Genomic DNA, 62,293 nt, shown 5'->3' on the forward strand with positions numbered 1-62,293 from the left:
CTATATATTTTATCTACATTCCAACATATAACACATGATGATTTTCTCTATTATAGATCTGACAATTGTGGTATTTGGTATAGAAAGGAATATTTGTTTGACAATACCTCGCCACATTAAATTTGAACTATAGCTATTTGGTGTCGAATGTTTGTACACTTGGCCAAAAGAAGAACGAAACCTGCTTCTGCCACATAAACTACTATTGAAAAGCAGCAAGGGATCTGATCAATGCATATTTTCAGACATGACAGTACATACCATGATCTTTGCAAAATACTACTTGAAATGGGGAGGGGGTTGAGTTCATAGAGGGTGGTAATCCTGCAACCCATCAGGGATGAAGATAAGGTACACACCTTTACCTAGTCTAAAATAGCTAAGAGATATGTTGCCCGAATAATTTCCGGACAGCAGAATTCTAAGTTCGCCGACCTATATCGTGACGTTGCGTCACATGATCGCCCACTCAGTGATTCCGTCTACTAGGCGGAATAGCCCAGTGGGCGATCACGTGATCTACGTCTCGAAATAGGTCGCCGAGCTTTGTAATTATGGCGACGGAGTGTCACGAAGCGTAGCTGAATGTGGGTGCTGTCGGATTTCTTTCTGTAGTATGTGTATTAGTGATTAATGTGTGGATTTTTTTTTATCAGTTAACTCGAAAATGATCGATGTAAAGGTATTTGACGTCAAACATAGGATTGGTGTGGTATTAGAGCGGGAATCTTTGCCAACTTTTTGGTTGTCAGGAATTGCCAAAAAAATACATAGGTTGGTCTCTGACTAATGAGAGCGTATTTATGTCCAAATGTCCGTCTAGCTCTCTTACAGTCAGAGTACTCGGGCTAAGAGGTGTGCAGCAATACAAAAAAAAAATCTTAGTTTTCTCCAGTCGGACAAAAATTACACGTTTTAACTAAAAATTGCCTTTTTCTTTCTTTTTAAAAAAAATATTTCTGGGGAACAAATGCTTATCTATACAGAACTATATTGCAGTATATATTTTTATTTACAAGACACAATCTCATGGCATTGATAAAACCATGTTGTGGTGGGGGGTTTTCACATTTCATAATGTCAATCTATGTTTAATACAATGTTCCATGCAGTTGCTAAAATAATTATCTTAAGCATATCATTTATAAATACATGGGACAATATTTCAAAATATTTGGTAAACAGATGTTAATTCATATGATTTTCACGAAGGTAACCAACTGTACTATATATTTTTCATTTGGATGACTATTTCGAGTAGATACTGCAATTAAATTAATTATTTCTCTGATACTTTGTAAAGTTACTTTCAGAATATGTAAATTGTAATGATTCACCAGATAACCGATTGGCATTTTGTTTGAATTTAAATTTCCATAACCAACACGCGAATATAATATAGGTTCTTTAAAATAGTGTGTGTGTATGTGTGTGTGCGTGCGTGTGTGCGCGCTTACAAAACAGACTGCTCTTTTAAGTCCTTTATGTTTTAATTAGAGTTGCGTCCCTTGTTTTTAAGGTGTCGCGTTTCAAGATGTCTGCGCCTTATGAGGTACACATGCAGTGATAATTAATTGAATATTATTAGATCCGAACAGTGTATAATAAGTCTATTATATAATGTTAATATTTCCCAATTAAATCTTATCGCTTTAAAAAGTTTCATTTCAATTCATCACATTAAATACAAATGTCACACACAAATTCGTCAAGAACTATTATCATGGCTGTCTCACTCTCAGTGGGTCACCCGAAATATGCCAAAAACCGGGTTTTTGGCATATTTACAATCAAAAAAAAATTTCGCAATCAAAAAAACTCACAAAAACCATAATTATGCCAAAATCGTATCCAATAAGGGTTTTTTTTATATACTTTATTGATAGTTTATCAATATTATATGATTTACAATTTATATGAAGCACAAATATTGTTGTCAGTCCTAAACATATGCATACGTCCGTTTCCGCCTTGTTTGTAAAATGCGGTTTTTTCTTTGGGAAGTGGGTTTTTTGAGTGTAAATATTGTAAAGCGGGTTTTTGGTATATTTACACTCAAAAAACCTTTTCCCAAAGAAAAAACGGAAAAATATCCGCCCGGTCCCCCCTTCCCCTAACCCTAACCCTAACCCTAACCTTAACTCCAACCCTAACCCCAACCATAATCCCAACCCTAACCCTAACCCTAACCCTAACCCTAACCCTCAACCCTAACTAAAAATAATAATGGAGGGGACCGGGCGGATATTATACCGAAAAAACGTCACTAAAGCAATAGCTATTGTTCGAAACACACGTGTTAATTATGATTGGAGCTTCATAAACTCTAAAATCTGTTCGGTCCCGCTTTTGTGAGGTTTTTTGATTGGGGAAATGGGTTTTTTATTGTAAATATTGTAAAGCGGGTTTTTGGTATATTTACACTCAAAAAACCTTTTCCCAAAGAAAAAAACGTCACTAAAGCAATAGCTATTGTTCGAAACACACGTGTTAATTATTTCGTATAGTACAATCCCGAAAGCTGCTCATCCAATACGTGTAATAATTGTGATGTCTTGGGTGTATTTTTGGGTATCTTGGGAGTAAATAGTCGGACCCTAAAATCAGTCCTGTTCCGCATTTTACAAACAAGGCGGAAACGGAGGTATGCATATGTTTAGGTCTGACAACAATATTTGTGCTTCATGTAAATTGTAAATCATATAATATTGATAAACTGTCAATAAAGTATATAAAAAACCCTTATTGGATACGATTTTGGCATAATTATGGTTTTTGTGAGGTTTTTTGATTGCGAAAAGGTTTTTTGATTGTAAATATGCCAAAAACCGGGTTTTTGGCATATTTCGAGTGACCGCTCTCAGTCAGTGTCTGTATAATAATAATGTATTCGATCGTCACCTATTTACGAATACACGGAGGAACTAGTCTATAGTCTGTCCCATTGTAAATAATTTCAGTTTGGTTTGATGTAAGAAGAAAAGTAACAGTGTTTTGGAAATTATTAAAAAAAACCCAACTTTGTGTGCAATTAAAGAATTTACAAATCATTAATCAATCGGCTCAGAAATAAATAACTTGTAGTTAATTTCATAATATGAAAAAATGTGATCTATAGTCCAAACCAAATTGTTAACAACTACAATAAATTACTCTTCTACCTTTAATTACCGTTAAGATTTCCCCCAACTTTTGTCCAGGCACAAATTGTGAAAAATCCATTATACTTACAATGACTCTATCTGAGTTGAATGACACAGACACACACGAGACTGTAACAATGTCACCGATATCGATTTCGCTGAGATCGCATAGGTAAAAATACATGCAGTTTTTTGCTGTCTGCCATTTTGATTGTTTTTGGAATACTCTTCAAGAGGGGTGGATCAATATGACATATGACAACAACGTCATGACATGCGCTAAGGTACAACGCACTCGCCATGACGCAGATTAATTATGTCACATAGATAGGAGGCTTCCACCCCATTTGAAGAATATTCCAAAAAAAATTAAAATGGCGGACAGTAAAAAATTGTATGTATTTTGTCCTAAAAGATCTTAACAAAGTCGATATAGCATTATAGGTGATATAGTTTCAGTAATATGTGGAATCCATGTCTGTGTAATGATTTTTTGAACGATTTATGTTTGGAAAAAAGTGAAGAAAATCAAACAGTAATTAAAGGTAGGAGATTAATTTATCGTAGTTGTTAACAGTTTGCTTCAGACATTAGTGTCCTGTAGTCCCGTCCTCTTTATATATATATATGAAATAGGATTAGAGCATGCTTAAAGCCCTAACCACATTGTTTACAACTATGATAAATTACCCTCCTACCTGTAATTACTGTTAGATTTCCCCTCACATGTTGTCCAGACAGAGATTGCACAATGTTAATATAGATTGTTCTCTGATAGTAAGAGAGCGTGACAACTGTCCAAATGTCTGTCTACCTCTCTTACTGTCAGAGTACTCTGACTATGATTCTACACACTAGAATATAAGCATGTCACTTAGATGAGATTTTCTAGGGCAAAAAGCATGTATTATCTTTTTATCATCTGCCTTATAATTTTTAATGGAATACTCTTCAAAAGGGGTGCAAGCCTCCTAAGTATGTGATGTAATTAATATGATGTTATGATCATTGTTTATACCACAATGCATGTCATGACATTGTTAGATTACATTACATCCCTCTTGGAGAGTGCCATAAAAAAAAAGCAAAATAGCAGCTGGAAACAAATGACATGTTTCTCTAAATAGATCTTAGAAAAGTCGATACAACTGACTATTATATGGTATATACTACAATTTATTTATTTCTGAACCGATTGTTTTTCAAATTGCACACAAAATTATTGGGTTTTTTATTATTTCCAAAACACTATTACTTTTCTTTTTACATCAGATAAAACTGAAATTATTTTCAAAAAACAATGTTCATAGAAGCTGGGAAGGACTATTTTTTGTCTTGTTTTAAATTTATAGTATAGTTTCGATTATCTCTATGTAACTTAAAATGTATGTTATCAAGACTCCTTAAAACAAATAGTAATTTAAAAAAAATAAAAAAGATTCAAGAATTAAAAACAACAGTACCTAGTATTGTCACCTAAAACATTTTTTAAGATCTAAAAATAATTGAATGTTTCTCTAGTGTTTAAAATGAGGTCACACTCACAGGCAATGTGTTGTAAAAGAATAAAACCAATATATTTCCAGCTGTAAAATGATATTAGTATGTTAGCAAGTCTGTTGTAGAGATAGTGTGTGAAACTGAAAGTACAATGACTGTAGATTCACTGTTATTATGTTGATCTTGTTTCAGATTTTGATGACTAGTGATGCGTCTGGACACTTGTGGAATGCATGTGTTTGGGACATTCAGACAGGGGCCAGTCTACTCACCTACAGAGGGGGGAGTACTGGTCCCCGTACTCTGTGTGTTCTCGGAGGGGATTACTTGATTGGAGCAGACAGCAACAAACCACTTCTACATCTGTGGTCTTTACAGAAAAAGGTCTGATTTCAAAACGAGAAAATGAGTAATTCTTATCTTGATTCATAATTACAACAATGATATGTATGAAAGCTACATTAGTTACAAACATGTATGTTTTATAAATATTATTGTATTTAAAACAGATACAAATTTAAAAAGTGGTAATGGTATTTCTTACTGAATACCACTAACCATGTTTCATTTAGTTTGTCACTTTTATGCTTAAATATCCAGTTAAAATTTAATCATTGGCTATTGGATGTCAAACATTTGGTAATTTTAACATATAGTCTTAGAGAGAACACCCGCATCATTTTTCCGTTAGTAGCAAGGGATATTTTATTTGCACCATTCAACAGACAGGATAGCACATACCACAGCCTTTCATATACCAGTCGTGGAGCACTGGCCGGAATGAGAAATAGCCCAATGGGCCCACCAACAGGGATCGATCCCAGACAGACCGTGCATCAAGCAAGCACTTTACCACTGGGCTACGTCCCGTACCCTGGTCAGCATTGTGACCTAACACATCCCAACTGAACCAGGTGGGAACTTGTACTGGGATACAAAACTAGGACCTACCAGTTGCAAGTCTGATGGCCTAACCACTAAGTCTCTGAGATTGGTACTACTAAGCAAGCAATGCTGCCCAGTCTATAAAGTAGCATAATGTCGGTAACCACATCTATGTAGTACACACCACACTTCTGAATTGTTCATTCATACGATATACAGTAAAACTCTCTAAACCAGACACTCATGCGACCAAGCAAAAAGTATGGTTTTACGGTGTATCTGGGTTTTTTTTTACGGGGGGCATGACATAGCCCAGTGGTAAAGCATTCGCTTGATGCACAGTCAGTCTGGGGTCGATCCCCGTCACTGAGGCCATTGGGCTATTTCTCGCTCCAGCCAGTGCACCACGACTGGTATATCAAAGGCTGTGGGATGGTGCATATAAAAGATCCCTTGCTGCTAGTCAAAAAAAGAGTAACCCATGCAGTGGTGACTGGGTTTCCTCTCTCAATATCTGTGTGGTTCATAACCATATGTCTGACGCCATATAACCATAAATAAAATGTGTTGAGTGTGTCGTTAAATAAAACATTTCCTTCCCTCTTTTTTGTACTGATAAACAGTGATATTTAATAAAAGGTGCCATGACAAATGTTCAATTTCGAGGGAATTTTTGTTTATTGAAGCTCCATTTTTAGGGGATTTCACTATATATGCCAACTTTATTATTAAGAGTAGGCACACTAGTATAAACCTTGCATTGTGTTCTGTCTGTATCTGACCTCTTCTTTCTCTGATATATGGACTCAGAGCTTCTAGAATTTTTATAAAATCCACTAGCCATAGGGTCAGTGATTTAAATAATTTACTAGCCACAATTAAAAATTCACTAGCCCTGCTTCACTTTTAAGTTAATACAAGTTTACTAAATAATAGTAATAATCGGATATGTCACCTAAAGAGGGAGATAGAGGTTAAAAACACTAACATTGGGGGATGGGGTGGGGGCAGGATATTCATATTTACAAAATAAACTTAACTGCAACATTTGACCGGATAAATTCACTAGCCGTTGGGCATGGCAGTAGTAGTTATTTACTAGCCCAACATTGAATATCACTAGCCATGGGAGTGTGGCTACCATAATCTAGAAGCCCTGTCTGGCATGGCAATAGTAGTTATTTACTAGCCCAACATTGAATATCACTAGCCATGGGAGTGTGGCTACCATAATCTAGAAGCCCTGTCTGGCATGGCAGTAGTAGTTATTTACTAGCCCAACATTGAATATCACTAGCCATGGTAGTGTGGCTACCATAATCTAGAAGCCCTGATGGTTAACTGAATCAAATGATACCTTGTATATTACAGGACCAGACCCAGATGAGAATAGTTTGTCCTGGAAGAGTTACCTCCCTTGCTGTCTCACCTGATGGAAGTTACTGTGTTGCGGGGATTGCTGAGAAGTTGCATGTCTGGCAGGTACATATACAATGATAATATATTGGTTGAGGTTTAAGACAAATATACAGTGCATGGTCATGATGAATTTGTTCCATCATGACCATAATAAATACATGTGTATGACAGGAACAAAAAAACTTAATATGAATATTTATTCTCTCATCCTCAGATATATAGGACAGAGCTATCCCATGAAAGAAAGCTATGTAAAAACTTTCTGTCACACATGGGCTTTCACAGGCTTGTGCTTAATGTGATATTGTTGGTTATGTGACGTCATATTAATGCAAAATGGTGATGTGAGTCATCAGAATCAATATTTTGTTATTAAAAACCTTCATTATAAAACCTATCTTGTTAATTTGTAGTGTTAAATTATATTTAACACATAAAACAAGCATGTCAAATACGATAATGTAGTTTATTTATAATAAAATGGTCAACAAAAAAGTGACTTTTTGAGCCATCTTTGTCTATTCGTATAAAATAATAGTTTATTTACTGAATGGATAAGAGAAAAAGACTCCATCGTATGCGGTCATGGGGAATAGTAAGAAAAAGTACACCCTCAGTGGGGGACATTTTGACTTTGAGACTTGATAAGCCTCGTCCCAGGTCGAAATTTCCACCATCTCAGGTGTACTTTTTCTATCCCACATGACCACATATGATGAAGTCTTATAATATTGAATAATGACTTAAAATAACAAACCACAATTTGTGTAAAGTTAATATGGTTTTGTTTAGAGAATGTTGTTTAATTAAATCATCAGCTACTGTATGTCAAACATTTGCTAATTCTGACACGGTCTTCAGAGGAATCCTGCTACATTTTTCCAATTGACAGAAAAAGGGATCTTTTATATGCACTTTTCTATAGATATACCAGTCATTGAAAAACCAAGTGGGTCCTTGTGACTTATTTAAAGCTCTGGGCCCTGTTCCACGAAGCGATCTTAGCCCTAAGATCACCATAAGTGTATAACAACTGAATACACTTAAGGTGATCTTAGTGCTAAGATCGCTTCGTGGAACAAGGCCCTGGTGTAATACATGTAGGAAGTGTTTTGGGCCTTACAAACTGTAATAAAAAAGTAATCTGTTATTTTGTATACCATTATAAGGATACCCAATTATTGTCTTGGGGTTTAAAGCTGAAATTCACCAGATTGTTAACAGAAGGGGAAAAATTCATTGTGTTTGTTTTATGTATTGTTGGCGATTTACTTATGGAATTTGTCCTTTTAAACATGTATTTTGCTACACATTTTGTTTCTTTTATTAGGTGTGTTCAGGAAATCTGCTGGCTGTGGTTAGCAGACACTACCAGAACATCAATGTTATCAAGTTTACAGATGATGGAAGTCACTTTATTTCTGCAGCAGCAGACAACCTGATCATTGTTTGGTCTTTGACCAGGTATGAGTTGATTATGGCACTACTGAAGTGATTATTGAAAAGACGGTAACCAGTTGAAAATATGTATATCAAAGGCTGGGGTATGTGCTATCCTGTCTGTGGGATGGTGCATATAAAAAATCCCTTGCTGTTAATCGAAAAGAGTAGCTCATGAAGTGGCGACAGCGGGTTTCCTTTCTCAATATCTGTGTTGTCCTTAACCATATGTCTGACACCATATAACAGTAGATAAAATGTGTTGAGTGCGTTGTTAAATAAAACATTTCCTTCCAGTTGAAAATATGTAAACATGTTAATGAAACATCAAGGGCCAGATTTATGAAAGGTGGTTTTATTTATTCTAGGTGCATGCAAGTCTTAAAAGTGGGCTTGTGGTTATGTGTATAATCTGTCTGTCATGAATTGTTAAAATATATACTGGGAGAAAGAAATAAGGGAACACTTAGTAGTGTAGATCAAATTTAACTTACAAATGTTAATGCTTGTGCCAGTTTCTGTACTGAAGAGATTATACATGTCGTAGTCTAATGTTGACATTCTTCAGATACACCAGTAAACTGTGCTATTGTTTTTCAAAGTGATGTGTATCGTGCTGTGATCAGTCGAGCATTGTTAATCCTTGGACACCTTTATTTCAGTAATGCTAGAAAAGACTAATTAATACTTTAATTTTAACATAATGGCACATTATCAACTACTTAATAATATCACATTTTTAATGAAACATACAACTGTTTTGTTTAAATTTTATTATTGGAAGTAATATTTTATATCGAAATATTACAATTAGAAGCCAGTATAAAATTCAGAATTTTTCCAATTGAACACGGAAACTGGTGAAACGTTACAAAATGTACCGATAGATGTTCACTTCGCCTATTTTTATCAAACTTCTCCCCTTTCTTCTGGGAAGGAAGAAGTCACTTCTACTTTTTCAGTTCTAGATTTAGGGTCTGTCGTAATATCTGTAATAAAATATAAAGATGTATTGTTGGATTGAATGTCAGTAATATGGGATTGACTGCCAATAACACAATTGATTTTCTGACTCATTGGATTACGGTTTTAGTTGGAGTCACTTTTTGTTGTTAGTGTTGGTATGATCCTTAATGTTTTTTCCATCAGTATACATAGCTAGGGTCGGGATTTAGCTCAGTCAGTAGAGCGTTTGCCTGAGATAAGACCATCTATCACCTCGGAGGAAGGAAGGAAGGAAATATTTTATGTAACAATACACTCAACACATTTTATTTACGGTTATATGGCGTCAGACATATGGTTAAGGACCACACAGATATAGAGAGAGAGAGGAAACCCACTGTCGCCACTCCATGAGCTAATCTTTTCGATTAGCAGCAAGGGATCAAGATTATATATGCACCATCCCACAGACAGGGTAGTACATATCACGGCCTTTGGTTACATCAGTCGTGGTGAACTGGCTGGAACAAGAAATAGCCCAATGGGGTCACCGACGGGCATCAGTCCTAAACCGACCACACATCAAGTGAGCGCTCTACCACTGGGCTACGTCCTGCCCCCACTTCAGAGGACCTGGGTTTTTTCCCCATCCCATTTAATGCTCCACAACTGATAAATCAAAGATTGTGGTATGCACTGTCCTGAATTCCTGTCTGTGGGAAAATGCTTATAAAAGATCCCTTGCTGCTCAGGAAAAATGTAGCAGTTCCTAAGAAGATTGTCTCAGATTTACCAAATGTTCGACATCCAGTAGTCGATGATTAATAAAATAATGGATTCTTATGGTATTGTTAAACAAAACAAACTTTACATACACAGCTGTAATTTTGTAAAAGTGTGAGAATTATAGGATTGATTCTTGTCAATGGACTCAATGGGTTTGTCATGGTCACAACCAGTGCCCTGCGACTGGTATACGAAAAACTATTCTATACTGTCTGTGGAAAAATCCATATAAAGCATCCATTACTTCAGTTCAGTTCCCTGTTTAAAGCATATTGGGTTGATTGTTATTTCAGTGTTGTTTCTTTGTCTGCCTACTCTACCGGTCAGTCAGACCCAAGACACGTCTGGTCCAGTCACTCACTGCCCATCACAGACCTTCATGTTGGGGCAGGTGGTGTCAGGGCTAGAGTTATCTCCTCTTCCTTGGATCACACGTGCAAGGTGAGGAGCATTACTGTTTACTGACATGTTGTTTTTCATCAATCAAAGTATGTACAACCTTTTAGAGTTCTTTGATCTTTATTATAAAATCAAATACTAATAATAGGCTGCATTTAGTTTTTTATAATCAGATTTTTTATATGAGATGCATCTGGTTACTGAAATTGAAGAGAGGATACTTAGATTTTTGGGGTGACTGTCATTTTCTGAAATGGTCAAGTTATGCATTTTTATTTGAAGTCTATGAACCATTTATTTGGACTACTGGTAAGATCAAAGCATTTTACATATTGTAAAAAATACTGATAAAGACAAATAAGGAATCATTTGATATTATGGATAAAATTTAATTTATTACTAATTTTTTTTTTACTAATTGTACATTAAAGTAACATATAATACCAGTAATTTATTGCGAATAGTTAATGGTATTGACACAAATAAACATATTATAAAATTACATGTTAATTAATAACTAGTATGGTGATTATACAGTTTTGGGGCCATAGTTGGGATTGGTTTTTAATTTTTAGTGTTATGAAAAGTACAAATGAAGTAGGGCTAGTGGATTTTTAAGAAATTCTAGAAGCCCCGAGTCTTCGCTGTTACTGTTTATGTAACTTTTATTCCTTTCCATCCTTATATTCTGGTGGTTCAATGCTTCTGATATTTTTAATATACTTGAGCCATAATTGAAACAACTTTCAATTTTTATCTAGCTGTGGGACATTGCTTCAGGGAGTCTCCTGTGTACATTTGTGTTTGATGTCGGTATATCTTCCATCACTATGGATATGGCAGAATTCAGAATATTTGCCGGCGGAACAAATGGCAACATATTTGCAGTTAATATGTATGGACAGGTTGGTTATTTATCTGTTGTTTATTAATTACAATGGACCGATACAAGTTATATTCAGTTTGTTTTTTGCAGTTATGGAATAATTTGATGTTTTTAAAATGGGATTTACAAGATGAAAAATTATAGTAGTAGCAAATGTATTTCCTGGTTTTATCATGCTAAAATATGTGATATTTTGATTATTCTTGTTAACATTTGGCAAACATGTTACACATATGAAAGCCTATGTAAACTGATCACAACTGTTAGTGAGACTGCCTGAGATAAACATAATTACATGGCAAAGTGATCCCAAAATATGTATTAACGGGAAATAACGGACCTAGAAATAGTAGAACACATACTGTCCTGTCTTTGAAAATGTAATGCATATTAATATTGATTTTTTCTTTTAATATTGATTTTCCAGCCAATGAAAACAGAACGACACATTTCTAGTACTGAGTTGGAAGAATCTGGTGTCACATGCTTCAAAGGACACGAGTTAGTAATGTTAACATCAAAGATTGTATTGTGTCGTATAATCATCTCGTCAGCTTTTACTAACACATCTTTCAGTTGGTCACAGAATTTTTAATTAATTAATTTTTTTGAATGCAAGTAAAGCTAAATAATTTTTATGTTTTTTTGTTGGATAGTACCAGTTTTTAACTACATCACATTAATGTAGTAAATATAATTCGCTTTTTTTGCTTAAAATGTTTATAAATAATTCATTAACATTTAAAAAATTTTTAAAGTACACTTTGTTTTGAACTTTTATAAGAACTAAAAGTATATTAACCATAATAAAATGTCTATTTTTTTCCCATTATAAATTGCAACAAATTCAAAATTATTGAACAATAATTCCAAAAATATACTGATTTTTATCGTTTTATAATAAAACATATTTTAACAGTTTTACTATTTTGATATTGGACATTTTAATTTATTTTTTTATAAAACAGGAAACAAGTTACTCAATTATCAGTTTCATTGGATGGAACTAGACTGGTGTCCGGGTCACATGACTGCACCTGTCGTCTGTGGGACATTTTCAGTGGACAGTGTCTGCGAACTCTTGTACATAAAGGTAAAAGAACACTGTTATATGTGGTTGTTATATTATTTTATAAATATCCACAGTATTTTGAATCTATAAACAGTCTAGTGCTTTCAGTCTGTGTTGTGGTCATTTGTGATTTTAATTTTAATTACATTGTGCATAAATTAAAAATTAAATTCTCTTAAAATGCTAATAAAATTTATTTCCATGTTTAGTTGAATATTGTAGTTTTCTGCAAACATTAACAGCAGGTGAAAAAGTTGGTCTCTAAAATTTTGTACATAAAATTGGGGATGAGTGGATGTAGTTCAGGGGTAGAGTGCTTGCTTGAGGTGGGGTGGCTTGTTGAATGGATCACCCTCAGTGAACCCCCATCCCAGTGAGTGTCCCATGACTGGTACATCAAAGGTAGAGGTGTGTACTGTCCTGTCTGAGAAGGTATTCAATCATTGGAAAATTTTAACCCATCCCATTGGCTGTTGGGATGTTTGGACCAGTCTACTATCCTAGGGTTTCCTCTCAAAAGTGTTCCATGTTCTTTGTCCAAAACGTATATGGTTTTTGCTGATACATTGCATACATTCTGAATTGGGGTCACCTCGGTACCAACCACCAATATTAAAATGTCCTGATTTTTTTTCATAATCCACTTTCATCTCTGTAAAATGTGCTTTGTTGTTTAAATAATTATATGAAATAAATAGCTTGAATTTTTTATTTTTTTAAAAATTTATCAGGAATCGTCACCAATGCATTTTTCATGCTGACACCACAAGGAATTGCTAATCCCGATAAGCCACCCATGTTGCCAATTCAGCAGTTTAAACGGAGCTTACACATGAGTTCAGAAGCTGACAAGAACACAACAGAAACATTGGATGTGAGGTTACAGGATAACACAAATGTGAGTACCCTGTTAGGACTGGTTCACCCTTGAACATCCCTTACTTGAGATGATGATACAAAACAGTTTTGGTTTTAATCCCCTACTGATCTATTCGGAGGGGACTGTAGGTTTCATCTCCGTCATTTTGTCGGTCTGTCTTTCCCACATTTTGTTTTCTGGATGTTTTTTTTACAATGACATGAGATATAGAGCTGAAATTTTGTGTGTAGCTTTATCATGTACTTTTACAGATCAAGTTTGTCTTTCATGGTGATTTACCCATTTTTTGACAGTTATAGTTCAACGTAGGACATATGAACGTTTGTTTTCTAGACGTTTTGTTTTTGCAATGCCTCAATATACTGATCTAAAAATTTATGTACATCTTTATCATGTTCTGATACAGATCAGGTTTGATGTTTATGGCAATTTACCAATTTTTCACAGTTATGGTCTTTGAACTTGGAGATATGAAAATTTGTTGGGCTTGGAAGAGGATATATGTTGCTTTATCAGTATTCTCAGAATGCTTGTTTTTATCCATTACAAACAAGAATATTGCATTTTGTTGAGTGTCCAGCCATGTTGATATTCAATTCAATCCAGAGTGATTTTAAATATTTTATTATACCACATATGTTTTTTACTTAACAAGATGATTAAAAGGTAGTACAAGATGATTAAAAGGTAGTACTAAATTAAATAACTTCCGGCTGGGTCAAAGTTCGAGGTGCACCAAACTTTTGATAGAGAGGTTAGCACCACAAACAAGTCCTGTGATTGGTGATAAATGTTTGTTGATTGTAAAAACAAAATAGCTTCATTTGGGCAAAAATTGTAGCAATTTTATTTCATCTAGTAAAGTAACCTTGTGCTTGAAAGATTTTGGGGTGCTTGTAAAAAGAAGTAGTCAATTTTTGTGTAAAACTAGGGTAGTCATAGATGCTACCCGTTATCTCTGAAATGAGCAGCTTCACCCCCAATTTTTTTTCTGATTCACTTAAAGGGTGAGGGGGCCTAGCATTTATATCCGTGGTGTTTGTCGATTGATATGCTTCAGGTAGGAGTTTTAGCCACACGTTACTATGGTCATCTATACACCCTAAAATGGTATAGTCACACACAATTTTGTTTGATTCTGTCAAGTCAGTAGTTGAAGTGGGAGTCCTCTTACAAGTGGTGGATGAAGGATAACATGGGACTTGTCATGCACACATTGGTCATACACATTTAACACATTAATTTATAATTAAAACACATTAATTTATAATTAAAAAGGATTCTCCACCTCACTGTCAAGTGTGTGAGCACTGCTAATGTATTTTGGTGGTGTGTAATCATCTGATGCTAAAAGACCGGTGGCGTAGTGGTTAGGCCATCGGTCTACAAGCTGGTAGGTACTGGGTTCGGATCCCAGTCGAGGCATGGGATTTTTAATCCAGATACCGACTCCAAACCCCGAGTGAGTGCTCAGCAAGGCTCAATGGGTAGGTGTAAACCACTTGCACCGACCAGTGATCCATAACTGGTTCAACAAAGGCCATGGTTTGTGCTATCCTGTCTGTGGGAAGCGTAAATAAAAAATCCCTCAGAGGAAAACAACTACATTTGTAAACTAGCAGCAAGACATGTTTAATATGCATTTTTCCACAGACAGGATTGCACATGCCATGGCCTTTGATATACTATACCATTCAAAACAATTTAAAGAAACAAAATAACATTTAATATTAAAATTATACCCATTCCCTATAAATTTTACTTAATAAATTTTTTGAAAAACCCATGCAACAAATGAAAAGCAAAAAATACTGTGTCTTTTCTGACAGGAATAAATATATTTATCATATAATATCTTAGATTTTCAGTGCAATCAAAGTATGTGATATTTTTCAGATCACATACTTTAAGAATTTGATAACTTTGCAAATTAGATGCAAATTAGTCGAGGTCTCGGCACTAAGTTTATTGACATTTAAGTAAACGTTCTTGGGTGAAACTCCATGATTGACGTATGCATTCATAATCATCAACCTGCCTCGGTGGCGTCGTGGTAGGCCATCGGTCTACAGGCTGGTAGGTACTGGGTTCGGATCCCAGTCGAGGCATGGGATTTTAAATCCAGATACCGACTCCAAACCCTGAGTGAGTGCTCCGCAAGGCTCAATGGGTAGGTGTAAACCACTTGCACCGACCAGTGATCCATAAATGGTTCAACAAAGGCCATGATTTGTGCTATCCTGCCTGTGGGAAGCGCAAATAAAAGATCCCTTGCTGCTAATCGGAAGAGTAGCCCATATAGTGGTTTCCTCTCAAAATCTGTGTGGTCCTTAACCATATGTCTGACGCCATATAACCCGTAAATAAAATGTGTTGAGTGCGCCGTTAAATAAAACATTTCTCTCTTCTTTCTGATGCTAATAATAAAATAAAAAAAATTCCACCCAGAATTATTTAAAGTGCATTTTAAAATGTGTGTTAATTGTATTATTTACAGCTCTTTACATTGTAGGTGTTTTGGGGGTTTTTTTTTAAATTAAAAAACTATAGTTTTTAATTTAATTTCTTACACACCTGTTGGTGAGAACACCATGCGTTATTTTTGGCTAGACATTATTTACAATTTCAAGACATACGACTGGCTGCTCCTAGGTGATGACCAGGTCACCAATGCCATACATCCAATGAAAAACTATACAATGAAAATCGGTTAGACTGTGATGTATAGTTAACCTGACAATCGTGTGTCTGATGCATAAGTCAGCTACAAGTGCAACGACTGTAAATAACTTAGTAAACAAAGATGCTAAAATTTGCTTAAAACCTGGTTTTGAGGATATGTAAGAAATAGAATAATACATTTGTGTCCGTTAGATACCATTTATCTCACAACTCAATGTATGAAACTCACTTTTGCTTGTTAGATACATTTAAAAACAACTCGTGAGATAAATAGTATCTAACGGCTACTCATGTATTATTCTCTATGGAAATATTGTTTTCCATGTCGTTACCTCTGTTTGACATGCAACAGCTGATGTATTATGCTGAGATGATAAACATTCTTTCATTTCAGTGGTTTACATAAATACTTAAAATTTGTGATGCAATATAAAACCTTACTCCCTCTAGAACATATTACATAATGATTGAATGACAATGTTTTCCCAGTTTAAATAACCTTGTAATGTTTTACAGGGTGCTGACAAGTTATACAGGAAGCCAAGGGACAACAGTGTCACGGATATTCTGGTAGGTTAGATTTTGTTTATCCAAAACCAGACTTGGTAGTTATGGTTTGTCCTCTCATTCTCTGGAACAATTATTGTAATTATTTGACCATTCATCCTCTGTCTCTGTCTCTCTCTCCATGCCGGTTTCTTTCCATCTCTCACATATTTTATGGAGTCATGTTTTGTTAGTAATGAAATTTAGGAAAATGTTATAATATGAATATGTATAATATATTAATAAATACTAAAAATCTTTTAAAAACTACCCTTCTAACACTTTGCAACTTCTGATAAGCAATGTTCTGGGTTTATTAAACAAGCATTCCTTTCTTTTTTAACTGCTCATATCAAATGACAGAAAACATTTGTATTTTTTAAAATCTTCTCAACAGCAGTTGTGTACTATTTGCTGATTTTATTATTTTTTCCAGCATGATTTTATTAATTTTTTCCAGCAAGAAGAAGCACGTTTGGATCTTTTGCAACAAAATACAAAGACTTTATCAAATGAGGTAGCAATGCTGAAAGCCAAAAATAAGCAAATGTACGAGTTTTGTGTTGAACACATATTGAACAGTAAAGTGAAATAAAGTGATACTGTACTTTTTATCTTGCTTTGAGAAAGGAAGGAAATGTTTTATTTAAGGATGCACTCAACACATTTTATTTATGATTATATGGTGTCTTATTTATGATTATATGGTGTCAGACATATATGGTTAAGGACCACACAGATATTTAGGAAGGAAACCCGGTTGCCACTTCATGGGCTACTCTTTCGATTAGCAGCAAGGGATATTTTATATGCACCATCCCACAGACAGGATAGCACATACTATGGCCTTTGATGTACCAGTTGTGGTGCACTGGATGGAGCGAAAAATAGCCCAATGGGCCCAGTGACGGGGATCGATCCTAAACTGACCGTGCATCAAGCGAGCACTTTACCACTGGGCTACGTCTCACCCCCTGCTTTGATGAAGTCAGAATGTGTTATACAGGTATTGCTATTAGTGGTACAGCGCTCGCATGATGCACGATCAGTCTGTGATCGATCACCGTCGGTGGGCCCATTGGGCTATTTCTTATTCCAGCCAGTGCACGACAACTTGTATATCAAAGGACATGGCATGTGCTATTCTGTCTGGAATAATGCATAAAAACAATTTTATTTAACAAGTGAAACAAACATGGCAAATATGATAGTGTAGTTTATTTAAGATAAAATGGTCAAATAAAAAAAGTTATAGGATAAATATTTTTATTATATATAACCATTTAGAATAGGCCATCCCATTCTTCTCATGACATTTTATTATTTAGCTATTTGATACAAATAAAAACAAAAAACAAATACATGCATATAGAGACTATACAAGCTTGGGCAATACAAAAATCCTGACACTCGTTTGGTAAAATCAGTATGATTCACACAAGTGTAATAATTTCTTTATTATCTATATTATTATTTTTATGAATAGCAAGCTGGGATCATGTCAAACCTAGAACGAGATGAGAAAACCACGTAATTTTCCAAAATGCCATTTTGATAAATGATTATACAGAGCTTTGACTGGGGAAGCCGATGTTATGACGTTGCTCCCCAAAATTACGTCATTCATTGTGCATGTGAAATCATTATGACACGTGTCATACTGGTTATATTTCCCTGTATATCTTGAACTATGGATAATAAACCAAATTATTAGATAATCACTAAGCTTTAGCTATTGGATTAAACACCAGCAATATGCTAGATTATTTAATCTGTAGTAAATATTTCCCCATAACCATTTTATTCCCCATTATATCCCCATTATATATCAAAAACATTCTGCAATAATATAGTAAACTTGAAAAGTTAACAAGTTATTGACTTATTTCAAGGCATGCATGGTTTACTGTACATTACAGTGTGTAACGGAAAAACATTAATTGTAATGTTCACATAGTTATAGAATATTACATTAAAACTGTAATAAATGTAACAACTAATAAATGATGTGTAATATTAACATACTGTATTCTACTTCCACACAAAAAACTAATGTATTAAGTATAATGTCTTCCGTACATATTTTATTTTTATAATACATTAAAACTGCACATAATATGGGAAGAAAGAAGGGATCACACCAACACTAACAGGAAAGAGTGACTAAACCCTCATCCAGTGTCCAGTATATTAAGAATAGGTAATTCCCATTATTACTTTCTTCCTGTGATACGCCACAATCAATATCCTGTACATACAATCTAGGCCATACATTTTTTTATAACTGGTCATAAAGGATCAATTTGTGGAACACTATCTTCTGTTCGTGGTAACAAGGTAGAAAATTTAAAAGTGAAACGTTTTGTTTAATGACACCACTATTCAATTCAATTCTTTATTCAAACTTTGAGCAGTAACTGAGCACATTAATTAATTAATAATTGACTATTGAATGTCAAACATTTGGTAATTTTTATATACAAGTCTTAGAGAGGAAGCCTGCTACATTTTCCCATTAATAACAAGGGATTTGTTTTATGCACCATCCCTCGGACAGGATAGCACATACCATGGCCGTTGATATACCAGTCATGGTGCACAGGCTAGAAAGAGAACATTATTTAAAATAGGGACTTGAAAAAAATATCAAGGCTGTGGTAAAATGTGTAAAATATTTATGATTCCACTGTAAATGGGTGTGTTGGTCTCAGATCCGTTTCCAGACTGTAACCATGGCAACCTTCTCCCCAGCTGGTCCCTGGAATGGAACTTCCTGAGTGCTCATGCACTTGAGTCTAAAGGGGGAAAAGAAAGGAATGTTTACCAGCTAATCACATTTTACACAGGTTATTTGGAAAGAAAGAAATGTTTTATTCAATGACGCACTCAACACATTTTATTTACAGTTATATGGTGACAGACATGGTTATGGACCTAGTTATTTGGTGTCAAACGTATCATTGTTTTGAACTTAGGAGGGTTGAGTGAGATAGATGTAGAGGGGATGATAGGGAGTGAGTGAGAGAAAAAGAGGTGGGGATAGGGTGAGAGAGAAGGGGAAGAAAGAGGAAGGGAAAAAGAGGGAGAGTGGCAAGAAAAAGAGACCGGAAGAATCAGTTGCTATCAACCAGATTACTCCTATTGAAAAAGCAGCAAGGGACTTTGTCTCATTAAAATTAATGCATGGAACTCGCTCCAAGTATGGATCTTATCATGCAGTTATAATTATGTTACCGACATTTTTTAACTTGTGGATGGGACCATAGTTTTAATTTTTTTTTTTTTTTTTTTTTTATCCAGAGCAATAAATATGCTTACCTGTTGCTCAAAATAGGTTGTAGTTTCTGACAATGCCAAGTGCAGTCGTCACTGGCAACAACTGCAATCCCATCAGGTTGTGTGATTTCCCACAAGCGCAAAAGCCAAGCTGAAAAATAAATTGTATCAGACAGGTTCAACTGTTTTATTTAAATGCTGCTAATAGGTATCTAACAAGGATGAACTGTGACTTTTACTCTAGAAATGCTACTTGTACATGGGTACATGTATGTCATTAGTAGATAGCAATCATAATATATTTCCTACTGTCATTTGATATACCATCTGTGAAACACTTGCAGGAATGAGGGAGGATCCAATGATTAAATATCTTTCTTAATTGATATAAAAACTATTCTAGACAGGAAAAAAGGTAATGTTTAACACCACAAAAAGATAAAAAGTTTGTTTTGTTTAATGACACCACTAGAGTGCATTGATTTATTAATTATCAGCTATTGGATGTCAAACATTTGGTAATTCTGACATTTAATCTTGGAGAGGAAAAAGTTTGTTTGTTTTGGTTAACAACACCACTAGAGCACATTTGTTTATTTATTTATTAGTTTTATCAGCTATTAGATGTAAAACATTTTCCATCAGTAGTAAGGGTCATTTATATGCACTATCCCAGACAGGATTGCACATACCATGGCAGATGGAAATGAGAGAATTCTTCACAACTAATCGAGACAGAATTTCGATTCATCTACTGACTTCAGAAGTTGACCAATCGAGTTGGAGTTTTAATTTACCTGCAGAACTCGGAAGTTGACCAATCAAGATGGAGTTTTGATTTATTTACCTGTAGGATTGAGAAGTCGATTCATGTTGGTAATTAGTGTCAGGTCATGGGAAGCGACTTCATTCGGAATCCAAGTCAGCTAAAAAACCAACAAAAAACAACAACTTTATTTTATATTCCAAAAACTGATAAACAAAACAGTTGATGTATTTAAAAACTATTCATTCATTAGATTTTTTAAATACCTGGTGCTAATAAAAATACATTACTGTAGATTATAACAGATTCCACAGAAATTCAAAGAGCAGGGATGTGAGTTGTGTCAGTTTTATCCAATTTTAACTTTTATGAATAATATACTATTCACCAAGTACGCCTGAACTAGATTTGATTTCAAATGAAAAATTACCTTTAATAAGCCTATAGTTTTGAACGTTTTAAAGGATCATTTCAGATTTTTATTTTTAAATGAATATCACATCTATGAAATAAGTCTTCATGAAAACAAAGTTGTACCTGTTTAAATACAATGCTCTCAGGGTTGCAGCTGTCATCCAGAGTAATCTCCCTTGATTCTCCATTATCACAAACAAATGAAAGACTGCGTTTTTTCTGAATCTTGAGTGCAGTGTCAACAAATCGTCCACTATACTCCACACCCAAAACCTGTGATTAAATTATCACAGATTACATCTTTATTTACCGGTACTAAAGATAGTTTGTTTTGTTGTTAACACAGGGGCGAGATGTAGCTTGATGCGCAGTCGGTTTGGGATCAATCCCCGTCAGTGAGCCCATTGGACTATTTCTCACTCCAGCCAGTGCACCACGACTGGTACATCAAAGGCTGTGGTATGTATTATCCTGTCTATGGGATGGTGAATATAAAAGATCCCTTGCTGCTAATCGAAAAGAGTAGCCCATAAAGTGGCGACAGTGGGTTTCCTCCCTTAATATCTGTGTGGTCCTTAACCATATGTCTGATGCCATATAATTGTTAATAAAATGTGTTGAGTACGTTGTTAAATAAAACATTTCCTTCCACTATAGCACACTGATTTATTACTCTTGGTTACATTTAATAATTCTGAGTCTCAGATGAAAACAACTACATTTGTAAACTAGCAGCAAGTCATGTTTAATATGCACTTTTTCACAGACAGGATAGCACATGCCATGGCCTTTGATATACTATACTATTCAAAACAATTTAAAGAAACAAAATAACATTTAATATTAAAATTATACCCATTCCCTATAAATTTTACGTAATATAATTTTTGAAAAACCCATGCAACAAATGAAAAGCAAAAAATACTGTGTGTCTTTTTCTGACCGGAATAAATATATTTATATAAATATATTTATCATATAATATCTTAGATTTTCAGTGCAATCAAAGTATGTGATATTTTTCAGATCACATACTTTAAGAATTTGATAACTTTGCAAATTAGATGCAAATTAGTCGAGGTCTCGACACTAGGTTTATTGACATTTAAGCAAACGTACTTGAGTGACACTCCATGATTGACGTATGCATTCATAGTCATCAAATAAAAACATTTCAATGGCAATTTAACACTGAAAGCTGTCCAGCATTCAGAAAACAAAAAACGTTAGGCATAACTTTATTTTGATGTAAGGACGTCAAAAATGACGTCATTAGAGTTTGACGTCATTTCCATTCAAAAATACACCGCGCCACATATTCTTACGTCATTTGAATATCTAGTAATGGCGGACTGGAATTAAAGTTGCATGTACAGTTTACAAAAACACGTATTAAGCTTGAGCTTATATGATAAAAAGATTATTACCCTCGTGTATTTTGGTATCATCAATATCATATATTAGGAATAAAAGTAATGTATTATGCTCACCAAAGGCTCGCATAATACAATTTTTATTCCTAATATATAATATTGACGATACTGAAAAACACTCTGGTAATAACCTCTATGTATTTTTTTGTACTGTATTAATTACCAAATTTTAATTAAAAGTCAATATTTATAAAAACGTATTGAAAACCATAAATATTATGTAATTAGCCTACTTTACTGAAAACTTTGCTCAGCTCAAAGGCTGCCCGTCCGGTTCCTGATCCAAGGTGTACCACAGACGAGGTGCCAGTCTTGAAGAACCGGGTGTACGAGTTGCACAAATTAACAACTACATTAGCAAACCCATCCCGATATCCAAACTCCAGATCAAGGATCCCCTCCAACGCTGTGCGTATGTCGTAGGCAAACTGTGTGTTGGTTGACGGAACTCGAATCAGGTCACACTTGTTCTCATCTATGAACTCTGGCACATCTGTAAGTATATCAGAATCTTTCTTTCACACACACTTTAGAACATACATTATTATATACCATCGACCCTGCTCATGCAATTGGTCAATATTTTCTTAAAGCAATCTTTCTTTCTTGACCTATATGATGTTCTGTATTTGCATTTTAGAGCCAAGTTTTACAAAGTTTAATTATACATATATAAGTTCAGTTAGCATGAGGACCAGGATTTAAGCATAAAGACCAGGGACCCACACTAATTATTGAGAATTTGGTGAAATGTAGTAAGGAAATATGAAAAGAATAAGAAAATATGTAGCCAAACTGAAATTTGAGTTACAAATGTCATGTGATATAATCAAGCTGATAATGAAGCTCAAGGAAGACAACCACTAATATCAACCAATCAAGAACAATCTCTCAAACACATGTAACTGGGTTATCAACACAACAAATTAGATTGAAAAAATATCAGCATCTGGTATGGAAACGTTCTTTTTAAAATTCTGTTAATGATAAAAAATCAGTCTCACCCTGGACTCCAAAGCCAACAACAAAAACTTCTGAAATGATTAGCCTGATGGGTAGTTTGGTGGGTTCATTGTCTGCCAGACTTCGAGCCACACGGAAGCCACAGTGTTGGAGAAAATGACGTCTGAATGCAAATCGAACAAAACGAGAAGCTACGTCACCATTTGAAATCCAAGATCCACCCTAAAAAAACAACACAATACCAGGGCTTCTAGAAATTGTTTTAAATTCACTAGCCATGGGATCAGTGATTAAAAAAAATCAACTAACCACAATTAAAAATTTAGTAGCCCTACTTTACTTTAAAGTGCTGTTCCAGATGTATGATGTATTGAGCTATATCAATCAACATATTATTTAATATGATTAGAAAAATAATTTTAAAAATTAACAAAAATTATATACCGGTATATTTTCCATTTAAAAATATTCCCCTGAAAAACAGAAACAGCTGAATTCGTTTCGGGAATTTCGTAAAATTTTATCCGCGACATCACGAAGGGAACTCCTTTCGATAGTCAGCGCCATGTTCACTGCTTCTGTTGTGTTTATTATGGTTAAACGGCGTGTTGTTGGTGGCTGTAGCAATACAAAAGCCGATAAATTTAGTCTTCATGCATTTCCTAGTAATATTGCTGTGAGAAAGCTGTGTGTGAATTTGATTAAAACAACGTGAAAAGACTGGACAGGAAGAAAATGCTGGAGACTGTTGCGACTTTAGTTTCGATTCGCGATTCGTCCGAACTGGCTTGTCGGCTTCAACGACATATGGGAATACCATGTGTTATGCACGTGACAGTTCATGCAATCAACATCCAATTTGTTGTCGTTTGCATCTCGTTCATTTGTGAAGTTTTTCTTTACAGTTCGAGAACATTTTCGTTAACAATAAAGTTCAGAAAAGTAAGTATCTATAGCCTAGTCCGTCCCATTCTACAAAAATGTTGTTGTTGTTGTTTGTTTTTTTGTGGTGGGTTTTTTTGGGGGGGGGTTGTAAATAATTTCAGTTTGGTTTCACGAAAAGTAAGTGTTTTAGAAATAACAACAAAAAAGAAGAAGCTATTTTTGTATGCAACTTAGAAAACAATGGGCTCAGAAATAAATAACTTGTAAATTCCATAGTATGAAAAACAAAGGCGTTCGCTGTGAGACTGACATTAAATTAATTTTACTATACCTTTCCACAGAACACCTTTTTAATACTATGGAATTTACTACAAGTTATTTATTTCTGAGCCGATTGTTTTTAAAATTGCACATGTTTTGTTATTTCCAAAACACTTTTACTGTTTTTCTTACATCAAACCAAACTGAAATTATTCACAAAAACATCTTTATAGGAGAATGGGATGGACTATTAAGTCATTTCTTAAAATTACCGATATCGGGTCCACGTCGACTAATAGAATTCAAGTGTCTTTTCTACTACATCCCAAGTAACATATAGTGTAGCAAAATAATTCGCACAAAAAGCTAAAGAACAAAACAAGAATAAAACTTGCAATTCAGTGGTCAGCTTTCTCCCACGAACATTTTCATCGTCATCTGTCGGGCCGGCGGTTCTGCGGAAGACGTTCCAGGTTCAAACTTATAAGGCCAGAGGCGGATCTAGTTTTAGGGGGGTGGGGGCAGGGCCCCGGGCCCCCCTAAATTTTGCGACAGTTATAATTTATTATATATTAATTTTCACCCCCCCCTCCAAACCTCCCTTGACATTCCGCCTTATGTCATCCCCCCCCCAATGAATTTTCTGGATCCGCCACTGAAGGCATTATTTGTTGTGTTGCCAAATATTAATCCAGTTGTCATCACTACACTATTCATCATAAAAAGAAGAATCGCATGATAATTGAGCCTGTTAGTCGCTGTAGGTCCCACTTTAGCTTGCACTGGAAGTCATCTTGTGGTAGGCTTTAGTGAAGCGAGTTCCCTTCATGACGTCACGTCTATTTACAGGCAAATGTTTTTACCAAGAATTTTACTCAGTCATTTCCGGCAGTGTTCTACGGGAGTGATGTTTTAATACTTTTATGGGGCATTTTCGTAATTACTGATTTACATATCGGTGTAAAATATTATTGCAATGAATTAAGAAGGCATTTAATTATGGAATTTGAAAAGCCCTTTAAGTTAGTACACTTTTACTAAATAATAGTAATAATCAGATATGTCACCTTAAGAGGGAGACAGAGCTTAAAAACATTAACATTGGGGTTTTGGGTGGGGTCAGGATATTCATATTTACAAAATAATAGTAATAATCAGATATGTCACCTTACGAGGGAGATAGAGCTTAAAAACACTAACATTGGGGGTTTGGGTGGGGTCAGGATATTCATATTTACAAAATAATAGTAATAATCAGATATGTCACCTTACGAGGGAGATAGAGCTTAAAAACACTAACATTGGGGGTTTGGGTGGGGTCAGGATATTCATATTTACAAAATAATAGTAATAATCAGATATGTCACCTTAAGAGGGAGATAGAGCTTAAAAACACTAACATTGGGGGTTTGGGTGGGGTCAGGATATTTATATTTACAAAATAATAGTAATAATCAGATATGTCACCTTAAGAGGGAGATAGAGCTTAAAAAGACTAACATTGGGGGTTTGGGTGGGGTCAGGATATTCATATTTACAAAACAGACCTAACTGCAACATTTGACCAAAAAATATTTTTCACTAGCAGTCAGGCATTGCAATAGTAGTTATTTACTAGACCAACATTGAATACCACTAGAAGCCCTGTAATACTCACATAACCTATACACTGCAGTTTTTAAAGATCTAACTGCAGCATGTATGTAATTAGATATTATTAATAGCAAGTACTTATTATGAAATAAATACAATTTTCTCTCCAAGATCCACTCTATAAAACCAAACACTGAATTCCAAAATTCAGTTCTCCTTTCTCTTAAAAGGACTAGTTTGTAAGGCAATAAATAATGAATTAATTTACATCTGTGATCTATTTGACCCAGTTATTTCAAGATTTGTCCTTTGGTGGTTTCGTTAAATGAACCTTTTTTTCCCCAGAGCACATTAATTTATTAATCATCGGCTACTGGATGTCAAACGTGATAATTCTGATAAATAGTCTTAGAGGAAACTTGCAACATTTGCTCATTAACAGCAATGGATCTTTTATATGCACTGTTCCACAGACAGGACAGCACATACCAGTTGTGGGGAGTGAAAAAAAAACAATCCGAGAATTTTATCCTAAATTCCAAGCACTTCAACTTTACCAACTGAGCTAGATCCCGATCTTGATTATGCTCGAATCAAAACTAGCATAAATATTATGATAACCAGAGATGTACTGATATACATATATTTATATATTCTAAGCAAGATTTTAATAATTTTAAAAAGTCAATATGCCTATATTTCTTTCCGGGATTAAGTATATATTATACCAGAATAATATTGTGTTGTCCATCAAAACTGGGGGTTGAGTAATCATCGTAAAACCTGTTAGATCTGAAACCAGGCAGCCCATTGAAGTGATCTTCTACCCACTCCCAGACGTTGCCGAACACGTCGCAAAAACCAGCCTCTGTTGCTGGGTACATGTTAACAGGCTGAAATACACAACATGTTAAGAGGCTGAAATACACAACATGTTAACAGGCTGAAATGTACATGTTAACAGGCTGAAATATACATGTTAACAGACTGAAATACACATGTTAACAGGCTGAAATACACATGTTAACAGACTGAAATATACAACATGTTAAAGGTAGGGTCAACTCAAACAAGAGCCTTATGTGTTGGAAAGATGCATACCCGGACCACCAACACATACTGACACTTTAACAAATGAAAAACACGTAATTTTAGAGTTAATAAAAAAACATGATTATTCCTGCTAACTGGGGGCAGCCATTTTGTTTAGTTTTTGTGATGTCCGGTGGGATAGCTTGGGGCGAAGTGACGTCAGCTCCTGACCATCTTCTGTATGTACAGTGTAAACAAAAGCAGTAATTTTCGACAAGGCGCTTCTCTTTGATCAACCTGACTTGTAAAACAGCATAAATGATGTAATAATATAAGAAACCATTAACCTAAATATATTTCAAGTTGCATTAACGGAACAAAATGGGGTTATAGTATTTTTCTCTGCTAAATAATCCAAAGGAAAAATGTACACTATTAGGCCTATTGATATGCTACATTGGAGCAAACACGACAACCCACGATACCCAAGTGATAATTTTCTTTTCTTTGGGACTACGTAATTGGAAAAGTCTACTTAATCAATAGTTTTACAGAACTATTTACAGTAATAAACCATGTCCATTACCATTTTAGGGGTGACAGGTAATATTACACAATACCAGTATGTATTTTTGTGTCTAGACAGCCTCAATTAATTGGCTCGTCTGGTTACCAATCAAATACACACCTGCCAATCAAGAATCACAGGTAGAAGCAACTAACAGCATAGACCAATTAACTAAGAAAACACTCCGTGTATCATTTCAGTACGTAGGTTAATGCATGGACAAAACATTGTTAATTATTTCGACTTGTTGTGTAGCCACTTTGACAATGGAATTTTATTTTGTATTGAAAAATAATATATATAGTGCTGGATATACTTACTGCTGGCTTACTGGGATGTGTATTATTACAGAACACTGCAATGTATGACTATTTATCATCCCGCAAAAACCAGGTAGATTGTGTTTCTCTAGTTCTAAGGCTCATTCCTGACGTTACGCGTTAAGTATTACTCATCCTTCGTTGAATAAACTATTATTTACACGAACAGACATAGATGATGGACCTATTTTATTACACCACTTTATCATAAATACTCTATACTATCATTATTTGCCATATTTGTTTCATATGTTAAATACAATTTAACACCACAAATTAACAAATTAACAATAATGCAGGTTTTAATTTGTTTTAATCAATGTAAACCTGTTGTCTGGTGACTTCACTCCACCAACTTGGATTTTGAAATAGGGGTTCCCATATTTTGGTTAGTGGAGCAAACAAAAACACTATTTTGCTGTTGGCCTCTAAGATGGTCATATCTGACACTTCTGTAGTATTAGGTGTATTATTAGGAGTTATTTCACATTTAGGTGCAGTTGGAAGGGTATGTGCTTTAAAACTTAAGATGGAAGAAATTTATATGATTCTGATAAAAAAAAAACAACCTCATCCTACACACCTGAGGATTGTTCTCTAGATTGTTTGTATCAAATATGAACAGTATCAAAATATAGGAACACATTTGGTTTTCCCCAACTCTTCTTGTTGGATTGTGGAATAAAAATATAATAAATACCACTTATTACAGTGAAACCCCTCAAAACTGGACAGCCATGGGACCAAGGAAAAAGTCCAGTTGTGAGGGGTATCCGGTTTACATAGGTTTCAGTATTGAGGTAAAGCGTTTGTTGGTTAGTGTTCTCTACTGATATAGTAACTAATAAAACTGTCCAAAGAACAGGTACACGTTTGAACTTTCGAATTATTTTAAGTTTATCATCAAGCAATAATTCAACATGGCGGTGTTTCATGTCCAAACTAAATACTAAAATGAAACACTGTTGACAAAGTTTCCACCAAATCAAGCTAAACAATTTTATTCTTGGTTACTCTTTATTTTGTTAAATAAACTTGCAAAGATAAAAAACAAAACAACAACAATAAAAAAGGGTTCAAACAATTAATTAAATTCCTAGTTGCTTTGCCGTTCATTGCGGTAATCGTGAGACGTACATGTAGGGCTATGAAAAGGAGCTCAATCAAATTCGTAAGTTAATCTAACCGAGCTCAGAATAATTTCGTCTGGTTTAGAGGGGTTTCCGGTTTAGAGGGGTAAATTTTAGTGTTAAAAGATACGCAAATCACGGGACCATGTAAAACGTCCGGTTTTGAGGGAATTCCGGTTTACCGAGGGTCCGGTTTTAAGGGGTTTCACTGTATATGAATGTTTAAAAACAGAATTATTGGCTACTAGTTAACAGTATATATTAATACATGTATATATTATTTACTATCTGGATGTTTCCATAACTAAACATTTTAATTTTATTTGTTTCAATAACATGTGTATAACTTACAGTTGAGGAGCCATATTGGAAGTTCAAGCTGGCTTCAATCTTGTCGTTATAGATGATGTCACTGCTGGTTTCTAGTCTTTCTGAATCCTAATAAATACAAAGAAAACATACTTTAAGTTATTTTTTAAACACAAAATAAATAATGCACAACAGAAAATACTAACACCATAAAATAATTCACTCAGTATAGTCATTGATATTTCATCCTACTTTAACAGTAGTCTAGTTTTTAGAGAAAATAAACATAAAAAGCCACTACAGTAACTACAGTTTTCAAAAAAATATTGTACTCTTTTATAACAAAAAACCTATTAATTTCAACCAAAAAAAAGGTACACAAAATGTTTTACAGTTTCAAGATAGTAGCTGAATTCTATGAAAAGTTCAGCTAATTCCTTGGGGGACACATTCTTTGATAACATTTTTTCCTGTCCCAGCCAGTGCCCCACAATTTGTATATCAAAGGCTGTGGCAAGGGCTGTCCTGTCTGTGGGAAAGTGTATTTAAAAGATCTCTTACTGCTAATGGAAAAAATGTGTATGGTGACCAGCCTCGGTGGCGCAGTGGTTAACCCATCGGACAACTGGCTGGTAGGTACAGGGTTTGCAGTCCGCTACCGGCTCCAACCCAGAGCGAGTTCTTAAGGGCTCAGTGGGTAGGTGTAAGGCCACTACACTCTCTTCTCTCTCACTAACCACCAACCAACTAACAACTAACCCACTGTCCTTGACAGACAGCCCAGATAGCTGAGGTGTGTGCCCAGGACAGCGTGCTTGAACCTTAATTGGATATAAGCACGAAAATAAGTTGAAATGAAATGAAATGTGTAGGGTTTCCTCTAAGACAAAATGAGAAAAATTACCAAAATGTTTGACATGCAATACCCCATACAGTCGACCTGCAATAACTCAAACTTCGATCTTTCGTAAACGTCGATCTCTCGAAGTGAAACGGCAGTCCCGGCCGAACTGCTATACAAACTAGTAATAACAGACTTCGAACATTCAAACTTCGAACATTCGAAAAACTCTATCTCTCAAAGTAATTTTGTGGTCCCACCATAAAAAAATAAGGGATATTGCACTTCCAAAACTCGAAGTTTGTGGAGTGACTGAGCCTTTTAACTGTACCAGTAATACTTTAAAGAAAAATGAATTGTCACCCAAGCCAAGTGTGAGTGTCCCGACTGGTCTCGGCTATCGATGATACACGCGGTAATTACAGAATAATAGATCGCCGACTATGCGGAACATGCCTGCATTGGGTTGTCGGTGTTTGTACACGGCAGCGGGCCTCATTACACAAAGTACGGATAGTCTTGTAATCTTCAAAGAACTGTTGTAATAACAATTAACGCTGTTTGTTTTTTCTCTTAAACGAGTGCATCATGTCAAATTCGTTATTTGCTATCTAAGTGTGAAATTAAAATGATTCATTACTAGTCATTTAGTTACTAGTATGTTAGAAACTGATACATCAGAGATCGAGCAATCTGGAGAAGGACCCGGTAACGGAGGGATAGCCAGATCGGTCAATAGTCACGCTTTCTTGTCATCCAAGCAATCTGACGAAGGGCCCAGAAATGGGGGGATAGCCAGATTGAAGACAGAAAGAAAGGGTGTGAAGAGAAAATTAACGGTGAAAGACATCGAGACGAAGTACAAAGCGGTAATGGAGGTAGAGGCAGGTAAAAAGACAAAAAAACTAATTGCTATTGACTTTAGTATCCCCCAAAGTACACTTTCAACCTGGGTTCAAAAACAAAATTTCTATTCAAGAGGGTTATTTAAAGTTTGGGCCAAAACGTAAGAACATGAGATCAGGAATGTTTGAAGATGTAGAGGCCGCAACTTTGAAATGGCTTAAAAATGCTAGAGATAAAAATCTTCCCATTTCTGGCCCTGTATTACTTACAAAAGCGGAAGAATTTGCAAAAATGTTTGACTGTGTAAATTTTAAGCCTTTCAACAGGGTGGCTTGATAAATTTAAAGAAAGAAATGGGATAACATTTAAAAAGGTGTGTGGGGAGGAAAAAGCTGTGGACACACAATCAACAGAAATGTTAGAATGGCATGAGAGATTACAGCTAATTCTCAGGAAATATGATACCGACGATATATACAACGCAGATGAAACTGGGATATTTTTTCGCCTTCTGCCAGACAAAACCCTTGAATTTAAAGATGTAGATTGTCATGGGGGGGAAAAAGAGTAAAGAACCACTTACTGCCCTAGTTTCTGCCAACATGTCATAGGGAAGTCAGTAAAACCACGTTGTTTTAAAAATATCAAAACACTACCAACTGAATACCTAGCTAACAAAAAGCCTGGATGACTTCAGATATTTTCACTAAGTAAAAAAAAAAGGACAAACAAATGTCCCGCAAAAAGAGAAAAATCGCCCTTGTAGTGGATAACTGCCCTGCCCATCCCAAAATAGCGGGTCTAAAATCAGTTGAACTTGTGTTTTTGCCACCGAACACCACATCAAAAACACAACCTATGGACCAGGGAATAATCCATTATTTAAAAGTCTTTTACAGAAAAAGTTTATTCTCCGTTATATATCGGCTGTTGATGTGGAAACCGAGTTAAAACTAAATGTTTTAGATGCATTAAATCTCATGCAGCAAGCTTGGTGCAATGTGAGGTCAACTACGATAAAGAACTGTTTCCGCCATGCTGGGTTTGACGTTAAAAACACAGTTGACACACGATGACGACGACGATGTTGACCCCGATGACAACATCCCACTCTCTACACTGCTGCAACACGGACTGACACGTGACACTATGACTCGCTACATCAATCTTGATAATGACATACCAATCTGCACGGAAATGACCGACGTCGACGAAATTAAAAATGCCAAACGGACAACAAGGATGAAGAAAGTACAGAAACGAGACCCTGCAACAGCGAACAGGCCATGGAAGCGTGTGCTAACCTTAGGTGCTACCTGCAGAACCGTGAACATTTGGAAGAAATGCTGCTCAATCTGTGCAAGATTACAGACACAGTAATGAAAGACGATTTTTTAAGCAAGTGTGCCAAACAATCTCTAATTACAAAAAATTTCGGATAGTTCTGCTCTTTGTACTTTGTGATTTGAGAGCTATAAATTATTTTGTACTGTTGTGAATGTTTTATATGTGAAAAAAAGTACATAACCTAGTGCTATTTGGCATATAGCGTTTTGATTTGTTATGTTATGTCTCGCTATGTTAGTGAGGGTTTTTAAAATGATTTTTGTGATTTACAATAATTTTGGTATTTATATTGTGTATTTTTTATTTGGTAAACAAACGTACTTAGTGCTAATCGACATTCAGTATTTTAATTTATTACAACGTTACGTTCCGCCTTGTTTTGACATTTGAAAAATATATCAACTTTAATTTATCGCTTACTTCTGGTTATATGTAAGTACGTGCTTTCAGGTTTTTTTTTTTTTTTTTTTTTTTTACTTTACTGTCAATTAATACAATAAAAGTACATAGAGATGTACATCAAATTGATCGGATTTATCTCCTTTCTGTTAATATTTGCTTAGTTTTATCATATACACAGAAGAAATGTGCTAACATCCGATATCAACAAAATGATAATACTGCAATGCAGTTTCACTTTGAGGTCTGCTGTACGAATTTCGAACACTCGAACTCCCTGAAACTCGAACTATTTCGTCGTCCCCTTCAACTTCGAGTTAACGAAGTTTGACTGTATTTAATTTATCAATGTTAAACAAAACTTTAATTGAATGAATATTACTGAAAAAAAAAAATCTATTATTGTAATAGTCACTTGCCTGAAGACCTCTCATCACATGGTGCTCTGCCTCTCCCGGCAGTCGGTAGTCTGCTCCCAGCCAGCAGCAGAACGCCTTGGCTTCATGGTAATTGCATTCTACCGGCCAGTTCATGGGCAGGGCAATAACATCAAACATTGCTCGGTACCTGTTTAAAAGACATAAATTATATAAAGGGTCACCCAAAACCACTGCAGCCGTCCACATTCTGTAAATCATTTTAGGTTATTATTAAAGTGGAATCATAAGACACTTAAAATTACTCACAGCTATGGCATATTCGTGAGGCCAAGCGCCTGTGAACAGCTGACTGGTGCTGTCGTCTTCTATCACATCAAATTCATGAACCATAAAAACTGGTGTAAAAACCAGTTCTCGAACTGAACATGCTTCAGATGTAAGAGGGAGTAAAAACTGTAGTTAAAATTAGCAGGATCCCAATGGGCATAATTTCCCAGTTATCTCCCCTATGAAGCTCTTCTGCTTGTGAGAATGACATCAGGTCCACCTGTCACATTTTAAGCTTTTTATAGTATTGCATATGCCTGAATATTACACCTTGAAAGGCAATTTGTTTTGGTGTATCATACTTCTTCCACATGTAGTGTTCGGTGACAATAATACGAAAATCCTTTATTAGGACCTGATCTTCTTTCCTCCAGGGGGAGATAAATCTTAAAAATGATGCCCATTGCCTGAGCAACCTTTATTAACTATGAGTTTTGGGTTATCATCAAATTTAGAGAGAAAACTAATTTCATCTTTCCAACATGAAAAATGTGATACATGAAAAAGATCAGTGCACTACATCGAGTGCAGCGTTATGCTGTGTGAAAATTAAAAAAGGTGGGACACCCCCACCGTACCCCCAAAATCAATGTAAAAACACATTTGAAAGCTTAGTTACCCAAGTAAAAATGCAACTGGGATCCTGGTGGGATCCCACTGGGAAATAGGCAGGATCCTCCCAGGATATAGCAGGATACTGCCAGGATAAAATTATGGGATTCCTAGTTGTCCTGATAGGACCCAGATCATATCATATGTCGAGGGGTTATAGTGCCAGAACCACTTATCTCCTTTCCACTTCAATCTGAGAAAACTGCACTGAAAACTTTGGAATGCACTTAAAAATAGGAAACTTAACTTTTACTAAATATTTTTCTTTTAGATGCTAGCAGTTATTTGTTTTAGTATAAACCTTAAAAGTTTTGTCTGCTAATAATAATAAATCATGATGTAATTTGATGAAGAACTATTTAATTTATTCTGGCTCCCGGAACTTGAACACAAACTGCTCCAACCAGCATGCCAGAGCAAGCTATTTTATAAACAGTTTTTCTTACAGTCCAGCATATGTGACAAACTGTGTGAAATCTAAGTCAAGAATAATGTTATCTTGCAGTGAGTCCACGTGGCATACAGTAAACATTTAATTTCGCAGCAGCTCTGAGACACCTAATTGGGCCTGTGTTGTTAATACTTTGAAAATGTACTGGCAGCAGGAAGTAATTGTAAACAATAACAAATTATCTTTGGATGGCAGACACTAGAAATGGTCATGGGTGTTTCCAGCTGTGTGCACAGTAACCTTATCCTACACTGAGATGGTGAATTGGGCTCCCTGGTATTGTAGCAGGTTGCTAGAAGCTCTTAACAACTTTAGAAAAACAATTTGTCAAACAAAGCAAAGCCTTAAAACCAGTTATAACAGATACATTTGTTATACTAATTATTACATGAAATGTAAGCTATCATACCAGTTATAACAGATATATTTATTACACTAATTAAACATGAAATGTAAGCTATCAGAGTAAACTGCTCCATCTGTAGTGTTGAGCTACTGACTGAATTAATAATCAACCGTTAAGATAAGTTAATACGTTTAATGATTTTTAATACGCAGGAATTTAACAAAACAAAATGAATACAGGGCCAGTAACTATATTCGGCATTTTTCCTTAAAAGTTTTCACTCATTCTAAAGTGTCTACGTTTTGACATGTTAATGATATATATTTACAATCAACGTGTAATGATTCCTAGCAGAATGCACATTTTCGTAGGTTTTACAAAAATGCACAAAAATCTCATCGTGTGTAAGATGTTTGCATGTAACATAGGTCAGATGTTACTGAAACAATGTTTAGAAGTTATATGTGATAAAAACTTACTTTTGTTGAGTACATTTTAAATATGCAAGTAATACTACTAAAGGTACCAGTGTTGAAACCAAAATCTATTGATTGATATACTTTAAATTGCACATATATGCACTGGCGTATTCGGGAAGCCAGGGATTGGGCACAAGAGGACCATGCCTTCTCGAATATACCTCTTTTTTTCACAATACCAACTTTTATAATGCATGTCACCCCATAACATGTGTAAAAGCAGTGCCCTCTATCTCCACTCCACCCCCAATAAACAATCCTGGCTACCCTAATATATATATACTAATATAATATATATATATATGCCCCGTTAGGGTTTATTGACTAGTTGGATATTGGCATGGATGGGAAAAAATATTTAATGGCACGTCAGCACATGAAATTTTTAATGCTTTCTAGCCTATACTTGAACAGACAAAAATGATTCCTAATAAAACTCACCATTTTATTGACACTGGTACTCAAACATGTGTTATTCTTAGTAATACACTGTAGGCGAAATGCAAATGGTCAACAGTCAAATTCACAAAATTAGATTTCATTGTTGATAATGTAAATATTTTGTAATAAAACATTTATCTGATAAAAACAATGTATCGATTTACTCAGGCAACACATATAACGTGTGGTACCTTGCATTTGATTTTACCAGCAAGACGTAGGGTGTCTCGTGGCATTTGAGATAAAATAAATGTGTTAATTAGAAACCCCCAATTTTGTAGAAAGTAAAGTTTGTATTTTTAAATTTTGTCTTAAACAAATGTCAACATCAGGTGAACTGTAGATGCATTGCAATTGTACATTAAATGGAATTAATTTACTGGGATAGTTTTAACATGGTATGTGCACAAATATTTCACAAATTGCGTGCTAATTATTAGAGTGATTATAAAAGTGTTTTGGTCATGTTGGATTCTGGTTTTATGTTCTACTTGTAGTATTATTAGCACCAGTGTACAGTACACACAGGAAAAGGGCTGGTAGGTGTTTTACTATGGCTAATGAATTGTTAAAATCACCTATTCCATGTTCAGTGCATTGGGTTTTTTTCAAATCCTCAAACTCTAAGCGTTTGGTCCTTTGTGGGTAGTTGTGTATCAAGTTTTAACTGTTATTTTTGTTCCCCTAAGAATTCAATGTGGTGAAGGTGGGAAGGTGTGTGTGTGTGTGTGTGTGTGTGTGTGTGTGTGTGTGTGTGTCCCCCGTGATCGTGACTATGTGGATCTACAAAACAAAGCTGGCTATGACTCAGCACAACTTGAAACGATATCTTGAAATCTGAGCTGGATTATTATCACATCCTAAGCCAGTGTCTTTCCGCAACGTTAATTTTTAATCCAGACCACGGCAACCTGATCTGGAAGTTGTTTAAACCATAGTTATCACAATCTTTAATGTACCAGTCCTGGGCACTGGTTGAAGTAAGATAAAAGGTGATGGGTCCACTAAGGGCAATCAATCATATATCCCATCGCATCTACCTATACCACTGAACTACCGGGTATGCTGACATGGGTGATATATTGCATGCATGTACAGGAATGAACTACTCTACTAGTCTTATCATATATAAATTGCAAATACATTGCGGTAACTGTAGATTAAAAATAAGACATTTTCAGGTATAGTTTCATGTTTTGATTGTCAATGTTTTGAAAACATTTTAATTTGTTAATTGAATAAAGACTGTTGATTAAAATATTTAATAAATTGATGTTATAATAATGAAAACAGTGAATGCCATTAAGTACAATAAGACCAGGTGTAAAAAATATCTAAATACAGTTTAATGCATTCGTCATCAGCATTGAGCTGGTGCGTGATTAAGTATAATGTTTGTCTAATGCGCTCGTAGAATGATATACATGTACACACACACATTTTATTTAAATAGCAGTAACCACTTTGTTATAATGACCAGAGATCACTCATCATTGGAACATCTGAAATGTTACAATTATTCCAGTTAATGTAGTAATATCTAGATATTTTAGCCCAGAAAATATGAATGTGCATACATTTCAACTACTACAATGAACAATATTTATTATTAGTATGCATATTTATTTTATGCCATTTATATAAAGGGGTCGCTTCTTCTAACCAATTAGTTATAATATGAACTACTATGAACGGACTCTGATTTAAAGAAAAAAATACTTGACCTTTACCTACTAATTCATGTTCAACTATATGTCAAATATTATATAATGTCTATAAAATATACAATGACTAGAAAAGTTACAATAATGTGATGATGCCTTTGAAATAATATAAACTAATTTCCCTCTATGCTAAGTAAATTAAAATATTTTATTGTGTATGGTCATAAAACATTTATCATCTTTGGGCCGGCATCCTTTTTACAATAAACAATTCCCAGGCATTTTCATTTTAAATTGGAACTTAAATTTATTTTTTATATAATATTCAAATTGTCTACAAAATACAGACATAGCTAGACCATAATTTTTAACTAAGGTTGTTGCATATGGGAGCCATGTTTAAAAAAAAGAAAGAAACAAACAAACAAAGGAATTTTATATTTAATGACACACTCAACACAGCTACAGGTATGTGGTGTCAGACATGTAGTTAATGACCACAAATATATTTTAGAGAGGAAACTATGGGCAACTATTTTTTTATTAGCACCAAGGGGTCTTTAATATATGCATCATCCCCCAGACAGGATAGTACATATTATGGTCTGTAACACCAGTTGTGAAGCACTCGCTGGAACGAGAAATAGTCCAATGATTCCACTAACAGGAATCGATCCTAGACTGACCGTACACCAGGCCAGCACTTTACTACTGGGCTACGTCATGCCCCCGGCAAATTAATTTAATTATATTATTTTTTCTCTGATACACATAGTAATTATTCAGACTAAAATAAGGGAAAACAACTTTCCTGTTTAACTACTTTCTCTATGTCTCTGTTCAGTTAATATTTTCTCAACTGCGTGATTCTTCTGTAGAACTAAATGAACTCTGCAATCACTTCTGATTAAACTATTTACATAACCGGCATTTATTCAGCAACTAGTTAACAACACACACACATTCCAAATGTCTAAGCAGTACACACTTCCCTTAGATCGATTGTTACTTACATGTACTGCATCTGGCTGGAACTGCCGTTTTGGAATCCAGATTCTTCTTGTTTTCCCACTATGTCATGGGAAGGAAGCTGGCAATGAGAATATGTGGAAAGATCGTATCCACAGCCTGACTTGCAACCTAAAAGCCCAAAAGAAACCAGCATTCTGAGAATACTGCTAAAACACATTTCCATATCTCCTAAATTCAAGGGCCATTACTTTGAGAAAATTGGTACATCACCAAGAACGTTAAACTTGACCTGTAACAGAACAAGATAAAGCTGTACACACAATTTCATCTCATTATTTTCAGGCATTGCAAAAAGTAATCACAACAAAAAATCTGGAAAATAAAGTTCAATTTAAGGGTCATAACTACCGAACATGGGTAAATCTTCATGAAAGTAAAACTTCATCTGTAAAAATACACAAAATTTCAACTCAATATCTTCAAGGGCCATAACTGTGTCAAAAATGAGTAAATTGTCATGAAAGTCAAACTTTCTGTAACTGTGAATAAAACATGTGGGAAGGACGGATGGATGGACAAAGAAAATGACAGAGATGAACCTATAGACCCCTCCGGGTAGACCAGTAGGGGATTAATCTTATATTTAAAAAAAAAGCTCTCTAAAATAACTAATATTGGAAGTTACTAGTGGGTTGGTTCAAAGAATTTGATATTTTCTGAATAAATGTAATAATACAAAAAGTCATACCACCATAAATATTGTCTGCTAGTGTCTATCTGAAATTTTTTAGAATATGTCTAACAGTGAATGCATTCATGTTTTCAGTCGTACTTTGTTGGAATCTCCTTAAACATTGGCCTCATAGTTTTATGAAGAGATATATTATATATTATTATAAGCATTAGATGAAAGGTCACCATATTTTAAAGCTGAATAACTGTTAGATGAAAGGTTGCCATACATACTTTAAAGCTGTATAACTCCTATACTGTTAGATGAAAGGTCACCATACATATTTTAAAGCTGTATAACTCCTATACTGTTAGATGAAAGGTCGCGATACATACTTTAAAGCTGTATAACTCCTATACTGTTATTTGAAAAGTCACCATACATATTTTACAGCTGTATAACTCCTATACTGTTAGTTGAAAGGTCACCATAAAATAATTAAATCTGTATTATTCTCACACTGTTAGTTGACAGGTTTCTATATAAAACAAGAGTACCAGTGACGTACATGATAGGCCATATTTATAATGATGAATATGTTACGGGTATGATTCAATTCTAAAGTCCAAACCAAATTGTTAACAACTACAATAAATTACTCTCCTACCTTTAATTACCATTACATTTCCCCCAAATTTTGTCCAGACACAAGTTGTGAAAAAACCATTACAGTGACACAGATTCCACATATGAGACTGTAACGATGTCGCCAGTAGCGAATGAATGAATGAATGAATGTTTAATGACACCCCAGCACGAAAAATACATTGGCTATTGGGTGCAAACAAATAAAGTGATGATCAACATCAATATAAAAATTCAAGATTTAAATAAAAACAGTGTAAAGAACTGTGCAAAAATACAAATATCACAGATAGATACGGACTTTTACTCAAAATTTCAATTTGTGCTGTATTGGCCATTCTCAAAGAGAATATTACACCCCTGCACCACGGTGAGGTTACAGCACGCACAGGGGTCACCAGTATTGACTTCGCTGAGATAGCATAGGGCAAAATACATGCCGTTTTCTGCCGTCTGCCATTTTGTTTTTTTATGGAATACTCTTCAAGAGGGGTGATAGCCTCCAAAGTATGTAACATAATTAATATAAAATCAATGAACTCTAGTGGTATCATTAAACATTTTTTTTTAAATAATAATAATAATAAAATTAATATGACGTCATCACGTTTGCTTTTATATCAAAACATGTTATGACGTTGTTAGATTAAGTCATATCCTTTCACCCCTCTTGGAGAATATTCCATAAAAAGTCAAAATGGCAGCCGGCACAAAATTACATGCTTTTTGCCCTATGCAATCTCAGCGAAGTCGATATAAGTGATATGGTTATCATCTAGTATGTGGAATCTGTGTCATTTTAATGTTTTTTTCAAGATTTCTGTCTGGACAAAATGTGGGTAAAATCTAACGAGAGCAATTTTTCGTAGTTGTTAACATTTTGGTTCGGATAGTAATTATGTGAAATGTTTGCAATGGGATGGATGAACAGTTTGTTTTGGACCAAGCACCATCGCAAGTTGTTCCTACATGTGAGGTTTTATGGTCCTGTATGCATCTGTATGCAAGATATGATCCGGACAAGGAACTACTGTTATGTGCAGTAGACCATGAACAGTAGGTCACAGTGACCTAGTAATTGAAAGTGACACACCCCAATCCCAAGTTGTTCCTACATGTGAGGTTTGATGGTCTTGTAAGAATCTGTATGCAATATATGGTCCGGACAAGGATTTACTGTTAGGTGCAGTAGACCGTGGAAAGTAGGTCACAGTGACCTAGTAATAGTACGCAACACACCACCATCCCAAGTTGTTCCTACATCTGTATGCAAGATATGGTCCAGACAAAAAAAGTTAACAAACAGACGCAAGTATGGACGGACGGACGTACGGACAATGCCATACCATAATACGACCCATAGATGCAACACCGTACCATAATATGACACATAGATGGGCATATAAAAAATAAGTTGTACTATGATACTTACCTATTGATTATAAAACATTATATTCACCTCCTTATAACACATATTCTAACAAATGTAACAAAATATATCTATTATAAATATAGTTATATAAAAAGAACTAAAAATCCCCAAAATTATTCAATCAGTTACCTTCAAAGCATATCCAGAAAGTTGGATGCTTTGCTTGTCTTAACTGGAGCCATTGCCAACCTTCCTTGGACCAGAATTCCTTCTTCAAGTAGCCACCATCTTTAACAAACTTGAGAAACTGATGATTCGTCACTAGGTATTTGGAGGCCTCAAAGGGTGGAACACTAAAATTAGAAGTTTAAAATACAATCCGAGTGTTAATTAGGGATGTGTAGTATTTAAAGGATATTAAAATGAGCTTCCATTTCATATTATGTTTATGTCCTGAGTGACTTATATTTCAGTTGTCATGAGCTTTAGCGCGTCACGTTCCACTTGGCATTATTTTACGAGGGACATAAACATGATACGAAATGGTAGCTTGTTTAATATTCTATTTATTACCCATTATCGATCTTAATTTATATCACCCAACTCGTTTTGTTGATGTTCCTGTAACGTTGTAGTGCACCAATCAATGATGTCATCGTGTGATGTCGAAGTGTTACGTTCCACTTGGCATTCTAGTGGAACGTATCACTTAGATATGTATCAAGATATTTTTAACCATATGGGCAATAATACTGGTATTCCGATATATTATGATTCAAAGGGTAACTAATACATACTATGATACGTCCTACCTGTCACACAGAATATATTCGGACTGAAATAGTACTGAAATGCACGCAAAAGTTATTGCTGGTGTGCAACCTTAATGTATGAAATTGTGTGACAATTTGTAAAGGCATAAAGCAGCTCTGATAGATGTCCCAGAGTTTTATTTCTAAAATTTGACTTGATACCCATATGGCTGTTACTTTGGGAATTTTGTGTTTCATTTCAAAATCATCTTGTTATCTAAGTTCGAATTTAAAAGAATAATACAATACAACATGGGCGGATCCAGGAAATATTTTTAGGGGGGGACCAAAAAAGAAGGGCACATTGACTCGTCAAAAGGGCACCTTACTACAAGTTTTGATATTTACAATTAATATGAATTCCTACAGTTCTACGTCATAATATACTAGCAATAATGAAGTAAATTGGCGTCACTCGCGTTAGAACCTCAATGGGGCCCCATTGAGACTCAATAACACAGACACATATCTGCAAGCTTGCGCATGTACACGAAAATCTTGATTTCATTTATCTACAATATAATTATTGTTTACTTAAAAAAAAAAAAATTCTACAAACAAAAAGGGCACTTGGACATTTTGAGGGCACTTGAACAATTTTTGGGGGGGACGTGTCCCCCTGGTCCCCCCCCTTGGATCCGCCCATGTACAATGTCATGTAAATGTATTTATTCAAATTAATATATCTATTTTGCATTAAGAAATGTTATGGGGGGAGGGAAAGGATGTTTGTCAAGTGTTGTCAAAATCTATCTTCACACAATAATAAAAAAGGAATTCAGATTGAGAATTTTTTTTTTACTTCAAATTTGGAAATAAAAAATAACAATGCTTTGGAATGGTGCCGATTATCGGAGTCTAGAAACCATGTGACCTGCTTGAACCTCAAATGGATATAGACTTAAATATAATAACACAAACTACTCACACACATTTCAGTTCTCCATACTCATTGTCCCACCCGTATGAAGGAAAACTGTCTGGTTTGCCAATTGTCACCTCCTGACCTTTGACCCTCACTAAAGGGTTGTCTTTCACAGGTTCACCTGGCACAAGTTTTCATCATTAAGTTACAAAGTTTCTTTAAAATAACCACATTTAAAAATATTCTACATACCATATATTTAAGCCCATTTAATAATGACCATACTTATCGTAACATAACATTTTACAATTGTGTATCCCTTATATTTTGTAATGCTAATCCCTTTAAAATTATATTCTCTTGAAAATATTCAATTATTGTGATGTAATTTTATCAACATTACTACATTACCAAGAAAAGTAATTACTTTTCGTTAACTAATTCCAATTAAAACAAACAAATATATTTCATTTTATTTAGAAATTATTAGAAGGTGACCATCACTTTAAGCGTGTGTGATGCAATTGTTTCCCACACATATAATTCTTTTAAGAAGAGAAAGAACATTTGCTTTACACTAATGATAATACATTACAAATTCATAAAAAATAAAACAATATGACACTCGCAACTAAGATAATGCACCTTTAAGGTTAGTCTATTCTGAAAAAACTATTGTAATACATTTGTTAATTTTCATGTTTAATCAAAAGATTTATGTATTTTGTCATGGGCAACCAGGATATAACATGACGACAATTATTATCCCCTAATTTGTATACCACACTTGACTGGGCCATAAACCCATCCATCTGGCTTGGTTACCATGTCAACTGGAAGCTGACGAATGAGAACAGAGGATGTTTCAAGATGGATCCTCTCATGCTCCATTCCCATCAGAAGAGCCCACTGAAAAATATTCAATATCAATCAGAGTTATCTCCCCATCATACTCCAAAAATATAAATATACTCTTCAAAAGAAGAAACGCAAAACCACATTGTCGTAACATTTGGAGAATTGATTTAATTATTGAATGGTGAGTCCATTAATTACCAAATGTTGCAGGATTGTTCACAATTCACTCTAGTCCATTGTGATTAAGTGACAGGACACACCACCAAGTTCAAGGTCATCTGGAGTCAATACCGGGTGTGGCCTCCGCGTGTGTTGACAACTGCCTGGCACCGCCTGCCCATTGAAGCAACCAGAGTACGGATGACGTCCCGGGGGATGGTGGCCCACTCGGCCTGCAAGGCTGCTGCCAGCTCGGGCAGGGTCTGGGGCTGTGGTTGTCGCTGTCGGAGGCGTCGGTCCAACTCGTCCCATAGATTCTCAATTGGGTTCAAATCCGGTGATATCGATGGCCAAGGAAGGACATTAATGTTGTTGTTCTGTAGGAAAGCCGTTGTGAGACGTGCTGTGTGAGGCCTGGCATTGTCATGTTGGAACACTGCGTTGGCGTTGGCCATAACTGGAACGATGTGTGGCCGGAGGATCTGGTCAATGTAGCCCTGTGCATTCAGGTTGCCCTGCACGTGGACCAGGTCAGTTCTGCCAGTGTGTGAGATAGCTGCCCACACCATGACACTACCCCCGCCGAATCTGTCCACTTCCTGCACGCAGTTTGCCGCATAACGTTCACCACGACGCCTATACACGCGACATCTTCCATCATGACGTCGGAGCAGAAATCGGGACTCGTCACTGAACCACACCTGTCTCCATCGCAGTTGAGGCCATTGTCGATGAATCTGGCACCACTGCAGTCGGAGTCGACGGTGTTGTGGTGTTAAGATGACACCTCGAACTGGACGTCTGGCACGAATTCCTACCTCACGTAGGCGGTTCCGTACGGTCTGGTCGGATATCCTGCGCAAACCTGGTATTGCTGCGGCTGTGGAGGTGGCAGTAGTCAATCGTTCCCGAAGGTGGCGTACCCAGATGTAGCGGTCCTGCCCGGGGGTAGTGACCCGTGGTCGACCGGATCTAGGGAGGTCACGTGTTGATCCATGTTGCTGGTAACGGTCCCACAGTCTGGAGATGGTGCTTGGGGACACATGGAATGCCCTGGCAACGGCCGTTCTGGATTCGCCTCCGTCTAGTCGGCCGATGGCATTGTTTCTCTGCGGTTCACTGAGACGTGGCATGTCCTGGATTGTCAACTGTCGGCCAGATACAGAGGCCAGGCAAGCGAACACCCTGCACTTTTATACTGTCGGTGTTCATGTTGCACGTGCAGACAACGCACGTGCAGTGGTGACATGGTTTGCACGTGGCTGCGTTTTTGTGAATATTCACATTTTGGAACTTTATTGTACAGTAGCTGCGTTTTATCGAATGTAACCGTGGGAATGTGTTTGGGACATGCAATGACCTTATATTCACAAAGCATGAACCGGTAGGAAACATAAAATCGGAGTTATAACCCATTTGTACCCTTTTGCGTTTCTTTTTTTGAAGAGTATATTTTATTCATTTCAACTTCAGCCGATTTTCAGGGCTAGCTCTGGCACTCACCAAATTTGAATTTTATCTTAATTTGGTGAAATAATTTCATGTAATAGTTGACATTTTGTTACAAAATAACTGTTTCTGCAATTTCTTAAAGTTCAATAGATAATTTGACGACATCTGCTCACCCAGAGCTAGCCCTGGATTTTAATGCATTATATCCAATTAAGGTTCAAGCACACTTTCCTGGGCACACAACTCAGGTATCTGGACTGCTTGCATGATCAGGACAACGGGTGAATGGAGTTGGTGTAATGGCCTTAAAACTCACTCTAGCTTGTAGATGATACTAGGATGCAAACTCAGAAGATATAACTGGTACTCTCCAGCCATAATGCTGATAGCTTAACCACTACACCATCAGGGCTAGAAATAAAACTAAATATCCACTTAGCTTTGTCACAACCACTGCATTTAAAAAATCACTTAACAAAACACACACACATACATATGCATACACATGCTCACATACACAAACCATACACACACACACACATATGCAAGTACACACCCACAAAACTATGACAAAGTCATGTGATCCATGGGACTTTGCCTTAAAGGGACTGTCCTGAGTTTGCAGCCATTGTAAAATGTTTGCGAGAACATAGCCTTGTTGGCAACTGCTATTTCATACCAAATATTTTTCTTGTTTAGAATACAAGTGTCTGTATATCAAATATGTTTGCGGTTGTATACTAATGTTTTTAGCACTTAGTTTTTACTTTAATTCGTGATATATATTTTTTCATATGTACGAAATTATTGAGAGGTAAAATCCAGTTTAGGCTACTACAAACATTAGGACAATAACAAACACCTTATAAATACAGACACTTATATTCTAAATAAGAAAATGTATTTAATTTATATGTTACGTCATCGAAAAGGCTCTATTGGTCGGAAATATTTTATGATGGTTATAAACTCAGGACTGCCTTTAATTAGCAGGTCAACTGTCATGGCATACTGCTTGTCACGGGGATCCTATAATACCCGTAACTGAATGAAACACGATTGTCCAAATATCTCTCCTAACTGTATATCTATTAGATCTCTCTATAATAGGCAGTTATACCCGCTGTGGCTCGTCTAGGTATGATCAGAGATACGATCTTATATAAAGTATATGTAATATAGCACGTTTAGTTCACTAGAAAACACAACAAAAACACAATACACTTTGGAATCTGTATTAACCTACGCAGACCAATGTACTGCCGCAGTAGTTAATTAACAACAACAAATAATAACAACCCAGAACTGATCACTTAATTAGTTAATCTCTAGGTGTCTAGTTTACACAATATGCTAATCACTTCACCGTGACACAACACCCACACGTGTGATAATTGAGAAACGCTTCCAGGAGAACTTAATTAATAAAGGAATTACAACTCTATTCCTAACTGGTTAATTTTTAATTAACCCTTACTACTCGTTCAGTAAAGTGTAATAATGGAGAAACGCTGCCAGGGGAACTTAATTAATAAATGAATTACAACTCTATTCCTAACTGGTTAATTTTTAATTAACCCTTACTACTCATTCAGTAACCTTGTAACACAGAATTAATACTGGTACCTATCACAATAAAGACAATAACCTACAGTTTACCTAGGTCCTCTAGGATGACTGGTTAAGCTTTTTATAATTATTTAGGACAGTGAGCCTACAGATTACTACGCCAGATGACCGGCAGCATCGTCTAAATAATATTGGTATAATACAGCATTAAAATATTTAAAGTCACATCAATCACATCAAGATTATACACATAGCAGAAAATATATATTTACCAAAGTCCCGTCTGAACTAATATAGATCGTTCAGTGGATGGACAGCGATCCCCTGGAGCCTTCCTATGTTTCTCCCCGATATCTCTAAAACCCAAGCTATTTATTCAAAACTCTCAGAGACAGCGAATATCGCCTGGGGGCACAACGCGGTACCTCACCTATCATCTGATATTTCCACCTCTCCCAGAGTCGGTATATTTTCTTAGATCGTCAGACTGGCTGTCGCCATTCCGCGAGCAATCCCCTGGTCATAAACAGCACTAGCGGAGTTATTACGTAACTACTGGCCACCTGGCCTCCACATCTGCGCTGGGTGTGTATTAGACGCTCGACGACCGTCACACAAAGGTATCACGTAACAAGTTGACCATCTGGGCTTAAGTGCAATTTGGAACTGTACACGGCCCTCTAATAAAACAATTAATATCGCCACAGGCGAAAACAAAATTAAGAGCATGTTCCGTCACACTGCTTTTAACAAAATAAAAAATAAAATAAATTCAGGATTATAAATGATCAAGTTTTGAAAATTGGGTTTCAGTATAAATGATCCAGAGACAGTTACAGTGAACACATTTTTGACATTACATACCCATGAACTCTCCATGGTAACAGGCAGATCCAATGGTGTGTCCTTAATGACCTTGAGAATCATGTTGCGAACACTGTAGCGATAAGCAACAACATCATCGACAGATGGCCACTTGTACGACCCACCCATACGGTAGTTCTCCTAAATCATTCACAAATAAACTGTAATATAATTTAAAACATTACATACACCATTTTTTAAATTAAGTTTCAGTGGGTTTATATATACATGTGTATATATAAAAATGAGCATGATGGGAATGCTGCTAAAGCAATATACATCCCCTACAAGTTAGAACTGCTTGTAAGTTCAAGGGCCATAACTATCAAGAAATGAATCAAATCCATTTCTATCAGAATTATAGCCATTGAATAAAATCCTATGAAGGTCAAACTTGATTTGGTCATGAATGGGTCAATCCTAGAGTGGGGCAATATAAACTGTATATACTGTTCGGTATCGGTATCATGTCAATACCGCTTTACTGCACCAAGCAAATTTCAAAATACTGAAATTTTGGTATTGGAAAATGTTTCCTGCCATTTAGTAAAGCACTAATACTATATCTGACAAACACAAAGTGGGTTGGGTATAAATCAGACGAGAACCTTGTATACAGAATTTTATTTCATTTAGATGAAATCAGAAGGCGAACCTTAACTCATGCATGCACTTATCAGTATATGTATTAGTATTGTGGCAATACTGATGACCGTACCAATACAGACGTAAATCACCCCAAAAATACCAATATCGATTGCAAATGTCAAATTTCAATACCACCCATCTCTAGTAAGTCAAACCTGATCTGTAACTTTACATAATAAAGCTATTTATCCTGCAACTACTGTTTCTGCTGGCCGATTATGATGACCAATTAAAGCAAAGTCATAAACATATACTAGAAGATTATGACTTTTGAGGTCATACATCTGATGTCACATGCATAAATACATTACAAAATTGCTCATTTGACTTCTTGGTCTGCATATAACGTAGCTGAAATAACAGATATAATAACTAGTTAATGATGTTGGATATTGGCTCTATCCTGTTCAGGCCGAATGGGTAATTCTCATTCTTACCTTCATAGGATAATGCAGATATCCTATGTCATTAACTATACTATATCTTATGTCATTAACTAGTTATTTTCTATCTATAATTTTTTTTTAGATCCATATCTTGAGGCATTAATTGTCCAAAAAAAATTCAGAAAAACTATATGTGGGACAGACGGATGGCCAGACAGACAGAAAGATGGAGACCGAGACTATAGTCCCCTCTGGTTGAGCCAGTAGGGGACTAATAATATATATTTGTATTTGTATAATAAAGTATATTTGTTAGTTTAAGGAGGGTTGTTATCAAGGAAGGCCAGAGTCAAGATTGCACAGTATATATATTCCAGCATCATACTAAATACCATTATCAATATATATAAATATAAAATATATATATATATATATATATATATATATATATATATATATATATATATATATATATATATATATATATATATATATATATATATATATATATACTTACTGTAAATCAAGAAATTAATGCGAGCAAGTAATTAATGCGAAAAATGCGGCGAACACATCGACGCAATAATAACGTGACGCATTTTGTTTAGACTCATTCCCAATACAAAAAATGTGCAGGATTTTACTATAATACTTCTCAATAAAATAAAACTTTTATAATATAAAGATGAAACAAAATACAAAAACGATTTTTCTTAAATGTCTTTTTGTGAATACTTCAAGAATCTTTCTTTCGTTTCGATGTTGCCATTCTATTTTCACTTTCCTGGAATATCATAGCGGTTATATAACACAGTGATGTTCCAAATGTTTTGTTTTTAAAAAGCTCATTTTGCGATGTGAGTATTTTTCAAATTTTCTTACACTTCTGGATTACTGTATACATTTAAACTGTTTTGAACATTTGTAAAATTATAATCAACAACTTTTATTACTAAATATATTCCTGTAAAAATGAAACAGTAGAAAATTATATAACCGTAACCAACAATCCGTGCGTATTTCTTCAAATCATTTGGCTCGACTCTATACATGGCATTTAAATTTAGACTGGTCGCAAGTTGTCACTGTTGCAATATATCGCATTTGTTAACGTCTATTCATGTGCTGCGCATCAAGTGTATAAAATCAGTCTAAAACATTTGTTAGAATAATACGTCTGCGTTCGCGTGAAATATTGTGCCCTGCAATAGCGACCCGATTACCTTTTATTCCTACTGGTGGATTAATTAGAAGCAATCACCACACAGAAGTGCGAGGCATACCCTTAACAATAAGGTGTAGTTATACTAATTACCGGTACACTACTTTAAGTAATTAGGGGGTCTTGATCGACCCACCACGCGATTAGCTTCAGCAGTTCAGGTTATGTAGTAGCTGTGAAAACAACTACTGACTTCTTTTAACATGAAAGATGAAGTCCAAATAATATAATAACAACACAACTGGGTTTTTTATGTGATGTGGACTTTTAACCGATGCATTACTAAAAATACGCATTTTTGTTCACTCATGTACGGACGCAATAATATCATGACATTAATTACATGATTTACAGTATATATATATATATATATATATATATATATATATATATATATATATATATATATATTGATAATGGTATTTAGTATGATGCTGGAATGCAGTGTAACTGTAACGATACATTGTAATGTGCACAAAAATAATTCTTACTTTAAAAAAAAAAAATATATATTTTTCATTCATTCAAAAAGTGTTCCATAAACAAGATGGTGTGACTGTTTTTAAATTTCCCCAATTTAAAATATTATAGTTTTCAAGTTAGGATGGTGTTTGGGAACTAGCTATACCTAGAGAACTAGCATCAGTAAATTAAATATCCTAGTTTTTCCTTAAAAATAGGAAATGTTGGAATGTTGGAATGAATGAATGAATGAATGAATTTTTAATGACACTCCAGCACTAAAATAAAGATCTGCTATTAGGTGCCAAACAATATCAATATAATTAATTCCATTCAAGGAATGTTGAAAGACAGCATTTAAAAACAAAATATTTAAAACGTACTGTGTCATCCCAAGACATTTCGTCCACTCCTGTCTCAAACATGGTCTCAAACTGCAGATTTATTCTCTCCTGAAATTGCAAGAATCAATTTACAATCTAGACGGAGATGAAACCGCCGGTCGGACAGGTAAAGGACTAATAATAATTGAAAGTTTGTTTGTTTTGTTTAAGGACTAGAGCACATTAATTTATTAATCATCAGCTATTGGATGTCATACATTTGGTAATTCTGACATATAGTCTTAGACAGGAAACCCGCTACATTTTTTCCATTATTAGCAAGGAATCTTTTATATGTACAATCCCACAGACAGGATAGCACATACAACGGCCTTTGATATACCAGTTGTGGTGCACTGGCTGGAATGAGAAATAGCCCAACGCCCACCAATGGGGATCGATACCATATTGACCATGCATCAAGCTTTACCACTGGTCTATGTCCTGCCCCTAATAATTAATTATGAACTTCATGGCCAATCTATGAATTGATGCAGTACCTTCAACATTCCAGCCAGCATCAACTTGTTGACATAGACAGCGGCGGTGTGAGCGAAGTAAAAAATCAAAGAGAGGCGCAGTCGATTAGGACACTTGTAGAAGGCCGTTTCATCTGAAAATTAAATTTTGTTTTGTTTAATGATACTACTAGAGCACATTGATTTATTAATCATCAGTTGTTGAATGTCAAACATTTGGTTATTCTGACACATAGTCTTCAGAGGAAATCTGCAACATTTTTCCATTACCAACAAGGGATCGTTTACATGCACTTTCCCACAGACAGGACAGCACCTATCTACAACGATTTTGGATATACCAGTCATTGGTTGGAACAGGGAAAACTACTGGGGTGGGGATTTGATCATATTATTCAAGCACCTCAGGCTGGGTCTCAACCCAATCATCTAAAATTTAAGAAACATTTAGCTAAGCAGAATTTTGTTTTAAAATACACATACAAATGACACACGGTTTCGAAAAAGCTTTTGAATTGTTAATGACATTATATACACTAAATTCAATTTAAAATAGCATTTCTCGATTTGGCAAATGGCAGTTTAAACCCTGGCAATAGATAACTTGAGCCTTAAATTTTTATATATTTTTTTGGTGTTAATTACTTAAAATGACATTAGTGGTATGTTTGAATTTCTACTGACGACTTTGGCTGCATTTTTCCCACAGATGGTCACACATATGGTTATTGCAACAGAGGTCCAAACAGTAACAGGAAACCAACTGCTGCCACAGTGGTTACTAACACTAAATAGCAACTAAACAGACAGCAAATATATACAACAGCCTTTTAAGAATGTAGTGTCCTGGGAAGTGGCAGTCTTCCATGCCAAAAATACTATTCTTTCAACTCTGCCATGAGCAGAGATACAATTTTAATCACGAAAATGGTTTTGTTTTGATTTAATACACAGGTTAGAATGAGGAAACCTTTGGTCTAAAGTTAAAAGTTTGTTTTGTTTAACGACACCACTAGAGCATATTTTGTTATTGGTATTTTTTACATTATAGTGTTAGAGATAAAAGCTGCTACATTTTTCTTTCAGTAGCAACTGCCAAATATAAGGGATGTTTTATATGCACCATCCAACAGACAGGATAGCACATACCATGGCCTTTAATATGCTAGTAAAGACCAACCGCACATTATGTGAGCACTTTACCACCTGGGGACAAGACGTAGCCCAGTGGTAAAGCGTTCGCTTGATGCGTGGTCGGTCTAGGATCGATTCCCGTTGGTGGGACCATTGGGCTATTTCTCGCTCCAGTCAGTGCACCACGACTGGTATATCAAAGGCCATGGTATGTGTTATCCTGTCTGTGGGATGGTGCATATAAAAGATCCCTTGCTGCTAACTGAAAAGAGTAGCCCATGAAGTGGTGACAGCAGGTTTCCTCTCTCAATATCTGTATGGTCCCCAACCATATGTCCAATGCTATATAACCATAAATAAAATGTGTTGAGTGCGTTGTTAAATAAAACATTTCCTTTTTACCACACGATGCCCATTGCACCTAAGGCGAGTTCTCTACCAACTGAGCTACTACATCCTGTCCCTAAAAATTTGAAAAGCAGTCTACACGACTACATGCCATTGTTTGAGGTCAGGTTTAATAGAATAGAAATTCTTTTCTCATTATGATGATAGAATTTCGTTCAATTCGTTGAAAGCCCACCTGAGATGCTTTCATAGCAGAATGGAAGCTCCTCAGTGGACCCATTTCTCACTGGGTTTCCCCTTATGGTATCTCAGTGCCCTATTGTTGGTACATATATATCAATGACCATGGTATCCCAGATAGCACAATTACGTTGGCCCAACGTCGCCATGGTCGGCAATATCACCGTCGCCAGTCTAACGTTGCTACGACATTGGCAAATGGTTGGTTCGGGCCGATCTCGCCCCACCTTGCGACCGCGTGAGGAAAACTCTGACCTTCACCTTTAGCAGCCGTCATTTGTATTTGAAAAAAAAAAAATTCCAGCATTGATTTCGGGAATTTCATCAGTCACGTAATGAATAGGAGTATGTTCTGCTTTAGAAAATGTATGGATTTAAATGTGAAAATACTAAGGTTTTGTGTAAATTGTCAAAAATAAATTACTGCATTCAAGCATTTGTGCCAAATTTACTTCTGCTTCAAGGCGTCGGCTCGACGTTGGTAAGAAAAATACTTTAAGTTAGAAAAATATATACCACTCATACATATGTGTCATTCTGCCTGTGACTGGCCTCGGTGGCGTCGTGCTTAGGCCATCGGTCTACAGGCTGGTAGGTACTGGGTTCGGATCCCAGTCGAGGCATGGGATTTTTAATCATTCTGCCTGTGACTGGCCTCGGTGGTGTCGTGGTTAGGCCATCGGTCTACAGGCTGGTAGGTACTGGGTTCGGATCCCAGTCGAGGCATGGGATTTTTAATCATTCTGCCTGTGACTGGCCTCGGTGGTGTCGTGGTTAGGCCATCGGTCTACAGGCTGGTAGGTACTGGGTTCGGATCCCAGTCGAGGCATGGGATTTTTAATCATTCTGCCTGTGATTGGCCTCGGTGGTGTCGTGGTTAGGCCATCGGTCTACAGGCTGGTAGGTACTGGGTTCGGATCCCAGTCGAGGCATGGGATTTTTAATCATTCTGCCTGTGGGCAAGTGCATGATCCTTAGCTGCTAATGGTAAAGTTAAGCAGGTTTCACCTAGAATACTATATATTGTCAGAATTATCAAATGTTTGATATCCAATGATTAATAAATCAATGTGCTTTAGTGGTGTCATCAGAACAAAACTTTAAAACTATTTTTCTCAATATCTAAAAATATGTGAAATACTAAACAGCCATGGATAAAAACAAGGCTTTAGATCTTACTTAGTTTAGTACAACAGGTAAGGTGGATATTCGTTTTTTTTATTCTGAGATCTGGAACAGGGTCCTTTAGTTGCAAAAAAGTTATTAACAACTGCTGAAAAGTTATGGACATTCAAATATTCATTTCAACTTATATTCATTTAATTGATGCTTAACATTCCAATGATTTAAGCTGAAATGTTTGTGATTATTTTGGGCATACCTATTTTGCACCTTGACTTTTGTGCAATTTAAAGCCCTGAATTTTTTTTATTGATATTCTAACACCAACACAGCTTTTCTTTCAACAATCAAGCCTACCTTTCAGTGACGTGAACAGACTCTCATACAAATCATAGGTGTTTATAAAGTAGTCTTGAAGCTGTCTGAAAACAAAAGAAAATAACAGATACAAGTCTTAATAAAATTCACAATGTTTGGGGGTTTTATTTTAAGATTACGACAAATATGTAACCTGTTACTACATGTATTTCATGTGCAAAAAAACAACAAATGGGTTAAGCAAAACCCTAGACTTGCACATATTGTCTAGTGGAAACAAAACTTGGTCTACCAATTTTCAGAGGTTTGAGAACAGGTACAAACATAGATTTGCTTCCCTTCTCAAATGACCTTCAAATTTATAAATATACCCACGAAACAGAAATTTACAGTTCACCTTCCAAAACCTAAAAAGCAATTTTCTATAATTAGTGTTTGGCCAAGTGGGTAGGGGAGGTGCAGGAGAAATTTTCATAATCAATGTGGAAAATTTTAATTTTAAAGGGACAGACCTTAATTTTTTAAACACTACGACATATTTTTCACTAAGAAAGCCGTTTTGAATCATTTAAATTAGGAGTACTTACATTTTATTATTTAGAATATTCAGTTTCTACACTTGATGTGGTTCTAGTCATCCAGGTTTTTGTAATAACCCAAAATGCATTTTTCGTAATTCTAAAAACGCACGTTTATCTCAGAACTAAGGGTTATCGAGACTGGCTCTAGTCTATTTTTAGACAATATTTTCAGGTTTAAACATTACAATCTTCAGCTTTTCTCTGTTATAACCGTATCCAAATGTTTCGCAAATGTAGATTAACTAAACTTACTGTCCATTTTCACAGGTTAAAACTAGGGTCTGCGCCTTTAAAAGTAGGACGAAAAATGTAAAAAAAAATTAAAACTTTATTTTTGTCTTTAAACATTAATGTATAGCAAGTGTAGCATTATGTTGTTTAAAATTTCTTTTCAAAGATAAATTTACATGACCATCAATCAATTATTGATAAAATGACAATATTGCATGTACTTACTGCTTGGTATACCTGGACAGGTCCAGTGGTTTGAGTGATGATGTCAAAGTGACACAATATTGCATGTACTTACTGCTTGGTACAACATCTGGACAGGTCCAGTGGTTTGAGTGATGTAAAAGTCACACAATATTGCATGTACTTACTGCTTGGTACATCTGGACAGGTCCAGTGGTTTGAGTGATGATGTAAAAGTGACACAATATTGCATACATGTACTTACTGCTTGGTACATCTGGACAGGTCCAGTGGTTTGAGTGATGATGTCAAAGTGACACAATATTGCATGTACTTACTGCTTGGTACATCTGGACAGGTCCAGTGGTTTGAGTGATGTAAATGTTAGCTGACCGGTGAGAACTTTGGTCAACATGTTGCAATTTTTTTTTTTAAATGACAGCAAAAAACTGAAAACAAGAAGAAAATGTATGTATTACATTCAATACTTTCTAGAGGTCATGTGTGTGTGTGCATGTGTGTGTTTGTGTTCATGTGTGTGTGTGTGTGTGCATGTGTGTGTGCATGCATGTGTGTGTATACGTGCATGTATATAAACGATAGGTGCAAATATAAAAGCACCTTGAAAAGCATAACTTGTATCAGAGAAACAACTGTGCAATTTATATATGAATTCAGTGGCTAGCATGTAGAAGTATCTATAAATGTCTGCATCAGGAAGTAGATTTAAGTCTCTACCATAACACTTTACGAAACTCATCATGAGGCCTTGATTTAATAACCCTGATGAAACTACTAACATCCCTTGTTGTAGAGTGGCAGTCCTCCTATAACAAAACTCACGTCGCTGTTTTCGCCTGAACTCGGAATACTTCTGCTGATCGTTTCGGCCAATAACCTTTGGTTCGGTCGATCTGCCGGAAGATTACGACTGAATACGTACATTTCCGTATCAAGCGAGCAGCAACGGGAAAGCCCGATAGTAAGGATTTCCCAATGCGACAATTTACAACTAGTTTGACACCGTAACATCTGTGTGCTAAAAATAAAAATTAAAAAATGACCAAGAAGAACATTATGCTAATAAATGTCGTTGTTTATATAATCATTTAGGTCTATTAACTTTGATCCAAGAAAAACACGTGCAACGAGTATTTAGTAACTGACCATCAAAGAAACACCGACGTGTTTGATGTTTAATTGTTTTTGATAATGCGTTTGATGTTTATGATCTGAAATTCAGCCATCTTTAATTTTTTGCCGACATTAAGTCTTTGCCGATCGGTTCTTACATCAGTTGCATTTGTTACTGAGATGTGTTCGTGACAGGTTGTGCCGGTCAGGACAGATAACAAATAATGGAATTTGAATTAATTTCAAACAAAAAGGCAAAAAGTGGCGTTTGGGAAAATTTTCAACTGAAGAAACGAAAAGACACGGGCGAAATTCAGGAGGGGTTGGCAGTTTGTAAAAGATGTAAAATGGACGTTCGATTTAGTGGTGGAACTACTAATCTTAGCACACACTTGAATCGTCATCACAAAATTAATACAAAAAGTGGTACAGCTTCGACTACTTCATCTACACAGAAGAACGTATCAATGGCTGCAATGCTCCCACAAACCATACCGAGCATTTTCTTACAGACAACGAAATATAAAACTACCGGCGAAAGACATAAAACTGTCACTAAAGCTATCGGAAGATTTATAGTTAAAGATCTCCGACCGTTCAGCATTGTGTCAAACGAAGGTTTCAAAGATATGGTTGAACAACTTGATCCGAGGTACCACTTACCATCACGCACTTATTTCGCTGAAACTGTCATACCTAACATGTACCAGGAATGTCGCGCTGACGTTATTTCCAGTCTCAAGGATGTCCCAGTAGCACTCACGACTGATGGATGGACAAGTAGAGCAACCCAGTCTCATGTTACTATAACAACTTCTCACATCACTGAAGACTGGAACCTGAAGTCATTCGTACTTCAAACAAGAGAATTGCCAGAGAGCCATACAGGTGTAAACATTGCCCAAGTTTTAACTGACGCAATTTCTGATGGGGGCCTTAACAAGAACCCTCCTTTGGTCACTGATAATGCGGCAAATATGGAAGTTGCAGCGAGAGAGGCAGGTTGTATTCCTCATATTGGATGCTACGCTCATGGGCGGATCCAAGGGGGGGGGGGGACCAGGGGGACGCGTCCCCCCCAAAAATTGTTCAAGTGCCCTCAAAATGTCCAAGTGCCCTTTTTGTTTGTAGAATTTTTTTTTTTTTAAGTAAACAATAATTATATTGTAGATAAATGAAATCAAGATTTTCGTGTACATGCGCAAGCTTGCAGATATGTGTCTGTGTTATTGAGTCTCAATGGGGCCCCATTGAGGTTCTAACGCGAGTGACGCCAATTTACTTCATTATTGCTAGTATATTATGACGTAGAGCTGTAGGAATTCATATTAATTGTAAATATCAAAACTTGTAGTAAGGTGCCCTTTTGACGAGTCAATGTGCCCTTCTTTTTTGGTCCCCCCCTAAAAATATTTCCTGGATCCGCCCATGACGCTCATACACTCAACTTGGCAGCGCAGAGGGGCCTTAAAGGAAACATGACACGAGACCATATTATAGCTCATTTTAAAAGAAAAATGATATAAAAATAATATACAAATAACTTAAAATGAAGAAATTGCGCTAACCAGTATCAAAGTACGATTTATGCATATTTCTTCGTGAGCGTTCGGAAAAAAAGGGAAGTGACGTCAGAGCCGCTGTACTCTTCCATTGTTGTTAACTGTTTATATATGGAGTAAGGGGCTTACGATCTTTTCAGTCCAACAGTGCCGTACTGCGCGGCCTTCGGGTGTAAAAATAAACAGTTTAAACGATCGGGATTGTCTTTTTATGGTTTTCCAAAGGATTGTATCCGAAGAAAGACGCGTGTATTGTATCGCAAAAGAAAAGATTGGACACCAACACCGCATAGTACTTTGGTGTCCGCCTAATTACAGCCCGGAGCCCGAACGTTACCCGGAGACAAAAACAGTACTCGGTTGCGAATGCCGAGGTGTACATTGTACATATTTGGCACAAAGATACACCTCAGCATGATGTATTTATATATGTTAAAACAAAAATGTAGAATTTTTTATTTATTTATTTTTTTGAAAAAAAAAGATTTTTCATGTTAGGGCTGTAGGCCTACATAACAAAATCTGTATTCACCGTCCGAAGAAGGAAACGTCAATAAGTAATTAAATATGGCATATACAAACATGGGATTTGGCATGAGGATACATCTCAGTACGATGTATTTAAATATGTTTTTAAAAAACGTGTAGAAAACAATAATAATTTTAAATAATGTTTTTAATCTTCGGGCGGAATACGTTACAAAAACGTTCCTCATCGCCCGAAGCCCCAAAGCAACACGAAGTTCAATACAAAAAACCCCACTACTGTCGGTGTCGAAATAACTATTATGTTTCATCCACGGGCTGACTTGAGAATCGGAGTGTTGTTTTAGTTAATTGGTCCTTTCTTTCCGTGGCCTGCACATGTGATTCCTGATTGGCAGGTGTATATTGCAGGGTATCGACCAGGTAAGTGATTACCACGGTCTAGACATGCGTACAAAATACGTGCCAGTTTTTTTAAGATTACAGGGTATTGTGGCGTAACCTGTCGCGACTATAGTACAATGTTAATGGACATTATTAGCCGCCCTGCTTCATTACTGTAAATAATGCTGTAAAACCCTTGATTAAGTAGACTTTCCCATCTAAAATTACAAAACTGACCAATTACGTAGTACCAAAGAAAAGAAAATTATCACTTGGGTATCGTGAGTGGTCGTTTTCACTCTAACGCACCCTACCAATAAGCCTAATAATATGCTACTTTTTTTTATGAGAGAAAAATACTATAACCCCATTTCGTTCTATTGATGCAAATAGAAATATATTTAGTTTAAAAGTTGATTATACTCTCAAGTCATTTATGTTGTTTTACAAGCCAGGTTAATGAAAGTGAAGCGCCTTGTCGTAAATTAGAGCGTTTGTTTACACTGTGCATACAGATTTCATCATGTACAGCCCGAACATAAAAAATGCGATATTTTCTAAAAAAAAAAAAATGTTTGTCCTACATTTATATTTTTTACATATTTAAATACATCATATCGAGGTGTATCTTCATGCTAAATATGAACAGTATACACCTCGGCATTAGCATCAGAGTTTTGGTTTTGTCTCCGGGTTACTTTCGGGCTCCGGGCTGTAAATTGGTCGACCGGTCTGGTCTGGCACCATCAGTTTCTCCACCCTCCGACTCGCTATCCGTTTTTTCTTCAGTATCACTGTTGTAAGTAAATGTGTGTCTTTCTTCATTTACTAACAGCTCATATTGATACGGCAAAACGTTTTGCGAACGAACACTCATTGTTTTGGTAAGCTGTGCAAGTCTTAGATTCTTTATGAGTGGTACGGACTAATGCTTTTAAGTGTAAGGCTTCAGATCAAGCGACGCGTCTCTGACGTCAGGGACCTCGTGATTGCCCTGCTCATTAAAGATCGGCAATTTCCGCTAAGAGCTCGTATCTGGGGTTCTTTTATGGAGATATTTTAAGTAATTAATTTTTTATATATTTTTTTTTTAGGTGATTCAATTTATAATTAATTGTACATGGTTGGTGCCAAATATGGTTTACGTGACATGAATTCTGTGTCACGAATTCTTGCTCGTGTACGGCGCGTCGTATCCTTTTTTCACCGGAGTACGACTGCTGCAGCTTTGCTTAAAGAGAAAACCAAACAGCAAGGATTTAAAAATGTTAAGTTACTTCAAGATGTACCTACACGTTGGAATTCTGCATGTGATATGCTGGAGAGGTTTCTTGAACTGCAGCCCGCAATCTATGCCGCACTAGTGGCTAAAGAAATCCGTAGCAATGTGAATGACATATCAACATTATCTGAGGCAGATATCACGATAGCAGAGGACATTGTGTCGTGCCTTCTTCCACTGAAAGCAATTACTACTGTATTGTGCACAGAGAAGATGCCTACTGTATCAATCATTCTTCCACTCCAGAGGAAATTGTTGACAAGTGTCTTGGTGTCTACAGAGATGGATTCTGATGTTATTAAACAGATGAAGAAGGCCATGGCTTCTGATTTGGAAAGCAGGTAAGACTGTTTTAACTTTTAATGAATATAATCTTGGAGTGTATTGCACAATCATAATATTTAAATGTAAGGCTCCTGTCCAAATGATTGCTCATTGACTAATGACAAGTATATCAAAAGCTGTGGTATGTGTGTGTTGTCCTGTCTGTTGGAAAATGAAAATAAAATGTCCTTTCCTGTAAATGAAATACATACTGTATACTGTTACATTTTACAAAGGGTATGTTACTGAATTTAAATGTTGCTCCAAATATTGAATACTCAATATTACTCAATATATTCATTACATTATCTGTATATTACGTACCAAAGCGGGTGGGGTGGGGGTCTGGGTGTTACACCAACAATACATATTGAATAGTGAATACAACCACTAAATGTCACTGATGTTGGTTTCACAAATAATATGCACGCCCTTACTTCCAGGTATAGCAATAAGCAGGAGTTTCTGCAAGAGTGTACTGCACTGGATCCCCGCTTTAAAGTGTCATGTGTGAATGCAGAGCAGCAACATGAGGTGTACCACCGACTTGCAGTTGAAGCAGCTAATATGAAACCACGACTTGTGTCTGTGAAGGTGGAACCAACCACATCAACCACAACAGTTGCTGATGACCTACCTGCATTGCCAGTCATGCTACCAGATATGGAATCAGCTGGTAACTTTTGTCTTTCATTCAATTACCTTTTTCCAAAAATGTTTGTTTGTAAGTATAAGTGTGACAAAACGTTATGACATGTGTAGACACTTGAAAAACTGTCAGGTTGGAATAAATAATGGATACTTTAATACTTTTAAATTTTTTAATGTTACCCTGTACCCACAAAATAATTACTGGTTTTAAATTATTTTTTAACAAATAAAAACAAGGCAAATGAACATATTATTTTTTATTAAAACAATTCAAAATTCAAATTACCGCTAAAGTAACTTTTTTATGTCTACTATCATTCAGTCACAATATGAGACTGGGGGCCAATTGTAAAGTTATGTATTGTATAAAGTATGAGAAATATATTCACTGTTTACTGTTATTTATTTCTTGGAAATTTAATCTTCTTGATATTTAATTGTATTCATATTAAAAAATATATCAGAAGAAATTGGCTCCTTATTTACTCCTGTTGAGTCAGTGTTTACTTTTTAAAATGTTGTTCTAGCAACAAATCATTTATACTATAGCAATATACAGGGCTGTTCTAATACCATATTTCAGATGCACAGTCTGATGTCAAACCAGTTGATGTCACTACAACCTCGACAAAGATCACAAGTGACCTCACTACTCAGTCTAGTTGTGCCAGTGGTGGTTTAGCCTCCATTTTAGGTGATGTTGTTTTCATAAAGGAGGAGATGTTACCCAAGAAATCCAACTTGGAACAGGCAATATTCGAAATTGATGTCTTCAAAGGTCACGCGCTTATACCGATGTCAGAAGACCCATTGGTATGGTGGATAT

General features: G+C 35.7%; 3 protein-coding genes across 4 annotated transcripts in view; 2 read left to right on the forward strand and 1 right to left on the reverse strand.

Annotated features, from left to right (window-relative positions):
* The first annotated feature begins 1,498 nt into the window (after positions 1–1,498).
* LOC121375560 (WD repeat-containing protein 18-like) lies at positions 1,499–17,183 on the forward strand. The gene is made up of 11 exons (XM_041503067.1): positions 1,499–1,552; positions 4,836–5,027; positions 6,900–7,010; positions 8,278–8,411; positions 10,412–10,559; positions 11,279–11,422; positions 11,831–11,904; positions 12,372–12,496; positions 13,207–13,373; positions 16,554–16,607; positions 17,044–17,183. Exons 1-11 carry the CDS (start codon positions 1,535–1,537, stop codon positions 17,176–17,178), a joined length of 1,302 nt encoding a protein of 433 aa, XP_041359001.1. The 5' UTR covers positions 1,499–1,534; the 3' UTR covers positions 17,179–17,183.
* Positions 17,184–19,142: 1,959 nt separating this feature from the next.
* On the reverse strand, positions 19,143–57,663 carry LOC121376349 (ergothioneine biosynthesis protein 1-like). 2 transcript variants are annotated; one of them, XM_041504196.1, is made up of 19 exons: positions 56,488–57,663; positions 55,983–56,093; positions 54,689–54,753; positions 51,509–51,621; positions 51,009–51,077; positions 47,908–48,048; positions 43,788–43,914; positions 43,069–43,186; positions 41,518–41,681; positions 38,680–38,806; positions 33,386–33,533; positions 29,576–29,662; positions 26,903–27,067; positions 23,477–23,657; positions 22,706–22,965; positions 21,163–21,312; positions 20,707–20,785; positions 19,902–20,010; positions 19,143–19,378 (listed from the first exon to the last, which is right to left on the reverse strand). In XM_041504196.1, exons 2-19 carry the CDS (start codon positions 56,057–56,059, stop codon positions 19,291–19,293), a joined length of 2,268 nt encoding a protein of 755 aa, XP_041360130.1. In that variant the 5' UTR covers positions 56,060–56,093; positions 56,488–57,663; the 3' UTR covers positions 19,143–19,290. The 2 variants fall into 2 exon arrangements, with proteins under 2 accessions (XP_041360130.1, XP_041360131.1); XM_041504197.1 differs by lacking the exons at positions 51,509–51,621; positions 56,488–57,663 and having other exon boundaries at positions 55,983–56,007.
* A 2,617-nt stretch (positions 57,664–60,280) lies between these two features.
* LOC121375893 (zinc finger BED domain-containing protein 4-like) overlaps positions 60,281–62,293 on the forward strand; it is a 2,299-nt gene continuing 286 nt past the window's right edge. Inside the window, exons 1-3 of the mRNA XM_041503583.1 lie at positions 60,281–60,833; positions 61,260–61,492; positions 62,051–62,293. The exon at positions 62,051–62,293 is cut by the window's right edge and continues 286 nt beyond it. Of these exons, the coding sequence (XP_041359517.1) occupies positions 60,331–60,833; positions 61,260–61,492; positions 62,051–62,293 (979 nt within the window). The 5' untranslated portion in view covers positions 60,281–60,330. The remainder of the gene's footprint in view (positions 60,834–61,259; positions 61,493–62,050) is intronic.

The sequence above is a fragment of the Gigantopelta aegis genome, chromosome 6, assembly GCF_016097555.1.
Source record: "Gigantopelta aegis isolate Gae_Host chromosome 6, Gae_host_genome, whole genome shotgun sequence".
NCBI lineage: Eukaryota > Metazoa > Mollusca > Gastropoda > Neomphalida > Peltospiridae > Gigantopelta > Gigantopelta aegis.

What these genes read in the sequence shown, in the direction of transcription:
- LOC121375560 (XM_041503067.1), top strand. An exon ending in CAGTTAATATGTATGGACAG is followed by an intron (nt 11,423 to 11,830) that starts GTTGGTTATTTA and finishes TTGATTTTCCAG; the next exon opens with CCAATGAAAACAGAACGACA. An exon ending in GCGAACTCTTGTACATAAAG is followed by an intron (nt 12,497 to 13,206) that starts GTAAAAGAACAC and finishes AAAATTTATCAG; the next exon opens with GAATCGTCACCAATGCATTT.
- LOC121376349 (XM_041504196.1), bottom strand. Translation starts at nt 56,059, where the DNA reads ATGTTGACCAAAGTTCTCACCGGTCAGCTAACATTTACATCACTCAAA. An exon ending in TGCTGGCTGGAATGTTGAAG is followed by an intron (nt 51,078 to 51,508) that starts GTACTGCATCAA and finishes TTGCAATTTCAG; the next exon opens with GAGAGAATAAATCTGCAGTT. An exon ending in TATGGAGAACTGAAATGTGT is followed by an intron (nt 41,682 to 43,068) that starts GTGAGTAGTTTG and finishes TTCTAATTTTAG; the next exon opens with TGTTCCACCCTTTGAGGCCT.